General features: G+C 44.9%; 1 protein-coding gene across 1 annotated transcript; it reads right to left on the bottom strand.

The window, feature by feature from the left end:
• Positions 1 to 17,296: 17,296 nt before the first annotated feature.
• Positions 17,297 to 51,313, bottom strand: syndig1l (synapse differentiation inducing 1-like). The gene is made up of 3 exons (XM_056295029.1): positions 50,804 to 51,313; positions 27,961 to 28,098; positions 17,297 to 17,455 (listed from the first exon to the last, which is right to left on the bottom strand). The coding sequence occupies exons 1-3, from the start codon at positions 51,311 to 51,313 to the stop codon at positions 17,297 to 17,299; spliced, it is 807 nt and encodes a 268-aa protein (XP_056151004.1).
• Positions 51,314 to 71,634: the final 20,321 nt, after the last annotated feature.

The raw sequence follows: 71,634 nt of genomic DNA, 5'->3' as shown, positions 1-71,634 counted from the left end.
AACAAAAAAAATTTGCATAATCTACACGCATGCACATGCACACACATGCACATACACACACACACTCATGCATGCGCGCACGCATACACGTGCACACACACAGTTGTAGACAGCCATGTCTGAGTCCAGAACAAGCCTCACTCTCGCTCTGCACCTCCCGGTCCCTGCAACACGTTGCTGTCTGTGTACTCTCCACCATGCTGCTGCTGCTGCTGCAGCTGCACCATAGTCACTGCATTGACTTCTCTGTCAGAATGCCCTACTGGCGCCCTCTGACCCAGGAGTTTTTTCTACAATAACCCCAACGTTTCCCGAACCATGATTAAGGATTGATTCACAACATAACAATCTGCTAATGGATGATGGGTAAAAAATGAGTTGGGGTGCATCAAGTAAATGTCCATCTGTGACTTTCTCACAGGTGGAAAGAGCCTGGAAGTGTAATGCGTTTCCAAATAAGATCAATTCTCTCTCTCTCCTTCTCTCTCTCTCTCTCTCTCTCTCTCTCTCTCTCTCTCTCTCTCTCTCTCTCTCTCTCTCTCTCTCTCTCTCTCTCTCTCTCTCTCTCTCTCTCTCTCTCTCTCGGACGTGACCGATATTCTCCTGCACAATCTCGGCGGCATGTGATGTCGGCATCATGGCCGCTAATGAAGAGTTATTCCGATCACACATATATGTATAGAGAGATAACGTTGGAAGACGTGACTGTTTCCCTTTAATGCCTGCGGGACCTTTTCAGACTGAAGGCGCTAGCCAGCTGGTCCTCCTCCGACAGCACCTGCCCTGACCTTTCAAGACACCATCCATCCTGTTCTCCGCTCCATCACCATTATGCGTCCTTTGAAAATGCTGCATATCAAGCACAGACTTCCATCCGGCAGTTACCTTTGCTTTTTTTAGAGCAGTGCTTTCTTTTTGTTGTTGTTTTCTTCTTTTGTTTTTCAGAAGTAGGCACCCCCCCCCCATCATCCCACCCACCCAAACAGCCAGTCACTTGTTTGTCTCTAATGGCCACAGAATGAGCTTTTTTCAGTGGTCCCGTAGTGAAAGGAAAGAGTTCGACAAGCAGGATTGATTTGTCGGTCTAGCCTGGTCGACTTGGCTTCGCCCTGGGGATGTCAACAAAGCCTCCACACAGCCTGGCCGGCCACTGGATGGGGGCTGTCATCGGGAGATAATTGACTGTCAGTTTGGGACATAGACAACAACGCGAGAGTCACTAGGAAAGCAGTAAATCACAACCTGTCTGCCAGTGGGCCTTGGCCACCGTGCTCTCTTGTTTATCTCCTCGTATGCTTTCACTGTGTCTCTCCGTCTCTCCAGTGCTGTTCCCCCCCACAAAGCATGCTTTCTGCAGTGTGTCACTCCCTCTGTAGCTCAATTTCACTCCTCTCCGGCTGTCCGGGGCAGTTCCCCTGATGGTATTTATATACCTTGTGGTTTCTCCTTGAGCCATTTCAGAGAAGTGATTGCTCGATTCACTGGGTCAAGATTGCTATAAGACGGATCCCATTCGAAAACGTTTGCCACCAGCCGACTGTAGCCCCACGTCTCCATCGCTGGAGGGTGAAAATGTCTCGGCGATATTGCCCAAGGAAACACATTGACTCTTGCATACGTACACCTATCCCCTTAACCGCAGCTAGGCTCGAATGTATTTCTTTTTCTTTCTTTTTTTGGATTTTCCTCCTTTTTCTCCCCAGTTGTACTTGGCCAATTACCCCGCTGCTCCACCCCCTCTGCCGATCCGGGAGGGCTGCAGCCTATCACATGCCTGCTCCAATACGTGTGAGTCACCAGCTGCCTCTTTTCATCTGACATTGAGGAGTTTCGCCAGGGGGACGTAGCGCGAGGGACGATCAAACTACCCCCCCCCGAACAACCAGAGGAGGCGCTAGTGCAACGACTGGGACACACACCCACATCCGGCTCCCCACCCGCAGACACGGCCGATTGTGTCTGTAGGGGACGCCCGACCAAGCCGGAGGTAACACAGGGATTCAAACCGGAGATCCCCGTGTTGGTAGGCAATGAAATAGGCCGCTACGCTCTTTCCAGTGCTGGTTTACACCTTCGCTTGCAAACACAATCACAATGCAACTGAACAATCAACACGGCTAAGAGTCTCTAACGCAGACAGGATTTGTGCACCTCATCTGTAACCAAAGCCCATGCAACCTGTAGTCTCCTTCAACCAGAAATAACAGGCACTACCTCACAAATCCACGGGACACTTGTCATCCTCTCGTGTCTTTCATATTTCTCTTTCGGCTGTAGTGGAATACTGCTGCTAAACAAACAGATTCTAATGATGGAGCAATTAGCCAAAGCTTTTAATCGGACCGCTGTTTCCAGCTGGGAATATTGACAGCATTAACCACAAACTCCCACAATCTCTTAGTCTTGGGTACACGCCATGATAGATACCAATGTAGCCATCATTTGAGACAGATTAAAAATAAAAAAGCTTCAAGTTTAGCCGAGATGGTTCAAACCAATCGTAAGCAACCCGGGTCATTGTGTGTTAGCACAGCCAGCTGATCCACAAGTAATAAACTGGGCCCATTAAAATCTGTCAAATCTCTGAGGAGATTCTGGGTTTAAAATGGAGGGAAAGTAGTTAAAAAGTGGAGAAAGGGTAGAAGTGAGCCGCAGATGTGTTGGCTGCAGACTGTTTTGTCAGAGGCAGGTGCATTGTTAAAGATAATGGCGGGGGCAGTGTGTGGCTGGCTTGTACATTACTCCAAGTGCTTCTCCTTCTGCTTTATAGCACCTATAAGCATCATAAGGCTATACGTAGCTCTCACTCTGCAGGTAGTCATTTCACATAAAAGCTGTTAACCCGATCAAGAGTATGAGCCCACTTAAGAAAAGCATGTCCAGACTGGATGCTTTGTAAATGCATGCTCTATATATCTCAGAGAAAGTGTTAATCTGAGCTCTGGCTATCTGGAGTCATTAGAAAGTGGAAAGAGCTTCGCGTGTCATCATGCATGGCATTTAGTGACATTTCGTTTCATAGAGGAGTGGCTGTGGAGTGCTATCACTTAGCCAATTCTCCCAGCCAGTGGAGTCCTAACTATGTGTGCAATTTATGAATGTTTACGTAAAGGGAAAAGTAGCGGGCAAGGAATGATAAAATGCTTAATTTCCCCACTCACTCGTGCACTAGTTTGGTGACCTTGACTTCCTAAAGCCAGCTTTCTCTGTTAGACGAGCCACTTAAAGACAAACAAACAGAAACTGGCGCTGCAGTCATAAAAACACTGGACAATACCCCAGCAGTAAATTGCTGCTTTAGGCAAACCCTGGTTTTGATTAGGACAGGAAGCTCTGCAAAACCACTGCCAATGCAGAGGGCCTAAGTCCCCTTAAACTGTTGTCCTGATGCCTTTTTGATGTTTCAGTAAACGAAATAGCAATCTAATCCTAATTACACACACACACTGGTGACACAAAGAGACTGGAGCATCTGTCCCCAATGCCGGTATGACAAGCACTAATTCTCTGCACAGGAGAAAGAGGCTTTTGCTCTAAATTCTCTCTATTGTGTGGGAAAGAGGGGAAAGACTTAGATACATGTTCCCTATATCCTTGCTGGGGGCCTTTGAAACCAATTTCTCAGGACTGGCATCTGTCACGAGATGCCTACAGCAGAACTGTAAACAGGTTAGTTTTAGTCCTTCATTTTATTATTCTTCATCTTTGTCCTGCTTTTTCTTGCCCTGAGGTGGACAGCTTTCGAATTTCATAGAAGTTCGTGACTGGGCTTGAAGCACAAATGCTTATTGGGTAGACAAAGCTGAACACACACAAAAGCCAGTATGAACTGGGGGAGGTTAGTTTTTCACTTTTGCAAAATATGAACTGGCAAATCTTCTTTAGGGGGAAAATGATTGAAACTACTGTGTGTGTATGTGTGTGTGTGTGTGTGTGTGTGTGTGTGTGTGTCTCCTGGATTGCCACCTTGCCAGGGTGGAGGAGCTTGCGTGTACCAGTGATCCCAAGAGCTATACTGTCTGGAGCTTGGCTCCTGGTAGGCACACCCAAGGCGGACAGGTCAAGGAGGAGGTTCCAGATGAACCGCGATCCAACAAAGACCTCAACGGCGGAACTGGTGGAAGATGTCTCCAGGTCACAACGACAGTGAAGGCGGATGAAGGCTGTAAAAGAGGGTGGTCCCCAATCGCCTTGGATCTCCATGTCATTGGAGTCTGGCCACCCCCTGCCAAGGACCGTGTGGTGGCTGCAGGCGCATCAACAACTCCACATAAAAGCTGTCACACGTAGGTGTCCTCCTGCAAGGATACCCACAAGGACCTAGAAGGAGGGTAGTCAGTGTGTGTGTGTGTGTGTGTGTGTGTGTGTGTGTGTGTGTGTGTGTGTGTGTGTGTGTGTGTGTGTGTGTGTGTGTGTGTGTGTGTTGCAGTGTTGTAGTCGAGTCACTAAACCTCGAGTCCGAGTCGAGTCTTGAGTCCCCAGTGTTCGAGTCTAAGTCCGAGTCCGAGTCCCTAAAGAAGAGTCCGAGTTGAGTCCAAGTCAAGTCCCCATTACCCGAGTCCGAGTCATCAAGGTTGAGTCCGAGTCGAGTTACAAGATGGGCTCCAGTGCTCCAATCTGGCACCGTAAAAAAGCTGACATACAAATAAAAAAGGTCTACATTCAACAAAAATGACACAGCTGTCACCATTTCAAAGGGAGTTTATTTACTTTGTGACACAATAGCCAAACAAATGCACTCGCAAGCATGTGTGCACACGCACGCACGCACGCACGCACGCACACACACACACACACACAATTTAGAAGTCTTTATCAATTAACAAGTCCGAGTCCTCAGCTCCAACTTCCAAGTTCGAATGCAGTCAATGCTTGAGTCCAAGTCCGAGTCATCAGTGCTCCAGTACAAGTCGAGTCACAAGTCCTAAAAATCAGGACTCGAGTTGGACTACAACACTTGTATATTGATATGTGTGTGTCTTATATATGTCATCATGTTTGTGAGTGAAATTTTGTGGTTAGTGTGTTTGCTAGAGAGTACGTGTCTGGATCCAAGTGCCTGCATTGTGTACACATGATGGCAGGCACTGTAATGTCTGAATGCTGATTGGCTACATTCGAGACGTGAATTCTGTTAAGTATAGGTGTTAAAGTTTGCACCCGTCCCCCCTCCTGATGCACCCCTCACTTCCTCTCCTCTTGTGTCATTTTTTACAGCTGTAACAAGGCACCGTCATAATACTGCTTTTGTGTGTTATTTCCGAACAGGATAATCTATGCAGCTAATGATACGTGAATATATGAAATGCATACATCAATGTTAGATTGCAATTTACCCACGGAAACAAAGTGAATGTACGGCTGAATCACTTTAAATAGAGTTAATTATGTCGGGGGAGACTGCACACATGAGGGAAACTCAATCTCAGTGTTAAAACCACAACAGTCGATTTGAATCAAATGCCAGTTCAAATATCAAAAACCCGATCGTGTGGAGCGCTAACGTGAGATTACTCCTCAAAAAGATGCAAAAAAAGATGTGAACTGAACAAGCGAAGCATCTTGATGCATGCTCAATTATCCAGGTAAGAAAATCAAAGAAGGTTGCATCAGTTCATCTAGATACAACGTTTATTGACAGATACGTTTCACCACTCAGCTAAGTCACTATCATGAGAAATTTATGACGTTACTTAGTGACATAAATACATATGAGCCCCTGAAATGAGATCCAGGCAGTGGTTACGAGAAAAAAGTGATAGTCTAAAGCGGTTAGAACAGGACAGTGCTATTGACAGAATCTTTGTACCACAGATTATACCCAGGGGGAGCTATGCCTAGTCTGTATGGTTTACCTAAGATGTCATTACAGCCTATTGTTTAACTCAGTGACCTATACCATCTCTTCTTGCATCTATTCTTAACCCCTTGGTAGGCAGTTATGAACATCACATTCAGAACAGTGTGGATTTTGTGGATAAGGTGAGGGACATCATTATGGAGGGGGATGAAACAATGGTCTCTTATGATGTTAAGTCTATCTTCACATGTGTTCCTGTTGATGATGCAGTGGAGATAGTCCATATGAAATTACGAAACGACCCCATCCTTAGAAATAGGACCACCCTTAACACTGACCAAGTGTGTCTGCTCCTGAAACTGTCTTCAGTACATGTGCTTCACATACAGGGGGCAGTGCTATAGGCCGAGGCATGGGTGTGCTGTGGGTTCCCCAGTCTCACCTGAAGTGGCCAACTTGTATATGGAGGAAGTGGAAAAGAGGGCTCTGATGTCCTATCCAGGGACACCACCTAGCCATTGGTTCAGATTTGTGGATGACACCGGGGTTAAAGTTAAATCTCAGGATGGATCACATTTCACTAACCACATCAACTCTGTGGACAACCACATCAAGTTCAACAGGGAGGATGTGAAACATGGCAGGTTAACCTTCTTAGACTGTGAAATTGCAATTGGTGATGGGGACATTTGATTGCTGATGTTTACTGTCAACCCAAACATACTGATCAGTACTGAAGGTTTGACTCGCATTGTCCACTGGAGCACAAACTAGGAGTCATCAGGACGCTGTACCACCGGACTGACAATGTCCACACCGACACAGTGGCCAGGGAAGGGGAGAAATCCCACATTAAACAGGCCCTGATTAAGTGTGGTTATCCTAACTGGGTATTTGTCAAAGCCAGGAAGACATCCAAACAGTGCACCAGCTGATCGAAGAGAGGAGAAGGACAACAGCTGTCTAAGTGTAAACCAGTGGTGATTCAGTATGTGGCAGGAGTGTCGGAACAGTTGAGGCATGTATTTTCCCAACACTGCATCTCAGTTGCTTTCAAACTCCAAAACACACTGTACCAGAAATTGGCCCACCCCAAGGATTGGGTCCCCCGGCACAAACAGAGCAATATAGTGTACGCTGTTAAGTGCCAGGAGGATTGCCATGACTTGTACATTGGGGAAACCAAACAGATGCTGGTCAAGTTGATGGCACAACACAAGACAGCTAATACGTCAGGCCAGGACTCTGCAGTCTACACCCATCTACAGGCCAGTGGCCACTCTTTCAAGGATGAGGATGTGCACATCCTTGACAGGGAGGAACGCTGGTTTGAATGAGGAGTCAAAGAGGCCATCTACGCAAAGAGGGAACGGCCATCCCTGAACCGGGGGGGGGCAAGAGTACATCTGTCACCATCTTACAATGCTGTGATTGCAACTATTCCTCAATCCTCTCTGATAGTACACATGGCCATGGAGTCACTAGTTAATGGTCCCACGCATATTTGTATATGAAACTAATCATTGGTGGTTTTGTTGGCTTCATCAGAACACAACCTCTGGCACGCACTGGGGTGGTTTGCAGCTGAGTGTGAAATGGCTGGGATGAGAGTCAGCACCTCCAAGTCTGAGGCCACGGTTCTCTACCGGAAAATGTTGGATTGAGTTGTTGCCTCAAGTGAAGGAGTTCAAGTATCTCGGGGTCTTGTTCACGAGTGAGGGTAGGATGGAGCGGGAGATTGATAGGCGGATTGGTGCAGCATCAGCAGTAATGTGGACATTGTACCGGACCGTTGTGGCGAAGAAGGAGCTGAGCCAGAAGGCAAAGCTCTCAGTTTACCAGTCAGTCTTCGTTCCAACCCTCACCTATGATCATGAGCTTTGGGTAGTGACTGAAAGGCTGAGATCACGGATACAAGCAGCTGAAATGAGTTTCCTCCGTACGGTGTCTGGGCTCAGCCTTAGAGATAGGGTGAGGAGCTCGGACATCTGGAGGGAGCTTGGAGTGGAGCTGCTGCTCTTCACATCGAAAGGAGCCAGCTGAGATGGTTCGGCATCTGATTAGGATGCCTCCTGGGCGCCTTCCTTTGGAGGTTTACTGGGCATGGCCAACTGGGAGGAGACCCCGGGGTAGACCCAGAATACGCTGGAGGGACTACATGTCCAATCTGGCCTGGGAACACCTTGGGATCCCCCAGGAGGAGCTGGAGGGTGTTGCTGGGAAGAGGGACATCTGGAGTGCCCTACTTAGCTTGCTGCCACCACGACCCGACCCCGGGGAAGCGGCTGAAGATGAGATGAGATGAGATGAGATGAGACCAATCGTTGGTTTCGGTCTCTATGCCACTGTATTGTTTATAAGGGGTGGGGATACTTGCAGTCAGTTTAGACCGAAGAGGTCACTTAGATCAAATCAAATCAATTTCAAATCAATTTTATTTGCATAGCCCAATATCACAAATTACAAATTTGCCTCAGTGGGCTTAACAGCAACACAACATCCTGTCCTTAGACCCTCTCATTGGATAAGGAACAGCTCCCTAAAAAAAAACCTTTAACAGGGAGAAAAAATAGGAAGAAACCTCAGGGAGAGCAACAGAGGAGGGATCTCTCTCCCAAGACGAACAACGTGAAATGGATGTTGTGTTCACGCAATTTACATAATACAACACTGAAAGAGGATAACAGAAGTATAATGGACATAACATTTATGAAGAACATGATGCACAGGATGCCAAGCAGTGTCCAGATGCCAACGGAACAGTCCAGGACCCAAGCCACGCGACCAGCATCATCATGTAAAAAAAGAAAAACTAATGTGAGGAGAGGAAGGGCAGGCAGCATCCAAATGGCGACCGCCATCACCAGGGAGACCCGGGAGGAGAACCGACTGCACACACACGCAAGAGAGACTCACATGACACCATTCAAACACAGAAAAAGAGAAAGGAGAAGACATAATTCAGAGAGAGAGAAAAAACATGTGAGAGAAGAGAACAGTTTGCAATAGTCATTAGTCATAATCAATTAAGTCATCAACTAGTCATAATCTATACTCTGTAATCTATACTTGATAATCTCATCAGCAGAACAGCGGTTGGTAAATTCATTGAGACAGAAAACCAACCCGCCATCCAGTACAGGTTGTGAAGCACTCAACTTAAAAGCAACTAATTGTAAGCTAAGGCAAAAAGATGAGTTTTAAGTTTGGATTTAAAGGACTCAACAGACTCTGATTGTCTGATGGCAGCAGGCAGGTTGTTCCACAACAATGGAGCCCGATAGGAAAAGGCCCTGCTGCCACCAGCTGACTTCTTTTTAAGATGAGTGATGAAGCGTTTCTGTCAATAAACATTGTATCCAGATGAACTGACTCAACCTTCTTTGATCTTGTGAATCATAAACCCTCATAGATATTCCATTCTACTGAATATTCAGCACATCTGTAAAATTGAATTACACTGCCTGAGGCGTCTCTCTATTATCAACACTAATAACTGCTCGGCTGGCTTTGTTTTTTTTTATTATTTCCTATCTTTAAAAAAAACAGCTTGCCAAATATATTTGGCAATCCACATTTCACTTAACTTTGAGTCAGTGCGGCTTCATCGGTGCTTCTCATTACTATCTTATGATGGCGTTCTCCTTTTACGCTCTCCCTCGCTTGCTTTACATTTAATAAATCTTTACAGAGGCGGCCCTCCTTCTCCATCTGCTAACTACGTTTTTTTTCTGGATTTATCTTTTTCTTCTTAAGCATATACTGCACTCTTCTTATCAGCTAGCATGCCTCAGTATAATTAAGGGCCAGTTAGCAACTTCATCAGGCTATATATATAAAATTAAGTCTAACTTTCCCTCTCACTTATGCGTACCCGTAGACAAACCAGCAAACACAAAGGAAGGAGGAAGGATAAAAGATGGAGCGATGTGAAAACATGAAAATCCCAGTTTTTATTCCCGTTGAAATTGTTTCCGTGCGAGTGCAGACCGGCGGTACAGCAGCAGGTTCTGACTCTGTACCTGTACAACAGAAGTTTCTGTTATATGGAAGATTTACAGCCAGGTATGCATTATTCACCACCTCCTCAAGAGCAGTGATAACCATGGTATGTATGGACTGCTTGCATTAGGAAAGTGCTGCAGCAAGGCAAGTGGTGGTCCTGGAGCTCTGTGGAGATACTGTCTGAAGCTCCATGTAAAATGTGAAAATTGTAGTCATTAGGAATTCAACCTGTTAGGCATCTTTCCTGTCCTTAAACCTCCCCTTCCATCGCAAATTAAAGACTCTTAAATATTGTTAGAGGAACCCTGAACAGAGAAAACATGACAAAAGACTCCAGTATTTCATCAAACTTGGTAGCAGATGATTTCTTCTGACGGATGAAAAATAAACACAACTGCTCTCGGGGCAGTGCAGAATTACAACGTTAACTTGCTGCTGAACATCTTTGCCGATGCTTGTATTAACAGATGTGTGCTAACGACACTGTTGTTGACTTTTTGCAAACAGTAATACATTTAATGTTGTATGTCTTACAGATTGTTAATCTGACAGCTGGCAAACAGCAAATAGTGATGCATTCTTTGATTGCATGCCTTACAGATTTTTATTTTGGCGTTTCAAGCTACTTTTCCCAGACATGACTTACAAAAGCTCAGCAGTCCTCTCATTAGTGCTATTCCTCACCAACGTCCTTTTCTTCTTTCCAAGGGAAGGTGTTGTGATTAAAGTAAAAATTAAAAAAACTTAAAACGTTGAACGCTCAAACTAAACAGGAAGACCAGCATGTGGAAAGAAAGCCCCGCGTGTGCAATCAGGAGTTGGAAACGAGTGGACCAGGATGCCTTTTAAAATCTACATCTACTCTTGGCAATTGCTTCAAATACAGGCCCGGAGCAGCTTTGGACCTGAACCCACCTGTCATCCTATGAGTAGTTGGAGACCAGAATATCCATGCAGCTTTTTTATGTTTGCTTTATTTTATGGTTTTGAGCTTGTGATGTTCTCAATTCCTGCTCAGTAAATGATAAATGAGCTTGTGGTTACTCTTCACAGCTTGCTCCAGCAAATGCATGGTCTATAATAAATAAATAAATAATCCCTAAATCATACAGACCAAATGAGGCGCTTAATCTAAGCTTGCTATGTGCTATCTGGCCTCAAACTAATCTGGTGCCCTGAGCAATCCCACAGCAAACACACATGAACACTACTACATCACCCCCATTCTGCAAAACCCCTTGTGAAACCAAGGTAGCCTTCTCAAATAAATCAGGTTAAGGAGCTGGCTGATTCTGAAGGTTGCTTTGCATTCTTTGTTTAGTGCCGCATGGGAAGAGCATTTTTCTCAGCTTCAGCCCAACTTGTATGAGACTTTTTTTTGTTGTTGCAGCCTGCCCTTGAAGGCACCATATTTCACCAAACAGACCTCAGAAAACATCTTTAAGGGCAGTTTAAAATCTCTACTCATTATTGCCCACCCAATGCTCAATCTGGCGGGTTGAGGGAACAACAGGGTTCTCTGTGAAGAGAAAAAAAATTCGATAACCTTTCCTATCAAACCACCTCCCTCCATTCTCATGTTTCCGGCCTTTTCAAGAGCAGATAGTTGTTATAGGCCTCTGTCTACTCAGTCTACCAGGGAATAACGGCACCGCACACCTTAAAAGCTCCGGTGGCTTGCACGGTTTGCATGTACGAGAGCTTATAAAGGTTTATGACTCGTCGCACCACCATGGAGTGAAAGATCACGCCACATCTTGAAAAGTCGATCTTGCAAAAAAAGAGAAATGCGGGCGTCCACGTAGCGTGGCAGTCTATTCTGTTGCTTACCAACACTAGCGCCTCCTTTGGTCGGTCGGGGCGCCTGTTCAGGGGGAAGGGGAAAGGGGGGGTAGCGTGAGCCTCCCACGCGCTACGTCCCCCTGGCGAAACTCCTCACTGTCAGGTGAAAAGAAGCGGCCGGCGACCCCCACGTGTGTCGGAGGAGGCATGCGGTAGTCTGCAGCCCTCCCCCGGATCGGCAGAGAAATGCAGTCTAGCGCTGCAGTTTCCCCAGCTAAAGTTTAGGCGAGTGTTCTACATTCCCTCCTTTGACGCTGAACAGAAGCCAAACTACACCCATCTTGTTTTGTAACCATTGCTTTGCCCATCAGGGGAGGTTGGAATCGGTTGGTGGTGAGGCGTGACTCACCCTGAGAGGAGAGGAACCGGGGGAGTCAGCTGCCTCACACTTGCTCTGGGTCAACGTTAACGCCGAAGATTAAAAAAAGAAAAAGAAAAGAAGAAGTACAGAAAGGTTTTGCTGCTGTTTCAACGGCTGAAAGGCTACAATGCGTCCCTTCGTGTTGCCTCATAGTAACGGGCAACTGCATTTCACCGAGACCTCGCTCACGAATTCACAACTGAGGTTGCGCCGAGAAAGCGCATACAGTTCGCCCCCCCCCCTCGCGCTGTATCCAATCAGACAGGGCGCCGGAGGACGAGGCCAAACACTTTCTTGCTCGCCGTCATGTTTGTTCAGGCGAAGCCCAGTGAATGGCGGAACACACGGCACGGTTCTTCTGATCTCGTCTGCTTATTAATTCAATCTGCCGCTGCGTCTGGTAGCGGGCGTCGCCCGTTTACCATATTCTGGTGAAGACGATGGAGTGCGCTCTCACACGAGCCCAGTTTATACGAGCTTTGTTCAGCCCCGATGATGGAGTAAAGCTCTTACGCGCAGCGTCTGTCGTGCTGAGGGAGGCTCACCGACAGAGACATCAGCTCCTGACTCATCCCGACTCCAGTCAGGAGAGCTCTTACCCAGCTGCTGCTGCTGCAACCCCACACCCTGGCCTCGCGCAAACACCGGCGTCACGCGGCCGGGGCACGCACACGCACACACACGCGCGCACACACACAATCTAGATCAGACCCAAAACGACTGAACTGCATGGTTTAGCCCATTCAGGAGGCACCGGTGCTGGCTGGCTTTGTGACACAGGTCCTCCCTGCTTGTAGGTAATTACACGCACACCTGATAGTCCCTACACTCACCGAGAAACCTTAAATTGGTGCTTTTGCTGTGTGTCTGTGCCCTGTGTGAAATGTCTCTTGGCGAGAGTGAAAAGCCTCTGTGTCTATGCTGAATACCAACGATGACAGCACTTTTCAGAAAGGTGCACTGTACTTTCCTTGAACCCAGTGATGAGATCACTGGCGGTACAAATCAATCCTTGGCAAAGACACCTTTACTTTTCTTTTTTTTTTCTTGTAAAAATATCCATGCTGTTGCAATTATGAAGCCTTTCCTCCAGGCCCTTCACTGCTTATTGTTCCACCCTTTTTCTCCCCAGTTGCACCCGGCCAATTACCCCACTCTTCCGAGCCATCCCGGTCGCTGCTGCACCCCGTCTGCTGATCCGGGGAGGGCTGCAGACTACCACATGCCTCCTCTGATACACTTGGTGTCGCCAGCTGCTTCTTTTCACCTGACAGTGAGGAGTTTCACCAGGGGGACATAGTGCATGGGAGGATCACGCTATTATTACCCCCCCCCCAGTTTCTCCTCCACCCTGAACAGGCGCCCTGACCGACCAGAGGAGGTGCTAGTGCAGCGACCAGGACACATGCCCACACCCGGCTTCCCGCCCACAGACATGGCCAATTGTGTCTGTAGGGACGCCCGACCAAGGTATTGTTCCATTTTTGTTTTTGTTTTTTTGATAGGACTGTCAAATCTTTGCACCAACATGAAACTGACTACAGACAGTGCGAGTTATAGGAACCCATAGAAGAAGACTAACTTTGCTTATAAGAAAGGTTATCCTTCCTTTTTGCTTTATTTTTCAATACATCTTGGACACTTCTTTATTTGCACTATGTACAAGTTGTCGTCACACAAGACAGGAAAATCCGAAACCATAAATGGAGTCAAAATGAACACAACCTTTTGCAATTTTGCTGCAGATCACGACACAAAGGTAACACCATTACCCTGGTACTGAGGAATGCATTCAGTGGTCGTCCTCATCACGTGGATGTGTACGTGCACACTGGCCTAACTTGAAGAAGATCGACGACACTGACAGCCACGTACCCTCAGCAACACATTGAGCAATACCAGGATGGCACAAAGCCGGATAAAAACACATCATTTTGAATGACATCTTACATAACACAAAGCATTTCATCATCATCAACAAATGGAACTTTTCTCGGAAGATGGAAACAAACATGTTGTTTTTCAGTATAGTTACAATGATGGCCGCAACGTGTCTGCATACGCTAAACCAGGAGATCAGGGTTTTCCCATTAGAACACACCAGAGGTGCCCAGGCTGGGTGAGAAGGTGTGTAAGGCCAAAAAATAATAACATATGGTAGCCAGGATTAACCAGGGCTTCAGAGGTTCGGAGGCTCATTAAAGGAAAAATACCAAGAGCCCACGCAAAGATCTTGATATCAATCAGCTTCAGTATATAACTGTTTTTATCTGACAGCGCCCTACGAGGTGTTCACTAATTGGAAGGATCAGATGAAATTTTGGCTGCTGTTCGGCGTGCAGACCTCGGCTACAATTTTATTTTATTTAAGCGATGCACTTAGAGGAATTTTCCCTCGTGGAGAAGATGTGCCATGTTCACTCTTGATTTGCATGACGGAGCTGTCTTTGGGTGTTTATTTTAGATTGTTCACAGTGCTGGGGATGTGTAAATAGATTGTTTACTCACAGGGAATGATGGCAGCTAGCAATGAGCAAACTGCCTTATTAGTGAAATGCATTTGATGGTGCTATTTCAGGCCTATGCTCCAGATCTCCTGGGAAAAAAGAAGCCATTACGGAGAGCTAATTGAGCCCCATAAATGTCAGGTATGACTAATGCAAGACCTGTTGGGGAAAAACTGGGTATAATGTTACCTCTCAGGGCTTCACTGCTTGTATCGGTGAGCACTTGGCTCATCATCTTGGGGGGGGGGGGGGAGAGAAGAAAAAAAAACAACAACAAATGACAAGCCCTTTGCAGAGTTGAGCCGGTAGGTTTGGAATCGATTATATCTTCAAACTGGACACAAAATGAACATGTTTGTGTTGTGATTGTGCGTAGAAACACAAGACAAACCCTCCGTGTCTCAATGCGGTACCACTTCGGATTGCCCTCCGCATCAACAGCTAAATTTCGAGAAATGTGTGCAGAAGTGTTTGCACGGAACATGACCCCGTTCACAGCTTGATCAATTCTAATTTAAGCTTTCCTGCGATCCGCCAAGGAAAATGGGTTCTTAAAGGATAAGCCAATCAATCATGTGTCGCAGTACACCGCTGGCATTTACAGCCACAGTCATGCAAAGAATAATTGATTAACACTGAAATCAAAACTGACAAATTGCAGCGTCTGGTTCATGTAGGAATGGATCCCTGGTGGATATGTTAGGCCCACCTCTTTCTGCAGCATCCATCTGCTTCACAGCGACATGGTTGGCACAGCTGATTCTTGGTAGGGCCGTGTTTGATTTATTCTAAACATGGAAATTTGTGATCTGAACAGATATAAGATTTGGTGGCGGCAGTGGCTCAGGGGGTAGAGCGGGTCATCTGGTAACTGGAGGGTTGCCGGTTCGATTCTCGGCTCCTCCGTGCAAAAATGTCAAGGTGTCCCTGAGCAAGACACCTAACCCCTAACTGCTCCCGATGAACTGGTTGTTACCTTGCATGGCCAAAACTGCCATCGGTGTATGAATGTGTATGTGTGTGTGTGTGTGTGTGTGTGTGTGTGTGTGTGTGCATGGGTGAATCTGAGGCATTAATTAATTGGAAAGCGCTACAGTCCGTTTAACATTTGCACTTCATTCCTGTCTTCATGCAAACCCTGGTTGCACCACCCGCTTGTTGGGGTGGATGAGACGTTACATTGTTTTGTATTGGCTCTCGGTATATGCTCTTGAAGTAAGTTTACAGGCCACCTGTGCTTCTTCACTCTTGACGGCCACCTGGACACACCTTCAAGCAGGGCTGGTGAACAGACAAGACAAATACATTATGAACATGAAACTAGACTGAATGCCTGTAGGCAAACGCTGTCGGGCGTGAACAGACTATTCGTTCGATTTGAAGGCATGTCTTTGCAGGATAGACAGTGACACCTCTTCAGGGGTAAAAAGGAGAGCTATATCTACCCAGATCTACTCAGCAAGCCTGCTGAGTTCGACTCTGTTAATTCATGCCAGTGCATTTGGTTTAGTCAAAAACAAACATCAGCCTCCTCTTGTCTTGGATGATATGTGAGACTTGTCAGTTTTTTGAAACTTGCTTTTTAAATTTACCCCAGAAGCTGTACTCTAGATGATGGAAACGCTATCGAGAAGTTCTCATTTCATCTCAAGTCCTCCGCGGGTGATTATAATCCCTTGGACGGCGATGGAGACACTGCTCAGACAGTGACGGACTACGTCCAAACAACGCTGTGTGTGGTCTTCTCCTCCAGACCTTCTCACACTGTCAGGAGGACAATGCAGAGTGATGCATTTAACAGTGGTTGGAGTATCAGCAAAGCCAAGATGAGAGACGGGACTCCGAAAAATGTCTCTGTCTTTTATATACGGCTCAAATGGCAGCAGTAGAGATGGAGGCGAGGGGGTGGAGGTGATGAAGAGGGAATGAAAGGAGGATGTTTGTGGTGAGTTTCTCTCACTCAAAAGTCCTCCGCTGTGGAGCTAGATGTTTGCTGAAGTCCCAGAAATGGTCTGCTTTTTTTTCTCCTTGTTTTTTTTTTTTTCTGCTCAAAACTGTTCTTCTCCTTCGCCTTTTCTACAGGACTCTTACATTTAAAAAAAACCCCAAAACACCCGAGACAAAAAGGATACGACTGGGCTTTAAACCGACGGGACGCAAAGTGGACTCCAAACTGGAATGCCTCCATTACTCAGGTACCAACACCCAACAACCCAACCCCCTCCACACACACACACACACACACGCACACACACACACACACACACACACACACACACACACACACACACACACACACACACACACACACACACACACACACACACACACACACACACACACACACACACTAGAACTGTCCTCCATTACTCAGGTACCAACACCCAACAACCCCAACTGCCTTCACATACACACAGGCACGCACACACACCTGCCTGCCTGCGCACACACACACGCACACGCATGCCCGCACACATACAAACACACACACACATACGCACGCGCACATGCTCACACACATACACACACACTATCCTATCCTCATTTTCCCCCTTTTCACGACTTTTACCCCCCTGCATTCCAAGTTGTCCTCTCTCCAGTAACTGTGTCTAATCTCGGCTGGCAGAGGGCCCGTGGGGACGAAAGGTTGGAAAGAGAGGACGGTAGAAGAAAACTGTACACCCCCACCCCCTGCCTCCCCACCCCAGCAGCGCTGCCCCCAGAGGGCTGCTCCTCTTCTTCAGCTCCCCAGTGGCATTTTGTGAGGGAGGTATGCTGCCGCTATATGTGTCCCGGTTTCGACAAGTAGGCGATGAGGGCTACCACCACGCCGACGTACACACCGGTGCCTATGGTGATGGAGAGCGCAGCCAGGAACAGAGCCCTTCGGGATGCGATGTTGGCCAGTGAGAAGTCCCCTTTATTCACTGCCTTGCTGGTCTGGAAGAGCGAGAGCGAGAGCGAGAGAGAAAAGAGGGGAGAAAGTAAGGAGTGAGAGTTAGAGGGATCCGAGACCAAGGAACGACCCATTTTCCAAAGCAAGGATAATTACAGAAGCTACTTATTATTTCCCTTGAGATGTAAGGAAAAGGGATTGCAGTGGGAAGATGGGCACATTAGCTAAGGGCACAATGGCGCCTGGGAGGGCTCATCCTGCATTGTGGAGCTGAAAAACGGCATTTAGTGTGCAAATGTCAAGGATAGGAGGTTAGGGTGGGTATCAAAGACCAGCGCTGAATGAGGAGCAGCTAAATTTCAGATGCGTCATTAATTTTCATTGAAATTCATTTTGATGCCCTAAGTGCCTCGCTGAGAGGTTGTCAGAGGCAATAACAAATCCACCCTCAACAAAGCACATTTTGTCAGTATCAGCACCAGCCTGCTTAGGATAACATTACCGCAAGTTTCAAAGGAGTCCAGCAAAGCAATGGGTAAAATACATTTTGACAGCACCAGCATTCTTTGCATATAAAACACCCGTTATCAAAAAGCAAACATGCTATTCCTCATATTTTTCGTTTTTGTGTCTTGGGCTTTCATTGACACATTTTCCGGAAAGGCATTTTATTTCTAAATACTCACCAATCGAAGCCTACGCACTGCTCCGGCAGCAGTATTAGCCACCAGAAGTATTGTGGCTCTTACAACACGTTGATAAAAAAATGAAATAAATAATGACAACAAAAAATGTGACTTTCAAAACTCACAAAGCCAAACTGACTTGTTTTTCTACAGTAGAGCTGTTTTAGGTGTGCATTTTTACAAGGCCACATAGCAGAGCCAGACATCTATGGTGAAGGTTTTTTTTTGTTTGTTTTTTTGTGGTACACTTTTAAAAAAAAAGTAGTTAACAAATTGCTTCACTTCTGAGACAAAAATACAGAGAAAAAGAGGTTACATATGAGAAGAGAAAGGAAGCAGGGGTGGGATGCAGAATCTGGCATAAAGCTTGGATAAGGGAGTAAGACCGACAAGTGAAACAATAGGTGCAAAAACATTCATTATTTAATTTGAGTTGGGCTGGATACAGGCGCGGATCTACGGGGTGGCAAGGGGTGGCAGCTGCCACCTCTGGGACACAGTCTTGCCACCCCATTTATAAATCCGATAATATGTTTTTAAAGTAAATTTTATGCACATGCATGGTGAAGGTCAATGAGACCCGCGCCAAACTCATCTCAAACAGTAGAGAACAAAATACATTCGATGAAATCCGAGTTTTGAATAATAATATGTTTAGAATAATGTCCATTGCCCCCCTCCTTGAACCTCGTGCCACCCCTTTGCCACCCCAGGAAAAAATCTCTAGATCCACCACTGGCTGGATATTAACAACCGACCATTTTAAACACTTGTTGTAGGCAGCAGACTAGCAACAATACGTGCTTGTCTGTCTGCGTTTGCATAAGATTTTGCATAATGTCTGTTAAATGGGAGGCATGGTGGCCCAGTGGTTAGCACTGTTGCCTCACAGCAAGAAGGTCCTGGGTTCGAACCCCAGGCCTTCCCAGGTCCTTTCTGTGTGGAGTTTGCATGTCTCCCAGTGTCTGTGTGGGTTTCCTCCCACCATCAAAAAGACATGCATGTTAGGGTTAATACTCCTGCCTGTGCCCCTGAGCAAGGCAACAGGAAGAAATAACTGGAGTTGGTCCCCGGGCGCTGCGGCTGCCCACTGCTCCTATGCAATAGGATGGGTTAAATGCAGAGAACAAATTCATTGTAACCTGTACAATGACAAAAATAAAGTGGCTTTCTTTTTTAACGTACTACAGTGCATTTTTCCAACCCCCTGCTGGTGGTACAAGAGGAGTTTCTGACGAAAGCAAAACCGCATAAGAGGCAGAACAACGCAGAAAGGTGAAATGGCCACCACGCAAATGACACTTTTTCAATGAAGGACAATCCCTGGGTGCAGAAGGTTTTTATTCGCCTACGGACACGGCTTTGTCTGCCTGCAAATGTTTCCGTGCGATGAAAATGTGCAAATCCCTGCAACAGCATCTGTTGTTTTTAATCACACGTCCTATCGTCTAGACATGTCACGAACCCGTTTATCAATGTCGGCACTGTGAGTCTCCATGAATTCAGAGGATGAACTGGACCAAAGCCTTTTCTCTATTTTTTTTTTGTGTGTGCGCCTGTTATAATTCCTCATCCAGCTGACCTTTTGCCCCGTCGTCTCCCTCTTCTGATAGCTGTCTTAAAATTGGCCGACACATACGCGCGCGCACACACACGCACAGTAATCAGTTTTTTTTCCATCAATCCTTCATTATTCTTCCTTTCCCAATATGTTTTGTGTCAGCGTGAAAATGATTCGAGAGACCCAGCTTGAAACGGAGTCAGGAGAGGGGCCCCCTTCCCGCCACCCCTCTCCAGAGAGGGGCGTCGGGTTTAAAAGGCAAGCCGAGACAGGGGAAATAAAAAAGGCCATTAGCTTTCACGTCAATAAAGTAATTATTGAAACAAAAGCACCATTGTGAAGGTCTGGGGGGGGGATTTGCTGTGAGTGTATACGCTCAGAACGCGGGAGGATCCATACTCTTTGTGTTGGGTGAGTTATGCCACTGGCAAGGTCTTCTGGGGGAGGGAATCTCAAAAAAGGGTCTTAATGTGACAGCGGACTGCTTAATTATGTCTCTCCATCACACACAGGAAACACTGGGTGGAGTTAACGGGCTCTCGCCCAAACGGTAAAGGAACTGCGGCCTTCTACCGTAAAGACACCGTAATTGATTAATCAATCTATTGCGCCGCTTCTCACCAATAATTAAATCGAAGCGAAGTTGGGATCTCCCTGAGGAGTCGGATTTTAAATGTAATGGGCAGGGACAGGCGGCGTGAGTTGTTGTGCGTGTGATGTGCTGTCGTGTACATGTGTGTGCATGGGTTACGTGTTCTTCTTCCGGTGTGAAGGTGCGCCTCCCCACTTGCAAATGCATGTGTGCACGTGTGCCCGCAACACGTCTGCGTGCATGCGCGGCTGTGTGAGCATGTCGTACCTACGCGAGGGTTTTCCCCCCCCCTTGAATCCCCTTGAGAGGAAAATAGTTAGAAGCATTAAAGCTTTATCTCCACAACCTTGACAAAATGATTGAAATGTGGTGTCATAGAAATAGATAACATCTCTGGCTAAGCTGAATGGGGACTCATTTTGCCATGCACTCACCCAAGTCAATTTAGAGACGGCAAACTATTTTTTTCCCCCTTCCAAACCAACAGCATGCACACTGAAATCTCTCTCTCCCTCTCTTTCTCTCACTCACACATACGATCCGTCTCTTCAGGAAGCCATCGCAGTAGTTAGTGCATTCATTTTCCGCCATTATGAGGACTTATGGCCTGAGAAGATGTCTTCAGGAGTGTCCCATTAGCATAATCTTGAAAGAAATCGCCGCGGCTCCGAAACTCTGCCGGTCCCAGAGCCGAGTGAAAAGTTTATCAGCATCTCCAAACAAAGCACTCACCCTATTAGAGGCAATAATTGAAACTCGATTCCCATTCCAAATCTAAAGCTCAAAGCTCATTCTCCCCAGATATCCATGGTACTCCCAATCATTATCAGTTTCGTGCAGGGGATGCTAAACCAAAATGCACTGAAATACATTGAAGAGAGGCCTTCTTTATGAGTTGCCGAAAAGAGGCTGTCGGATGCAAGATTAGACTCATCGGCAGGTAAGATACAGGGACGACATACACTAATGAACAGAAACATTATGGCCCCTCACAGGTGAACCAAATAACGTTGATCATCTCTAAACAAGGGCACATGTTAAGCAAGGTCTGGGTAGATTCGATGGTAAGCAAACAATCTGTTCTCGTAGTCAACGTGTTGGATGCAGGAGAAATGGGCAGGAGTAAAGACCTGAGTGACTTTGACAAGGGCTAAATTGTTGTGGCCAGATGACTGGGTCAGAGCATCTCTGAAACGGCAAGGCTTGTGGGGTGCTCCGGTGAGTCACATTTTCTTTTAGATCCTGTGGATGGCAGTGTATGTGTGCAGTGTTTACCTGGGGACGTGATGGCACCAGGATGCACTGTGGGAAGATGACAAGCCGGTGGAGGGAGTGTGATGCTCTGGGCAATGTTCTGCTGGGAAACCCTGGGTCCTGCCATTCATGTGGATCTCAATTTGACACGTGCAACCTACCTAAACATCATTGCAGACCAGTTACACCACTTCACGGCAATGGTATTCCCTGATGGCAGCGGTCTCTTTCAGCAGGATAATGTGCCCTGCCACACTGCACACATAGTGAGAGAATGGCATGAGATGAAGTCTTCAAAGCGTTGCCCTGGCCTCCAAATTCTCCAGATCTCAATCCGATTGAGCATCTGTGGGATGTGCTGGACCGACAAGTCTGATCCATAGCAGCTCCACCTCACAATTTACAGAACTTGAAGGATCTGCTGCTGACATTTTGGTGCCAGATACCACAGGTCACCTTCAGGGGTCTTGTAGAGTCCATGCCTCGGCAGGTTGGCGCGGTTTTGGCAGCACATGGAGGGCCAACAGCATATTAGGCCGGTGGTCCTAATGTTTTGGCTCATCAGTGCATGTGAGATTAAATGGAACGTGTGTATTTGTGTGTTATGTGTCGATGTGTTTGTGTGTTCCTGTTTCGGTGCTTGTGTTTGCAAGCCCTCGGCTACCTTTGCTTGCATGCAAAGGTATGCCACTGTATCTGTCTATATCAATGTTTTTGCAATGTCATCCACACCCGTCTCTCCTCTTGGAATGGCGAGGACTTTCATTGTTTGATGGGTCTCGACCTTCCAACGAGGGGGAAACACTATCGATCAACCGTCCACTGACTCTATTATAGCCGCTAACCTGTTTGCCTGTAAATATCCTCTGAGCAAGATGGTGAATCTTATGTGCCATGTTTTGTACACTTTCCCCGTTGGCTCATTCGGCTGCCACAGCAACAGAACTTGTCATCCAGTCCAGCGATGTGGATGACAGTCGTTTCATGCACCCATTCTTAACGCAAAGGCACAGCGGTACTCCGAGAGTGCACATGACAAGGTCTTAAGTCCCCGTTCTTTGATGAAATCTGTTGCCACATGGTACCTCCTGCTTGGACTTTTGGATTTTCTGACTGATTGAATAGGTTACTGGGCTATAATATGAAACACTCCAGGAGCACCACCACATCTTACTCCGATAGCTCTGGACCGCTCCTTTATAAAGGGGTAAGATTGGCAGAAAAACCATCAATCCTTAAATACAGCCATCACTCCCCCATAATTACCAAGGAAGAATTAAATTAGCTCCTGACAAGATAATTCACTGACTGCCTTCATCTCCATCTGACTACTCGCATCAACAGATAAGACGGTTAAATGCTTTAGCCTTTGAAAATAATTTATAGTAAGACATGAGGCCAGCTCAATAGTTGTCCATTTACGGTGTGTATACAAGCATACTCGTGTGTATGTGTGCATGAAATATAAATTGAAAGTGTGAGCGTATGTCCTCTGTGGAAGGTCTTTTTAATTTACCTCTGCATTTTGGTGTACATGCACTGCATGTGAATGTTAATAGCATGTGAGGAACTGATAAAGAATAGCACTAGGAAGAGGATTTACCCAGAAACCAGAACTCAACCTATTATATGCATTGGTGACTGGCTAAAAACGTGTTGATTGATGCTTCAGAATTAAACACTTTTGCCTGAATGTGATATTTGCTGAAAGCAGGGAACAATCTGATGGCCTTGTTTACAGTAATGTCAACTGTTAGATACTGGGGAGAGCAAAGTTACATTGCACATTTATTACTGATGTTGAGAGACATCAGAAGGGGCCCTGAGACAAGCCTCGGTTATTGCTTTCAGTATGGTAAAGTATACATATCAAATGAAAACTACTTTTCAAATAACACTCCCTCGAATATTAAAGACCTCTTCTTTTTATTTTGGACCCCCCCCTCCTTTTCTCCCCAGTTGTATCCGGCCAATTACCCCACTCTTCTGAGTTGTTGCTCCACCCCCTCTGCTGATCCGGGGAGGGCTGCAGACTACCACATTTCTCCTCCGATACATGTGGCGTTGCCAGCCGCTTCTTTTCACCTGACAGTGAGGAGTTTCGCCAGGGGGATGTAGCGGGTGGGAGGATCACACTATTCCCCCCAGTCCCCAACAGGCGCCCCAACCGACCAGAGGAGGCGCTAGTGCAGCGACTAGGACAAATGTCCACATTCGGCTTCCCACCCGCAGACACGGCCAATTGTCTCTGTAGGGACACCCAACCAAGCCGCAGGTAATACGGGGATTCGAACCGTCGATCCACGTGTTGGTAGGCAATGGAATAGAGTGCTATGCTACCTGGATGCCCCTTCATGTCTCATTTTGTGAGAAATTTTAGGTAAGTGATTCTCGTTGTCATTCATTCAGACAACAAAATTGTGTATCACGATATGAGAACATCCAAATTTCATCCCGATGCTCTACTATTGAAATGAATGATAATGAAATACTAACCCGGCCCTGTTGTAGACACGTGTGTGTGCTGCACTTTCAAAGTTCCTAAACTTTTACTGACACTCACAACATATCAATAACACGTCTAGCTCACCAACTACTAAAGATTAAGTAGGGGTGACAGCCAAGGCTGAACAATATTAGAAACTGACATTGAAATACTTTTGTTTTTTTGCAATATGCATTGCAAAATTAAAGATTTCACCCGACATATGCAGCTTTAAACTTCAATGGCTCCATTTGGAAAGGACGTATCAATCTGTCAATGATGAGAGTTATTTTAGAGAGCGCTGTCCAATACTCAACATGACGCTGATGCATTCTGTTCATACTCACCCATCTATCCAGGCTAATCCATCATCATGATATTTATTATGTACATTGCTTACCCTTTAAGAAGAGGGCTTGACTGTGAATGGGTGACAGAAAGGTGGCGTGTAGAAATCAGGACATTACAGGAGGCTTCACGTCACTGTCCTTTGTGAGGAAGAGGGTGCACGGTCATTCGCGGTGCACGCTCAGCATACGGCACGTGGAACCAAATAGTGATTGAATCAGACTAATTTATGCTACTTATCAGATAGACTAGACAGTTTTTTCTTTGAGACTAATCGTGAAAAATGCAAACCTTGCCCGTGTTCATTTTCACTCAAGCAGTATTAAAGTTGGTCCCAATTTGCTTTACACTGCTTCCTTTACAGTGTGACTATTGCACATGCGTACATTGCAGTGAGGATGCTGAAACGATATATCATTCAGCCTACCCGAGGGGAAATTAAAGTTAGATCTACATCGTGAAAAGCCTAGAGGAGAAATAAAAGCAAATATATGAAAATGAGTGGAAATAGATAGTTTGAAACGAGTCCCTGTTTATATAATATTAAGAATGCATATCATTACAGTATGAATAAAGAAAAAGCAAAAGGAAAATGTCTCATGTTGTGGAATCTATCTTGTTGCAGAGAAACAATGAGCCAACGTCTCTTCTCAGCTCTCAGCACTCGCTTTTCATTCAACACTATCCGAGCTCTCACCTTTTTCTCTCGCTTTTCTTCTTCCTTTTTCTTTTTTCAAGTTTTCCCTTTTTTTTATCCCCAATTGTACTTAGCCAATTACCCCACTCTTCTGAGCCGTCCCGGTCTCTGCTCCACCGCCTCTGCTGATCCAGGGAGGGCTGCAGACTACCACATGCCTCTTCCAATACATGTGGAGTCACCAGCCGCTTCTTTTCACCTGATACTGAGGAGTTTCACCAGGGGGACGTAACGTGTGGGAGGCTCAGACTATTCCCCCCAGTTCCCCCTCCCCCCCAAACAGGCACCCCAACCGACCAGAGGAGGCGCTAGTGCAGCGACCAGGACACATACCCGCATCTGGCTTCCCACCTGCAGACATGGCCAATTGTGTCTGTGGGGATGCCCGACCAAGCCAGATTAACACGGGGATTCGAACCGGCGATCCCCATGTTGGTAGGCAAGGGAATAGACCGCCACACCACCCGGACACCCTCCAGTGCTTCTTATATTTTAAGAGGTCTCTGGTGGACCTGTAGTCTTGTTCTATATGTGTTCAGTAGCCCTCAATCTTACAATGCCATATTTACCACAAAAAAAAAAATGTCAAGGGGCTTGTAGTCGGGGTGAACTTGGCTCAATCCATGTGAGACTTGAACACTTAGTTGTTTGTTTTTATGTTCTACATGACAATGTTTTATTTTTTATTTCTTCACGTTAACTTTCAATCCTCTCAATTTCAAATGTGTTGAGAGAGGCTTGAGAGTCCTGCTATCATTTTTTTTTGTTTCTTTGCCCCCCACTTCACCCCTTGTCCATGAGTGAGTGAGTGAGAGAGGGATTTCCTTTCCAATCTCATGAGTAGCTTTGCATGTCAAAACCAGCACTGAGATCCATCAATGTCTTGTTGTTCAACTTGACCGCTCTCGCCTATGTTACGTCTCACAAAAACAACTCCAGGAGTCCCTGTAGCGTTTAATATACACTACCGTTCAAAAGTTTGGGATCACCCAAACAATTTTGTGTTTTCCATGAAAAGTCACACTTATTCACCACCATATGTTGTGAAATGAATAGAAAATAGAGTCAAGACATTGACAAGGTTAGAAATAATGATTTGTATTTGAAATAAGATTTTTTTACATCAAACTTTGCTTTCGTCAAAGAATCCTCCATTTGCAGCAATTACAGCATTGCAGACCTTTGGCATTCTAGCTGTTAATTTGTTGAGGTAATCTGGAGAAATTGCACCCCACGCTTCCAGAAGCAGCTCCCACAAGTTGGATTGGTTGGATGGGCACTTCTTTGAGCAGATTGAGTTTCTGGAGCATCACATTTGTGGGGTCAATTAAACGCTCAAAATGGCCAGAAAAAGAGAACTTTCATCTCAAACTCGACAGTCTATTCTTGTTCTTAGAAATGAAGGCTATTCCATGCGAGAAATTGCTAAGAAATTGAAGATTTCCTACACCGGTGTGTACTACTCCCTTCAGAGGACAGCACAAACAGGCTCTAACCAGAGTAGAAAAAGAAGTGGGAGGCCGCGTTGCACAACTGAGCAAGAAGATAAGTACATTAGAGTCTCTAGTTTGAGAAACAGACGCCTCACAGGTCCCCAACTGGCATCTTCATTAAATAGTACCTGTTAGAGCCTGTTTGTGCTGTCCTCTGAAGGGAGTAGTACACACCGGTGTAGGAAATCTTCAATTTCTTAGCAATTTCTCGCATGGAATAGCCTTCATTTCTAAGAACAAGAATAGACTGTCGAGTTTCAGATGAAAGTTCTCTTTTTCTGGCCGTTTTGAGCGTTTAATTGACCCCACAAATGTGATGCTCCAGAAACTCAATCTGCTCAAAGAAGTGCCCATCCAACCAATCCAACTTGTGGGAGCTGCTTCTGGAGGCGTGGGGTGCAATTTCTCCAGATTACCTCAACAAATTAACAGCTAGAATGCCAAAGGTCTGCAATGCTGTAATTGCTGCAAATGGAGGATTCTTTGACGAAAGCAAAGTTTGATGTAAAAAAAATCTTATTTCAAATACAAATCATTATTTCTAACCTTGTCAATGTCTTGACTCTATTTTCTATTCATTTCACAACATATGGTGGTGAATAAGTGTGACTTTTCATGGAAAACACGAAATTGTTTGGGTGATCCCAAACTTTTGAACGGTAGTGTATATATAAGTATATCTTTAACAAAATCTAGTCCCTACATCGTTTTCCTACACATTGATTCACTGGGGTCTCCAAACTGCCAGCCGCTCGTTAAGGGGCTGTAAGGCCATCGATTGGGTTCGAATTCTTTATATTGTCGTTCAGAAAAGAAGTGGAAGTAAGTCTGCTATTTCATTTTTGTTACTTCTACAGTGTTATTTCTTTTTATATTTGACTTGTTCAAAAAGTTAAAAAAATTTTTTTTCCCGAAATCCTGCTTTAGAAACAACAAATTCCTGATGTAACAACCGTGTTTGAGTTTTTTTTGTTTTGTTGAGAATTTAAACAATGTATAACCTCTAATCCCCTTGCACACAACAATAAGTCAAAGACTGGTTCTCATCTGAGAATTTATAATACCCATCCTTCTGACATTTAACCGATAAAGCCTTGACTGTGATTCATAAACGCTTCCTTAAGGCCTCTTTCAACCTGTTTACAGAGCGTCAAGCAGCCATTATGGGCTGTCTTTGAGTTATTGATGGGAAGCACAGTTAACAAGTGGCCTTGAGTGTGTGGAGAAAGGCAGGTTGACTATACGTGATGGCTCAGCTGGGTTCATGTGTGCACCCATAGATAGATGCACACTCATGCTGACACCTCTCATGTTATGACTCACCAACCAAACAGATGTGTCATTCGTGTGTGAAGAATAATAAACCCTAGCAACTTTGTGTGCATGCTTAAACGTTTGCATATATCTGTGTAGGTGTGTGTGCATGGCCTTACCCCCTGTGAGAAGTAAAACGCCGCGATTCCCAGAGGCCAGAAGCAACAAAGCATAGAGAAGATGGCCAGGCCCAGATGGTCTCGTGGAGGCACCACTATGAAGTTATCCTCACTCTCGCTATCGCTGGAGCAGTCCGTCTGCAGAAAGAAAGCAACACGGATAACGCCATAGTAATACCAATTGGTGCTGCAGCCTTGGACATGCATTAAAGGGGAATTTCCCCGATGGTTTTGTGCATGTGCAATCACTGCTGATAACAACAAACAACTTACATTTATATAGCACCTTTCAAGGGACGCTTTACACATGGTGGGGCTTTATCGCTACAGTTGACTGTAGCGATAAAGCCCTCACTGTGTACTCTATTGACAAAGAAATCGGTTGTTGTCCTGTTCAGAGTTTTTCCCACAGTGCCTACACGTACCAGAATGCATTGCACTCCAGCTTCTGTATCATCGACCATAAAATCCTCTCCTTTAGTGTTGTGAGACGACATTTCCGCCATCCAAAATGTAGCTTAGCCAAGAGAACAATAACCCCCCCCCTTTTCTACCCACTTGTATCTGGCTAATTACCCCACTCTGCCGAGCCGTCCCGGTTGCTGCTCCACCCGCTCTGCTGAGCCGGGGATGGCTGCTGACTACCACATGCCTCCTCCAATACAAGTGGAGTCGCCAGCTGCTTCTTTTCACCTGACAGTGAGGAGTTTTGCCAGGGGGACGTAGCGCATGGGGGGATCACGCTATTCCCCCCAGTTCCCCCTCTCCCCTGAACAGGAGACTGACCAGAGGAGGCGCTAGTGCAGCGACCAGGGCACATACCCACATCCGGCTTCCCACTCGCAGACACGGCCAATTGTGTCTGTAGGGACGACTGACCAAGCTGGAGTTAACACGGGGATTCGAACTAGCAACCCACATGGATAATGTCATTTTTGAACAGCATGTTCAAAGTAGATTAGATTATTAGAAACCCTGCTAGGCCAAATGATGTCCCGACACGTCACTTGGTGGCTGGAAAAAAAAAGTGGTTTCACTGCCTTCTCCAGAGATGCAGAAACAATTGGCAACAACTGAAGGTGCTTTTCATATGCTACCCCTGTCACGGGTAGACAGAGATAAGGTTGAAAATCAGTGAATTTTTCCTTTAAGCATATGAGTGAATAAACTGACTTGGTGTGCAAATATTCGCCTAACAAAAACTTCACACTATGCAGGATAAACTGTCAGCTGTCACTAGCATATAGAGGAAAAGCTGCAGCAAGGACCACAATTTACAATACAGGCCACGGGAAACAAATATTAATATCAACCAACATTTTGTCGCAGTGCAGTACATTGATGGATGTGTGTGTTGTGGTAGAAGATGTATCATTTCAAGTCTAATGCCAGCGGAGCAGTCAAGAATGCATACAACAAAGTGTGCATTGACGAAATATTGAACAGCCACGAGAAATCCTTTGCTTCCATTTAATGTCGCAGCCTTATCTGTGGCCTTTTTGCTATGGCCCATCAGTTTTTCATCAGCTTTGAGAAACAGGAATTCCTACGAATCAGCATCTGAACAGCAGATAGCTTGAAAAAGGCTTTGCTTGAAATTGCACCTCATTTCCTATGTGAAATGGTTAGAAATCAAACGACCCCCCCCCAAAAAAAACGTTTATAAGGCTATTTCACGCTCCAAACAGCCCTCACATGTAAATTACTAGAATACCTTTGGCTAAAGAATGTCAGCATAGAACCACACTGTGGTTTTTGCTAGTCACAGATTCTAACTCCTGAATAACATTGGTGCAATATGTTTTTCGGGCTGCTTTGTTATAACCACGTTTTGGTCCCCCCCCCAAACACACACACACATGCACACAAAGGCGGTCATCTCTATCCTCCTCTCACCAACAAAAGGGGACTAAGAATAGCGCAGAGATGTGTTCAATGGCGAGATGCACATGCAATGAAAACACATCACAGATTAAGGCCACGGTTTCTGTGCAAGCCAATAAGCCGCGTGCGATCATCCCGTTTGGAGGATAAAGCTCGGGGAATAACACTCGTTTAGTGTGAGGTGCAAAAGGCACAATAAATGAAGAAATCCAGGCAAAGAATAATGGCCTCGTGTCAAAGACGTGGAAGTAAATGGCCGTTTAAAAGGCGAGAAGGAACAATAGAGGGAGATAAAGAGGTAGGACATGCAGTTAATAGACCACCTATAGAGGTACTAAAGCTGCACTAAAAACTTAAAAGTACAACGTGCCTTATTTCATAGGGTCTGTTCAATGAAAGGACCGTTGCATCACTCGTGTAATGATATTTCATCAAACTGGCTGCCACCACCACAACACTAACTATATGATCATTATTTACAAGGGCTTTCAATTGGATTAGCACTCTTAAGCATGTCTTCTCCTGACTGGATATCTTAACATATTGGGTACATCATCCTCATATTAAATCATTTTTCCAACAGATAGAGTAGGACACAAAACGTATTCTGGACCACATTGATTCTCAAATACAAGTATGACATGTTTTGGGTACAGATCTCTGCACGTTTTCTTTTCTTTTGGATTTTTCCCCCTCTGTTTCTCCTCAATTGTACTTGGCCAATCACCCTGCTCTCTGAGCCATCCCGGTCTGCTCCACCCCATCTGCCAAGCCGGGGTGGGGTGGGGGGGCTGCAGACTACCACATGCCTCCTCCGATACATGTGGAGTTGCCAGTCGCTTCCTTTCACCTGACAGTGAGGAGTTTCACCAGGGGGATGTAGTGCGTGGGAGGATCACGCTATTCCCACCAGTTCCCCCTCCCCCCTGAACAGTCACCCCGACTGACCAGAGGAGGCGCTAGTGCAGCAATCAGGACACATACCCACATCCGGCTTCCTATCCGCAGACATGGCCAATTGTGTCTGTAGGGATGGAAATAACACAGGAATTCAAACCGGCAATCCCTGTGTTGATAGGCAACAGAATAGACTGCCATGCCATCCAGACACCCCATTGCTGTTTTTCTAACACTCTCTCTAGCCAACATGAGCTATAATGTTTTATGGAGAAAAAGTGTTTTTGCATTGACGCAAAAAGGTCATAACACATGCTCATAATGCCGCCCACATTCTACATAATTTCATATTGCCTGCATGGCCTTAAGCAAGTATTCTGCAATCTCCACACAGCCAGCTCTGCTCTGCTACACCTAAAGGCTCACTGATAATATCTACACTGGCCTCTGGTTATTAAGGAAGGAAAAGAACATTAACAACAGATCCAAATGGCTGGAGGGGGGACTCACAGGCTTACCACAATGAAGAGACAAATAGATACGGTAGACAAGCTTACATGTGACAAATGAGGTCGACTAATACCGTAATACTGACAAACAGTCCGCACAGACAGAGCCTGACTGGATCTACAGTGAGGACATTAATCATATACCCTCCAACAGGTCCAAAGCCGATGAAAAGAGAAAAATCCATCGCAGACCCTGATCCCTCAGCAAAGCTGTCGCATGCAATGATTATCATAGTATGATTACACCATTAATTCTTATTACTTCCCAAATCCATGTGACGCAAATATTTCCCACCAACACCCTGCAATCTGCGCCAAGCTAAACATTAGAGGTCACTAAGCCCAATTCACGTTTGAATTACTGAGATGCTACAGTCAAATTCTGTTTACCAATTGTCTACCTTCTTTTTTTTTGGAATGTGTGCATGTGTGTTGTCATTCATTCCCAGCCTCCCAACCTGCCTCCTAACGACTATGCATGCTGGTGCTGCTAGCTGCTCCCAGATATGTCTAGTGGTGCATTCATACTGTCAACATGGGGCTACAGGCTTGATAGATAATGAACAACTAATGGATGGTCTCACCACTCCACCACGACAGTACGACCAGGAAGAGGGTCAGTGTCATTTATTTGTTACCAAATTGCCTCCACAAGATGAAGAAAATTAGTGCCTTTATAGTACCCCACTATTTTGCTTTTAACCAGAGAAAATGCCTGGTAGTCTTGCACCATGACCGCTCTTTTGTAGTACCGCTCACTCGCACTTTGATGGTTCACGCGCACCAATACAGAGATGCACGAGGCCAACATGAATTGAGGAATGTGCTGCCCAAATGGCTGCCTTTGCAACTTCTCACACTTGCTTGCAAAACACTGTTTTGTACGTTAATTTGCAAAGCAGCCGTAGGAATGTCAACTGCGCATCGAAATCATGCCTTTGAAAGCGGCTCATGATTGTTATTTATGCCCCAAGGTCACACGGCTCTTTGAGGATACACAGAAATTATGAAAGAGCTAAGTTCTTGCTTCATGCTCCTGACATGCTCAGAAAAATGAACAGATGTAACGAACGTGTCTGCCCCCTTAGATGAGATCCCAAAGGTCTTCACATGAAGTAGCAGCTCTTAGCAGGAACAAGGTTTGTGTGTAATTTATCATTGGCGTATCGCAGCTGATCAAACTGGGTCTCCTTGGATCTTCTAGGTCCATAGAAAGCAGCACAATTAAAGGTTATATAGTGGAAGCCTGCTTACAACCTAAAGGAAACCAGTTACATTTCTGTATAGATAAGAAGAGGTTCCCAGTAACACCAATATGGAGGATAAAACACCATTAATGTATCATGAGTGAATTTAAAACCTCATTAAGGCGCTGAATCACTTTGAGTCCCCCTTTTAAATGGTGATAAATGATGATTAAAAAGGGGAATTTGAGTCCCCTTTTTAAACATTTGCCACATAGCCAAACACAGTAGCTGAAATTAATAATAATAATAAACGTTGTTTATATCGCACCATTCTAAAACAACGTTAAAAGGTACCTACATTAAGCAATATCCATTGCTTTGCAGAGACACATGTCTTATTATTTATCCTGTTACTCTAAGGATACTCAAAGGTAAAGTGAATTGAAAGGTTTTGGATGCAGACAATCGGGGAACCGCTCCACAAGCCAACAGGATTCAATCACTTATCTGCATTCATAACTGAAGTTAATTAATGAAGAGTCGTGCAGGGGGCAATGGTGAAACATGTGCCCATACTATTTTGGGTAAATTTACAACCATCATGCCGTCTAAGTTTATGTGAAATGACCAAAATCATGTATAACACTATCTTATTATATTATATTATATTATATTATTACTATTGTATATTATTACATATTATTATATTATATTTGCTGGTTTCAAAATCCTTAGAAAAATTAGTGATTTGAATGGAAAGCAGGTAGAAGAGTGGGTCACAGGGATCTTTGGCCCCTTAATAGTCGTCTCTCAACTAATTACGTTCCTACATAAGGGGCTGCATGTTCCCTTAGCACAGGATCTCCAGGTCACCTGGCCCCTCTGTCAGTAGTGGTAAGGCAGCTCCAGCCAAGAAAACTGTCAGTCGCGCTCCCCACGCATTCTAATTCAACATCAACACAACTTAGTCCTGCTGTGTATCTCGCCACGCTCCAGATGGCCATGTTAAGTTATGCCAGGGCAGGTGCCTGTGGCCCTGGGTGTGAATGAGTTCCTGTGGTAAGAGTTTGTAATTTATCAGGCAGTGTGATAGAGTGCTGGTGACAGGGACAGCTGGTATAAAAAAAAAAAAGCTTTATTGAGCTGTTAATAAGGACGTTTGATTTACACGGCGTCTGGGCTCAACAGCCGTATGTATGAGTTTCACTGCACTCAAGGACCACAGCGGACCACTCCATCACAGAGGGTTTGATCATGATGACAAGTGTCTGGCCATGGTATTTCCACCCCAAGTTTATTTTAGTTTTTTTTTCCTCCCTCCTTTTTCTCCCAATTGTATCCGGCCAAATACCCGACTCTTCCGAGCCACCCATGCGCTGCTCCACCCCCTCTGCCGATCTGGGAGGGCTGCAGACTACCACATGCCTCCTCAGATACATGTGGAGTCGCCAGCCACTTCTTTTCACCTGATACTGAGGAGTCTCGCCAGGGGGACGTAGCGCGTGGGAGGATCACGCTATTTCCCCCAGATCCCCCTCCCCCCCCGAACAGGTGCCCCGACCGACCAGAGGAGGCGCTAGTGTAGCAACCAGGACACATACCCACATCCAGCTTCCCACCCACAGACACGGCCAGTTGTGTCTGTAGGGACGTCCAACCAAGCCGGAGGTAACACGGGAATTTGAACTGGTGATCCCCGTGTTGGCAGACAACAGAATAGACCGCTATGCTACCCGGGCGCATATTTTAGTTTTTCAGGGCAGTTTTGACCCACTGTGGGTTGACGAACATGCTGTTGCAGCGTGGTTGTGCCTGTGATGTGTAAAAGGTAATTGAAATTCTGAGTTGAGTTCCTCTACTGCACCATCATGTGTCAACTCCCCCCCCCTCGTCTGAACTAATATTATCGTTCCCTGTCAACTGTATGAGCTAATAAGAAATACCAAACTTGAGTCAACTGTCCACTGTACTTTCATTTAAAAAAAGAAAACTTTTTTTTTTTATATATGGTCCTGTGGCCCATAGATGACAGTTAATCTAACAGGTGGTCTCCAGACTGTATACTCTGGCTACAATAGGTGTACCATGTTTACCATGAATAATACACACGTAATAAAATAATAATGTGCATTCATTTTCCAAGGCGTAGTTACACGGTTTGCCTACTGTCATGACTCAAAACAAAGAAATCACTTTTCCTTTGTGTAATAACATTACACAGACTTATAGACCTCCCCCTCCAATGTTCCCCAATGGTAACAACAATAAATTCTCACCATTTGAGAGAGGAAAATGCCTCAGATGCTCAGCAGGACTGTATTTTTATTATCTTAACATTACTTGAGGCATTGAGCTCAGAGCACATAAACAGGAGGGTGCAGTCAGTGCAGTAAACATACATTTGGGGATTTATTTGACAGTCCAGATCATACATAATATATTGAATGCAGTTGGGAAGAAACACTCTCTTGTAGACAGTAAATAAGTTTCCTTTAGGTCGCATAAGTTAACCATTGGAGTGAAAGCACACAGGCCACACAATCAACCAGCCACAAAGCAAGCTCTCACTCCTTAAATACATTTAGCTTGAACTGAAAAAGTGCAGGATTTCACACAAGGATGCTGCACTACAAAGTCTGAGTCCCAGTCTGAGGCTGCTGGGAGTTCAGCGTCCTCAGAGATCCCAGCCTCTGCCTGCTGAGATTAGTCTGCAGCCACTCTGACGGAGATTGCAGCAACATTAGGGTGAAGCGTCTGGCATCAATAATTTAGCGGGTAATTGATTAGCCTGTGGCAGTGGCCATTTAATATGGGATATGGCGAGGCAGCGTGGCTGTATTACATATTCACACCCAATGAGAAGGTGTCAAATCCAGCCCACCAGGCAAATAGAGAGGGACAGAGATGGGATGCGAGGCGGACAAGCCTTGAGGCAGGGTCTTCTGTGATATAAAAGTTCTGGGTCCCATCACTGTCAGCGAGTGATGTGAATCAACTAAGAAATGCTGGACATCTAAAAGCCAGACAATGTCAGATCCATCACCGCAAGTCAAATGTAACAGCATGCTAATTCTACTTTGCTGACAACAAATCAACTGCTACCAACCTTAACTCTGTATACAAGATGACCCCAAAACATCCTTTTGTATATCTAAAGCCAGCAAACCAAACAATGGGAAGCATTGCATAAGTCTATTCCTTGTATGCTGTTCATATTTGTGATGTGTAATCACCCTTGAGGGTAATATGAAGCAAAACTCATTGCATTACTGAGGTGTCTTCCTAGTTATTTACTTTTTAATACTCTACGCTGCAGTTCAGGCGAGGATTAATAAAGCAGCAGTGGAGTCTGGCAGGAAGCTGATACTGTGCTGCATTGTTCCTTTTTCTGGAGCTTTGCTCAAATTCCAGTATTAAAACCAACTTTGCTTGGCTGCTAAAGAGTTCGCAACTCTAGCTTTGGTGCGTTGTATTGTATACTGCAAGAATAAGCTGTACAAGTGCATCAAAAAGTCACATGTAGGATTTACACGGTTAATGTTTTTCATGCTGTATGAGAGCACAGATGTGATATTTTCTTTGACAAGTTAAATAGTTGGAGCCAGAGGTTTTTAGCACATACATCTCCACGCTGATGACTGGCGTGTTATGTTGACTGGGTGCTCAAATTGCAGTTTTTGTGTGCAATAGGAGAAAGTGGAGAAATCTAAGGTGCTTTTCCCCTGTACACAAATACAACTAGAGTGATACGAGAAAAGCTTTAAGGGTAATATCAAAATGAGTCAATGGGGAATGGGTGGATTAAATGCTAACGCAGGGTTCAGCAGACCTGACTTGTCAATGTCTGTCAGCTACTGCATATGAAATACACGCAATCTCACTCACACCTGCATGTATTGCCTCATGGTCATACAATATCTAGTTGTATTGGGTAGAATGGTCGGTGGCAGATAGCCTTGAATCTGAATAAACATGTTACTGTGTTTGCATAAAACATCTTTGAAGGACAAATATCCTCAATTACCTTCTTTCGAAAGTGATCATCCAAAATTTATCAGATTACTTGAGATACTGCGCCAGATGGAAATGAAATGAAAATAGACAGAGGTAATTTTGGCTGGCTTTCAAATCAAGGCAGGGCTCAGGGGGAAATTAACACTCCTCCTCCACCCCTTGTAATACTAATGCTGTCTGGGAGAAGCAAAAAAAAAAAAAAAACAAAAACAAAAAAAAAAAAAACAAAAAAAAAATGAATTTCTGCAAACTGTCTTGGCTTGCAAATTATATGCAGTATGATACTATGTAGATGTTCAGATGTCTTGATCTGAACATCTATGTAGCATCATATATACAACAGGCTTTTTTCTCCCACCCCTTTTTCTCCCCAATTGTATCCGGCCAATTACTCCACTCTTCTGAGCAGCCCCAGTCGCTGCTCTGCCGATCCGGGGAGGGCTGCAGACTACCACATGCTTCCTCTGATATATGTGGAGTTGCCAGCCACTTCTTTTCACCTGACAGTGAGAAGTTTCACCAAGGGGACGTAGCACGTGGGAGGATCATACTATTCCCCCTAGTTCCACTCCCCCCGAACAGGCGCCCGGCCAACCAGAGGAGGCGCTAGTGCAGCGACCAAGACACATACCCACATCCGGCTTCCCACCTGCAGACACGGCCAATTCTGTCTGCAGGGACGCCTGACCAAGCCAGAGGCAGCACGGGGGATTTGAACCGGGTCCCCCGTGTTGGTAGGCAACGGAATAGACCGCCACGCTACCCAGACACTCACACGACAAGTTTTAATGATGCTTATGCTAATAGTCGTGCAACCTTCTTCATAAAATCCTCATAGCTTTTTTTGCAAATCTAGCCCATTCTAAATGAATAATTAATGAACTACCTACCTACCTAACTAATCAAATAATAGACCGACAAAGTAAGTAGACAAATGAAGAAATGAATAAAATTATTGCAGGGAATGATCACTCTTATCCAATCATACGTTCTTCTTAGCTTCAAAAGATGTTTAATAGATGTTTTTTTTCTCCTTTCTATTTATTCACCCAGGACTTGAGTTATATCCTATGACATGTATGAAGTTCTGTTGTACTCAGTCAGAGAACCAAAGAATGCAACTAAAAATGTCAACGGATCAGACAGCCACTCCAAACTATTGAATAAATATCACCAGTAAGCACGGGAGACAGAGCCACTGAGTGCTATATCAAAATGATCCAAGAAATTGGTTTGTCATTTGCTGCTCAGTGAGAAATGGGATATCCTGGAGAGATTTCACTAGATTATGGCACATTCTCATATTGGGTGCAGGGCCCTTCAAACATGGAGCGATATGTGTGCACTGAAGTGAAGCACAGCCGCTATTTGAATTCAATGAACGTATGGTGCTTCATGTTCCCTCAGATTTAGTGAGAATGGATTACCCCTCCTATCGAACCTGGTCCAATCAAAAATGCTAGGGGGGGGGGTGAGTTAGGGGACAGATAGTGATGTGTTTGTTTTAAAACGGACCTTTCTATTGATTTCATTATCGCTTCATCTGTGCCGGAGAAAAGGTGTGATCGAAAATGATGAGGAAAATTCATTATCGCTGAAATATTACTGAACTCAGCCATTACTACCACCTGTCTGAATTACAGCCTGAACAGGAAATGCGCTGATACATGCTAATTTCATGGGCTTGAATGGGGTGTAACAGATGGCAGACAAGTAGAAATTGCACCTCCTATTTTGGATCATATCCATTTTTTTTACACGACTAAAAGAAAATGTTAATGTGCCAAATACATAAAGGCAAGGTCAAAGACATCCAGGGTCTCCTCAGATGATGTACATTGCTTGACTTCCTTTCTGTAGTACATATCAGCTGAACATTTATTTATACGCATACATAGAGCTTGAACTTAAGTTGGGTTTTTTCTCTATCAGATACTTGTTACACTGTCTGAAAGATGTTTCTATCTGCCAGAATCTGCACAACACAGAAGAGCTAATGCATCAGGCCAGGACTCTGCAGTCTACACCCATCTATAGGCCAGTGGCCACTCTTTCAAGGGTGGGGATGGGCAAGTACTTGATAGTGAGGAATGCTGTTTTTGGGGGGGGGGGGGGGTTCCCCCTTTCCCTCCCCAATTGTATCCGACCAATTACCCCATTCTTCCGCTCCACCCCCTCTGCTGATCCGGGGAGGGCTGCAAACTACCACATGCCTGCTCTGATACATGTGGAGTCACCAGTCCTTCTTTTCACCTGACAGTGAGGAGTTTCGCCAGGGGAACCTGTCTCCGCTGTCTCCACTTGGGTCCTCTCTCTGCTCTCGCCGTGACAGTAGCACGTGGGATGATCATACTATTCCCCCCAGTTCCCCCTCCCCCCTGAACAGGCGCCCGACCGACCAGAGGAGGTACTACTGCAGCGACCAAGACACATACCCACATCTGGCTTCCCACCTGCAGACACTGCCAATTGTGTCTGTAGGGACCCCCGACCAAGCTGGAGGTAACATGGGGATTCGAACCGACGATCCCTGTGTTGGTAACAACGGAATAGACCTCCACGCTACCTGGACGCCCGGAACGCTGGTTTGAATGGGGAGTCAAAGAGGCCATCTACGTGCATGTTTGCAATCACAATGGGGGGGGGGGGCTAAGAGTACATCTGTCGCCATCTTACAATGTTGTGATTGTATTGTTTATAAGGGTGGGGACACCTGCAGTCAGTTTAGACTGAAGAGGTCACTTAGATGAGTGACGACACATGTCTGACAATAAATTTTGTGTCCACATGAACTGATTCAACTTTCTTTGACCCAAAAAGGACACCCTTTCACTTGCTCACCTTCACAGGGGGGTCAAGTCACGAGGTCTGCCTTAGAAATGGTACAAAGTTGTTCTGCTCATAGACAGCTTAGCGGAAGGCTGGACAGGGCCTGCTTGAAAATCAATTAGCTTCATCATTAAAACACCCTGCTGCCCACTTTAATTTCTACCATGGTTTAATTCCGCCTGGTTAGCCAAGCTTTGACTATTACGTTTAAAAGAACATTAGGTGTGCCTTTCAGGTTCCTAATGTTGTTTTGAGACAGATGTGCGCTGGCTCTGTTGCGTGTGCCAGGCTCTCGGTCTTGTCACGTCTATCTGGCGGTGGTAATATCCACCCAGACAGAGAGAGCAGCGAGGTTTGGGGTTATTTTGTGGTGTTTTTTGTAATTCAGACAGATCAGGTAGTGATCCAAGAGGATTTTTTTTTCCTCTTAGTGAATAAACGGTGCAACAAGTATTTCTCCCATATACGTATGTATGGACAGCTCTAACAACCTGCTGAGCAATGGTACATACACACGCATCAAAATTAAAGAGGCTGATCATCAGCGGAAAACTCACTGGAGCTGCATCGAGCGAAAGTATACTGATAAAAACCCCTTTCCATGTTTTCTGGAAATTGTTTTTTATCGGTGGTTTTAGTTTTAATCTCACTAAAATGAAGAAAGTCATGAAATGCCAGCAGTGGGATGTGATATGGGATCAAATTCAAGTGAACTCTGCATATTTTGCCGTGATCTTTATCTCATTCATATTTCCTAATTAATCAACTCTTATTGAACCGGGAAATCACCTTAAGATTAGTTTTTTTTTTTTCGGGGCTGAGAAACTGCAACATCGATAAAAAAAACAACAACAAACATTTCCGACAAAACCAAAAAACAAAAGAAACACAAACTTCGAGATAGATAAGAACACAACAAAGTAATAACAGCCTATTAAAAAGCACAACAGCACTTTCAACATGGCCTTATGAACTTCAACAGACGAGGTTCTTATCACTTCTTTTTCTCTTACCCGAGCACAATCAAACTTAACTTAAACTCAAAGCGCTAAAGATAAGCCTGTCACGCTAGTGTGACCGGCATTTTTTTTTCTTCCATTTCTAACTTTTTTGTTGTTGATTTTTTTCCCCCTTTTTCTACCCAATTGTATCCAACCAATTACCCCACTCTTCCAAGCCATCCCAGTTGCTGCTCCACCCCCTCTACCGATCCGGAGAGGGCTGTAGACTACCACGTGCCTCCTCCAATACATGTGGAGTCACCAGCCGCTTCCTTTCACCTGACAGTGAGGAGTTTCGCCAGGGGGACGTAGCGCCCAGTTCCCCCTCCCCCCTGAACAGGCACCCTGACTGAGACACATACCCACATCCGGCTTCTCACCCGCAGACATGGCCAATTGTGTCTGTAGGGACGCCCAACCAAGCCGGCGGTAACACGGGGATTCGAACGGCAGATCCCCATGTTGGTAGGCAGCAGAATAGACCGCTACACTACCTGGACTCCCATTTATAACTTTTGAATTCAAATTTGAAATTCAGATTTTAATCTTCGCCCCTAAATGGTGAACCTTCTCATAACATCCACCACCTATCCTTTCATCTTTACATAATCAGATTCAGGAGTGTGCTGCGTGTGACCATAAAGGCTCTTTATTTGATATGTCCTATGCTATGTAGAGGACTTGTATTGTCAGAATTCATACAGTGTACATTTTTTGGTCTTGAATTAGCGAGAAGCCAGTATGATCCTGGAAAACACGAGGCAATCATCGGCTGCTCATTTGCTCACTCAGGCGTGTGTAAATCAAAATGTGACAAAGCTATTAATTAAAATAAGGAGATTGGAAGCCCCTTGAGTGCACAAGATGTACTGTCATTAATGCAATGCTGCCTGGGGAAGTGCTAGCTGGAAATGCATTGTGATCGCTGCACGTTCCTGTGTACAGACAAGTTGTGTTCTACGTGATCTTTATGTGCTTGTGTAGAGGAGCTCAAGCAGGAGTCGTGACAACTTTCTCTTTTGGCTACACAACGTGCACCATTTATTCCTTCCACCATTACAACAACAGCAAAAAGCCCGCGCAGCGGAAGTGTGTCACTGTAAACCCGAACCGAGGAAACAGCAGCTGTAAACTAACGTTCCTACTAGCTCAATAAGGGGAATTATGTAGCCCCATAACCACTACACTTGATTATTTTCGCAGTAGTCTGAAGCGTTATCAGAACAAGAAGCACATCTTCTATCCTGAAGGGGCTTCGAAATCTCCTTATTTTGCCAGGCCTTCATCGAAGTCCCATTTTCTAACCATCTGAGTGAAAACCTATTAATTGAAATTGGAATTTACCAATAGCTAATCACAGAAGGTTGAATCAGTTCATCTGGACACAACGTTTATTGATAAATGTTGCTTCCAGCTGAACTGATTCGACCTTCTGTGATTTCCTTACCTGGATTACTGAGCATGCATAAAGATACCAAGAGTTAACCAACTGGACCAAGGTGGAGAACACTTCAGCTTTGGGTTTTGTCTTCTTCGAATTCCTCACAAGTTGAATATAAAGGAAGGGGATGCATGATTTAAAATAATGACCGGTTCTTGGTGTCAGGGGACAGTCATTTGGACGGTGCTGTACTGGTCCTTCCTGGCACTGGGCCGCTGTTAGATGGCAGTAGCTTTTGTTAGGTAGGACTACCTGGGACATATCTCCCTTCACCCTTTGAGAGTACAAATTCATAATGACAATCCTGCCTGCCAATTACAGTTTTGCTAGGAGCTGTATTCTCTGCCCTCAGACACTGCTTGATGTTTCTTAGTCTTCTGACAAGGTCGATTTCACTGAGACCTACTGGTGCATACCTGCCCGCATTGCTGGATGAGCCTCCACTGGTTGCTGTGCAATTCCTAAGACAGGTATTGGTCATAAGAGGATGGATAATGTATTCCTTTGATTACCACCAAGGCATTGAAGGAGCAAAGAGATGTCTAGCTCAGGCAGAAGTCTGTGCAGCAAGCATTCAGTTACATTTAGTGCTTTCCTCTCAGTCATAAGAAAAACCATGACCCTTACTGGAGTAGGTGGAGAACAGGTGATTAATGCAAAGGAGGAAACTGGTAGGGACATCTCAGCTTCATGGGGTGCTGGTTTAGGTCAATCAGAGGTCCTACACTTCCCTCCCTTAAGACTTGCGTGCTATCAATGAAGGATATATATATATATATATAGATAGATAGATAGATAGATAGATAGATAGATAGATAGATAGATAGATAGATAGATAGATAGATAGATAGATAGATAGATAGATAGATAGATAGATAGATAGATAGATAGATAGATCGATCGATCGATCGATCGATCGATCGATCGATCGATCGATCTATCTATCTATCTATCTATCTATCTATCTATCTATCTATCTATCTATCTATCTATCTATCTATCTATCTATCTATCTATCTATCTATCTGTCTATCTATATATATATATGGGCACCACGGTGGCGCAGTGCGTAGCACAGTCACCTCACAGCAGGAAGGTCCTGGGTTTGAACCCCGGGGTTGTCCAACCTTGGGGGTTATCCCAGGTCTCCCCATGTCTGCATGGGTTTCTTCCAGGAGCTCTGATTCCTCCCACAGTCCAAAGACATGTAGGTCGGGTGAATCGGCCATACTAAATTGTCCCTAGGTGTGAATGTGTGTGTGTGCCCTGTGATGGCCTGGCAGCCTGTCCACAGGGTGTCTCCCCGCCTGCCGCCCAATGGCTGCTGGGATAGGCTGCAGCATCCCGCGACCCTGAGAGCAGGCTAAGCGGTTTGGATAATGGATGGATGGATATTTATATATGCAGGTAAGAAGTGAAGGGCTTGAAAATCACAATTACATTTTGTACAATGTATGACATTCCCTATCCTTAGACCCTTTAAGAAATATACTCTATTATCACTCACACCCGAAAAAGGAATCTGGATATAAGGTAATAAAAATTGTTGGAGGTTAGCAGAGAAGGAAAGTAAAGTTGCTATGTGGAAGTCTCATTCCTGAATTAAAAGTTATAGTTATGGTGGCTGTTACTGGTGCTCTTATAAAGCCGACTGTCATGTGATGAAGGGCATAGTTCCCACAAGCAGACCACATACATTATGTGTTGTATGTGGGTATTCCTGCTGCGTCACTGTTTAATTTGTTTACTGATGCTTCAGATTGGTGGGAGAACATGAACACTGATGCCATTTTGTTGTCTTTGTAGTGATCCCCGCCTCATCAAGTGCAGAGATCCTCTCACTACCTCCGCAGCAACCCTAGCCTGGAAATGATGCATTTTCAAAGCTGATTACGAGGTTGTTGGCACGCCGACACCATCAGTCAGAAAAGTTGACAGACAATTTCTTGCATATGACAATTGGCCAGTCATCTGATGTTTCCGACCAATTTCAGACAATGTGCCAGAGGCTCATTCATGAGCTATTTGACTTATTCTGTCAGCAAACTTGTGTGCACTGCAGAGACCAAAGCCAATAAAGCGATTCTTTTTTTTCTTCTGTGAACTGCAATCTGCATCTCTTTGCCCACATGCACCAGATAGATCCTGTTTTTGCAGCTGGCAATGCCTTAATAATGTGTTTAAATCATATTGAATTTACAAATTCCTCACATAACAGCTTAGCAGTCGTCAGTGGGCAACATAATTGAATCATGAATGTTTTTCAATATCGCCTCATATTTGACTATTAGGGATATTTAATGATTCAGTGAGGGACTCAGCAGATGTATGCCTAAAATACATACCCAGACTAGTAAGCAGAAACACTATTTTGGTGAACCAGAGTATATTTTTAATTGGCCCATCTGTTTCCCCAACAAGTACTTTAATATTTGGGAACTTATATTTGGTAACTTGAAGTTTTACTTTGCAATATTTCAAACATTTCATTCCACCGCCTACTTCTATCCTATTTTCTTTATGATCGATATTCATTTTCTATCATTTGTTGGGATGCAGAAGGAACCAGGCAAGCAATGGCATTTCCCATGACACTGAATATCCAGGCCTCGTTCTGTCATTGCCTTGTGACTGACATGACACAGAGAGGATTGCCTATTTGCAAAATAATGATCGATACAGGATCCACCGATCAGCACCTCCTACTTCCTCTGACAACCAGAACTACAAGCAACAGTGAGTACCTTTGATGCAAAATACGATAAGTAATACTACATTTGTGAAAGGACTAAACGAAAAATGGAAATGGTGCAAAGGTGTTGTTGGTGAGGCTGTAAAGCAGAGTCATGCTGTGCTGAGTGACAGGAGGGTAAATTACTTTTTATTCCTTTCCCCAGACCCAGCACGGACCTTCATAAGTGCTTTCTATGGATTAAAATTTGTGGGGGAAAAAACACTTTAAACTCAATAAAGAAACCACCAACAGGGGCACTTATATCCTGTCAAAGGTACACTATCCACAGTCAGCTTGGTGTATTTACAGTGTTGATGTGACATCTAAGTAATAGCAGCAGATATGTTGAACATACATTAAAAACAGCAACAGTAAGTGAGGTGGGACTTGGAGAAATTTTGCAAACAGTCAACTGTTTACCATGTGGAGGACATTAATTAGCTTTCTGCAGCAGCTATCTTAAACCCCATGAGCCGATGGGTATTCCAACCATCATTTTATGACACTAAACTGTTTGCTGAGCTAACTTGGGAAAACCAGGCAGCCAGCTCATCATCTGTGTTTTTCCTGCAAAATGCTGATAAAGACTACAGCTATTAATAAAGGCCATATAGAAGTCAATCTATGTCAAAGATGCTCTTTACCATGATATGGATCATTTTATATATCATATAAAAGGTTATCTAGTCCCTGCAAAAAAACCCCAAAACAAAACAAAACAAACAAAAAACAAAGATGGATTCTGACTGTGTTGCCAATTCTGATGAAACACTCCAAGCTGCATTTTGATAATGTTGTACTCTGGTGGTAAATGGGCATTTAGTTTTCAATCTTTTTTGTACTACTTCCAAGTTCATCACATTGGAATGCAAGTTTTACCTTCATACATAATTACATATGTACATATGTGTGTGCGTGTGTGTGTGTGTGTGTGTGTGTGTGTGTGTGTGTATAATCCAGTGAGTCAAGTAAATTCTTTATGAGACAGTACAAGCCTGTTTCATGCCATAAGCAATCATCAGCTGTCAAATATATATATATGTGGATAGATAGATAGATAGATAGATAGATAGATAGATAGATAGATAGATAGATAGATAGATAGATAGATAGATAGATAGATAGATAGATAGATAGATAGATAGATAGATAGATAGATAGATAACACTTTTTTTGGAAACCGTCAATAGTGTTGATGAAAGTGCTCAAAAAAAGAGTGGACTATTAAGATAGATGTAGGAAAAAACTGTAATTCATAGCAGTACAAGCCTGTTTTGTGCATCGCGCACACATCAGCTGCCAAGTTGGTACATATATATACACACACACACACACACACACACAGAGTCAGAATCCATCCATATATATATATATATATATATATATATATATATATATAGTGTTTTTTTTTCCAAAACCGTCAATGGTGTTATAAGTGCTCAATTAATGAGGAGCGGAATAGCAACAGTGTTTATATATATATATATATATATATATATATATATATGAACAAGCTTCTCTAAATGACCTCTATGATAGTGACATTCATCTTACATCTGGAAATGCTGATGTTGAATCAGCTTTAGATTTTTTTTCTTTTTTTTTTTTTACAAAAACATTCCTTCCTGTTGGAAATAAGCATGCACCTTTTAAAAAGATTAGAGTGAAAATAGATCCGGTCCGTGGTTTTACCCTGAACTATCAACCTTATTCATGACAAGAAACACAGCTCGGTCCCTCGCTGGTCGCTCTAAAGAGGCATCCCACTGGGTTACACTGGGAAAGATTAGAAATAAATGCACGGTCCCTGGTGCGAAAGGCTAAATCTGATTATTATTTAATCGTGGTCTCTAGCTCTTATTGAAACCCTGCAAAATTTTGGGAGGTGGTAAAATTTAATAAAAGCAATTCTGCTGCCTCCCTACCTACTTGTGTCAAGCTTGATGATTGCTGGGTATATGATCATAGTGAGATCTGTTCTGCATTTAACGGACACTTTGCAGCAGCTGGCCATATTTTTGAGGACGAGGACAGTGGATCCCCTCCTCCTACTAACGCTGACTTGGAACAGGATTGTTGAATCTGTTTTTCTCAGTTACGGATTATGATGATGTGATTTATAGGCATGCCTCTGCCTCTGCTCTTAAGCTCTTGGATGCTGTTTATCATTCTTCCCTCAGGTTTATTACCGGTGATGTTTATAGCACTTGTCATTGCATCCTGTATGATAAAGCTGAGAGGGTCTTCTCTTGTCTGTGAGGCGTGATAGGCATAGGTATTTGTGTATCCACAAGGCCCTTCTTGGGAAGCTGCCATCTTATATCACATCTATGCTAGTTTGGTCCTCTGGACCACATCAAACTCAGTCTAATGACTGGCTTTCACTGCAGGTCCTTCAAGTTTGTACTGAGCTTAGTAGATCTGCTTTTGGTTTCTATGCTCTGACTCTTTACAAAACACCCTAAAAATTAACACTATGGTCACTCTTGGTCAATTTAAATCTATGATTACAAACCATTCAGTTCCTGTTTGTACCTGTTTTGATTGATTTTTTTCTTTGCATGTTGCATCTCGTATCTTTTATCAACTGTTCTTTTATACTTGTTTTAATTAGCCGCTCTGGTGGCCGAGCGGAATAAACCGCCGTTCTTGCAGTCCGCTTGTCATGTGGCTGGGAGGTTCGTATCCCAGACTCGCCGTAACCGGTCACGGCCAGAGCGTCCACAGGTTAAGGCATTCATTAGGCCACCCTTACCCGAGGGATAGTGGGTGTAGATCGGTGTAGTGTTCGGGGACTCGTCGTTCTCCAGCGGCCCCTCTGGCCCATCTGGGCGCCTGCAGCAAAGCAACCGAAAGCATTCTCCCTACGTCTCCTTCGCGGCCTGAAGGTAATGCAAGCTATGCAAGGCTTCAGCGTGTAAAATAGCGAGTGCAGCCGACACGAGTTTGAAGGAAGCTGGTGTTACGACTATCTCCTTCCTGTGGAAACGTGAGCCAGTGGAGTTATTCGACAAGAGTTCCGGCCATATACCATTGGGTTAATCGGGTGGGATAAGGGGAAAAACTAGCAAAAACTAATTAACAAAAATGATATGCTTGTTTTGATTGATTGCTTTCTTTTATCTTGTATTTTTGTATTATGTTGTATCTTTCTTAGTCATTTTATACTACTACTCGACAACAATGCAAATGAGGGCCAGCCAGCCCTCAATGATTTTTCGAGTTGAAATAGCGGCAATGATAATAAACCTCCATACATTTAGAGTTGGTTACAGGGGTACTGCCACATACTACATACAAACATATTATATGTTTATTATAATAAAAAGAAGATCACTGGAAAAACATGGTCTAATCCTACCTTTTTCATTAATTGGGTGCAATCGGACAAGACTGACGTTTTGATGTTACTGTATATTCATCAGAGTTGCAGACGCAGTAGCATCGCAATGTTAGCCTTTTCCTGTTGCAACCGATCTAATTCGGCCAGGACAAGTTGCAGCCATTTAATATAAAGGGCCCAATTAGACTGTGTTGCTCCAGTGATCTTCATTCTACTGTGCTGCTGTTCTTCTCCTGAGAGGCACCGGTGTGCATGTTTGAAAAAAGCTGATGTGTGGTGGAATTATCATTTCTGTATAATATAACACATTTTGAAGAAAGCTTTCGACAACATGCATGTGTTGTTAACCACATACTCTACACTTGCCATAATACCCACCTTGTACTGATGCATCCCTGTCATACTCATAATAACAGTAAAGAATGCTCTCTCAGGTATTACCACTAAACGCCTGCTGTACTTAATGGCTTTAGCTTGCACCAACTCACCTGGCTGCCATAGCTTTAATCAAAAGAAGGATGGTCGTTGCAGGCATCCTTGCTACAGCCAGCAGACTGTGATTGTGCAACTACACAAGGACTAAGATGAACTGATTAGGTTATGCCTGAAAATCTCCAGGATAGAAATACATCAAATTCAGACCCTCTCCTCCATTTTAATCTTAACTTCCTCTTTCTCAGTATATAAAGCTTTCCCTCTTGGACCTCTTTCTCCAAAAAAAAAAAGAAGAAAAAAAGGAGCACATTCTAGCTCAGAGAGCTTTGAATTGAAGGTTTTCAGGAGATAAATACAGTCTTTAACAACTGAGTATCTGAAATAACTGCACACAGACCCTCACATGTAAGGACAGTGGTGTTTGCCAGATATTTGAAAGACAAACATACACACACATACACACACACACACACACACACGCACACACATACACACACATGCACACACATACACACAGCCAGTTGTTACAGCCACATACACAACAGACACAATAGAATAGTTCCATTATCTTAAATGCTGTGCACATTAAACCTAACAGGTAGATCATCACCACCACCACCACCAATAACAACAACAACAACAACTACAAAAGCAACAACAACAACACGATACTAACTTGAATTTCTGAGTAGCAACCTGAAGTGGATATAGTTTCAAAACAAGTCCTGATGATTTTTACGATGCCACTTTCAAGAAAGACCCGAACACTTCTGTCTATTTCCAAGCAGCTTTTCTTTGAAGGGGAAATATTTTCTATAGCACTTGCTCATTAAATTTTGACCAGCTAAAACATGGCGGGCTCCATGCATATTTCAAAGGATGAAATTCCACGAACGAGGCCTTGTAATGTGTCATGGAGGTGGCTGTGGAGGTAACAGACACCCAGACTTCGTCGTGTCATTGGTCTGCTGCTGGGCGTTTGCAGTAATGAAGCCCGCTGTGTATTTTAACAGACCGCTCTCAAACTAGCTGATTGTGAGGCTTATCTAGTTTTCTTGATTTTTTTTTTAATTGTTTTTTTGCACTTGTTCATTTCCCAACAGGAAGCTGGTGGAAAACCACAAGCCGTATGGTAATATCTTCGCTTAACATTCTGAATGCATAATTTGAGGTTTAAACACAACTTCTGAGATGGGTGTGTTTGCACCCATTTCTACATGCAAGGTGGTGTGATGAGACAGACATTTCTAACCGCTCAACATGTTATTCTGGTTGCCAGCTCCACTGCTGTATGTGAAAAGCAGCAGAGTCCTCAGGCATAAAGTGGGCCATGTGGATATGTAAGCCCTGAGGCATTATTTTGTTTCTTCTTCTTCTTCTTCTTTTATTTTATTTAGTTCTTACTCTTTGAGTAAAACAGAGGTAATCGGGCATCCAGGTGGTGTGGTGGTCTATTCCGTTGCCTACCAGCACGGGGATCTCTGGTTCAAATCCCCGTATTACCGCCACCGTGGTGGGGTGTCCCTACAGACACAATTGGCCGTGTCTGCAGATGGGAAGCTGGATGTGGGTATGTTGTGTCCTGGTCGCTGCGCTAGCTCCTCCTCTGGTCGGTTGGGGCGCCTGTTTTGGGGAGGGAGGGGGAACTGGGGGGAATAGCGTGATCCTCCCATACGCTACGTCCCCCTGGTGAAACTCCTCATTGTCAGGTGAAAAGAAGCGGCTGGCGACTCCACATGTATTGGAGGAGGCATGTGGTAGTCTGCAGCCCTCCCCAGATCGGCAGAGGGGGTGGAGCAGCGACCGGGACAGCTAGGAAGAGTGGGGTAATTGGCCAAGTACAATTCGGAGAAAAAGGGGAATAAAAAAAACAAAAACAAAAAAACAACCCCCCCCCCCAAAAAAACACACAAAAAAAACAAACCCAGAGGTAATCTAGTGAGAGGGTAACCATATTTTTTATAACCAAGGACACTTTTTTTATTCTTGCCTTGTTTCATTTTGCCACTCTGTAGTGTTTGGTCCCTTGCTATATGTAGATAAACAATGCTGATTGGCATTTCAGTGGTTACAGGTTTATCACAGGCATCCAGGTTAATTCTAGCAGACACAGAGGTGTGTGGCAGTCGGTCCAGAAGGCCTACAGTATTGCTTCTCTGGTTGATGGCCAAAGGCTCTCCTTTGCACTGCTGCCTGCCTAATCCCCCAAGTCCCATCGAGTGCTTTGTGCTGTTGGCTATGCCTGAGAGACCGAACGAACGGCGGCTAATATCACTAGGTGATGCAGGCATGGGTGGACTGTTATCGTCTAATGACGGATTTTTACCAAAGTCCAGGAACGAGGTCAAGGTCAGTAGATCAAATGGGATTTATGGTTAGAAAAATGTCCCTCTGATCCTGGCAGCCTAATCCTTTGGTGTCATAACAAAAAGGTGCACACATTAATGCCAAACAGGCATGCTCGCTCTTCCTCTCTCACGCTCTTTTCACTCGCACACCCACACACAAATCAGCATTGGTATGTGAGCTGTTTCTTTTCATTTCTCTTGTTCAAATCCCTCTCTCTCACCTCATACTCCACGTATTCCTCCTCCTCCACCTCGTACGAGACCGTCTGGATCTTTACATGCTCGCTGTCCTCTAGCATCTTGGGCTGGGGTTCCTCTGGGGCGGGCGCGTCCCCCCCGGCCATGGTGCTGCACGCCTCCTTCCCCTTCTTCTCCGTGAAAGTAGTCTCGCAGCACTCACTTTTGTATTCCTTAGCCTTGATGCTGCCACTGTCCTCCTTGTACAGGATGAAGTTGGGCCTGTAGAAGGCCTCCACCGCCAGGTGCAGAGAGGTGGCGTCCAAAAGCTGCTGGGATTTCATCTTGCCGTTGGTGGCAGTGCCTCCTCCACTGACCACGTTGCCGTTGTTCACCTTCCCTCCCCCTCCCATGCCCACCCCCCCGCCTCCGACGAAATAATTGATGATGTTTTCCTGGTACTGGTTGTTGGGGAAGTCGCCTCCGTAGCCGCTGACCATGTGCTTGCTGTTCTTGTCTAGCAAGGGGTTCTGCAGCTCGCTAAGATTCTCCATGGCGACGGGGGTCAAAAAGGTCAGCGGGAGGGCCGGTTTCGGTGACGTTAGTTCTGGAGGGGCAACGGAGGGAGGGGCGTGAGAACAGGATGAGGAGGTCTTCAGTGGCGTGCGGTGAGGGGAACAAAGGCGCTAATGGCAATGCGCTCGCTGAAAGAGATGGGAGACAGAAGAGGGAGAGGCGTCATCAAAGAAAGGGTCCAAGTTAATATTAGAGGACAAAAAGCAACATCCATTTGACATCGATACGAGGTAACGGTTTGCCAAAGACTTGCTCGCCTCAGATCAAAGTTTAGCTTGTCGCTCCCACGGCAATAACAAGCGTTAAAAGCATAGCATTTGTCAAGTGCCTCACTTTGCAGATGCTTCCATTAGCGTGAGCTTTATTGTCACTCTACACACCTACAGAAGCACGCACGCACACGCACACATGCACGAACACACACACACACACACACCTCTGAAAGCAGTCATACATCAAAGCTTTACCATCAATTCAAAATGCACATCGAGCATTAACAGAAGCGGTGCATTGCGTGTGCATGTACACACACGCCTGTGTGCATGCGTTGGTGCATGCTTTTGCTCAAAACCTGATGTCACGAGTGAGCGACCCCAACGAGCTCATCGCTTCATCGCTTGACAGACAGGTGTTAATCAGCAGCAGCTAGACACAAACACATTATGCTGAAAATTATCATTATGATAATGACACATTTCACCTGTTTTTCCATGCATGACATGACCGTTTTCCAGTCTGCACCAGGGGACCAAAAGAAAACAAAAAACAAAAACCTTTGCACTGGTTCCCTGTGCCTCAGTTTCCGGCACCTAACCTTTAATTGATTAATCTCCGATTAAAACAGAAATGCCAAGAGCAGATTATTTCTGAGGTCATGACCTCATTGTGTACGGCTGGCTTACTGCAATGCTGCAAGACATATTGAGAGTTTATTGCTAATAGAAGACGACACGATAATGACAAAGGGAATATGAATGTTATTGTGTTGTTTCAGAGAATAACCTGTGCACTAATGATATCATGCAAAACTCCATATTTTTTTTAAAAATTAAATCCAAAACCTTTACCGATTCATGGTCAGAAAACAAAATATAATGGTTTTCATCTTGCATGAAACATTAAACATTACACGTAGCAGTCATCTGAAAGAGAAACTTTCATTCTCTTTGTATACGAGGCCCAAATTTAGACTCTTTCTATGGAGTAGTACTGGAATATCAAGACATAGCCTTCTACCCATTCCTGCCATCATGATTTATTCAGTCCCATGCAGTATGGAGTTATGTAATTGTGTTCCAAGTGGAAAAGTCTCCCATAGGACAGATAGAAATGTCCATGTGGGTTAGAAGAAGGACATCAACTGGGTATCCGGTGATGTCCTGCAATGTCTTATCACCAACTACACCAGTGTGTGTCACACACACACACACACACACTCACTCACTCACTCACTTCTGTGTTCAATCATTCCATAAGATGCATACAGTGCATATCTCACGTACGCTCCACAGCCTCTTCCCATACTTTCTATTTATGGACTCTGTTTCTCATCTCTCTCTCGCTCTCTCTCTCGCTCTCTGTCTCTCTCGCTCTCTAACCCTTGTCTCCTCCGGGGAGAACCTGTGTCTTCCTTGCTGTATGTCCCTTGAATAAAACACCAGTTCCATGCTCCCAGACCCACCAGAGTACAGTGAACGGCTGTAAAGCCAACAAAGTTTTAAGGGTCCTTCTACGCCTGATCTGCTCTGCCTTACCATATCGACATTGTTGTTCCACACCATCGCCCCTTTTGGTCAACAGCTCTAGGGCTCGAAGCTCACACAGTTCTTGAGCCTATTCAATTAAAAGGGTGAGAGTTTTGGTTGCTGAGCCACTCCGCTAAAAACATACACAAATTGAAAATAAGTGGTGGTGAGGTGCCGGAGTCACTGGGCTCTGGCTGTGCATTTCCTGGGCTGTGCATGGTTCTGATACACTGACATGAAAACCAATACGAAAAGTCTTTATGCATGCTCAACAATCCAGGCAAGAAAATCACAGCAAGTTGAATCGGTTCATCTGGACACAACGTTTATTGAGACATGTTTCATCACCCATCTAGGTGACCTCTTCAACTGACTGCCGGTATCCCCACCCTTATAAACAACAACATCTGAAACCAATGATCAGTTTCATATGCAAATTACCATCAGCATTAACTAGAGTTACAATGGCTATGTGTACTTTTCACAGAGGATTGGGGAATGGTTGCAATCACAGCACTGTGAGATGGCCATCTATGTGAAGAGGGAACGAGCATCCCTGAACCAAAGGGATCCTAAGAGTACATCCGTCACCATCTTACAACGCTGTGATTGCAACCGTTCCCAAATCCTCTGCGAATATTGAAACTCTAGCTAATGGTCACGGTAATTTGCATATGAAACCGATCGTTGGTTTCAGTCATTATGCCACTGTATGGTTTATAAGGGTGGGATACCTGCAGTCAGTTGAGACTGAACAGGCCACCTAGATGAGTGATGAAACGTTTCTCTCTCAATAATAAACGTTGTGTCCAGATGAACCGATTCAACTTTCTGGGACGGATATGAATCGCGTCACGAAATGCATCAGATGTTTTCTCTTCATCTGGGTCGTCGCATGTCAAGGATAGCATTTATGCAACAGTCCCTGTGTTCCAGACTTGGTCTCGGATAGAGAATCAAAGCTTGTCCTCTAAAGTTTCAGTTCCTCGTCATCTGTTGCCCCTGAAGAAGGGAGATGACGCTTGAGATTTATGAGGCTTAGCATACAAAAATGGCAATAAATTGTTCATCTTTGGAGTGACCTAGGCTGAGTGGCCAGACGCTGTGGCCACTTACGGCCCTATGCAAAGGCCTGTGATTCAGAAATGGGTCTTTTGGATGCTTTCTTTAGCGATTCAAAGTCTTCCCTGTTTCTGTTTCCATGAGCATCCAACTCCTACTCTCCTCGGCTGCAGCGAGAGCACCGCGGCTTTCTTTTTACATCATTACTCAGTGAAACACTGCTGTATCTTTTTGGTTGTCATGCTTCCAATAAAAGGGTTTCCGTTTGCTGTAGATGCAGGGTGTTTTCAGGACAAATTGGAATTTAGGTGTGACTAAATCGACTGTCTGCGAGCCGAGCGGTGCAGAACACCTCCGAGTCAGTCGGGATAGGTGTCATAGAAACCAACATGGTTTCCACCCCGCTTTTCTTTAGGTCTGTGTGTGTGTGTGTGTGTGTGTGTGTGGGGGGGGGGGGGTTGTGTGTCAGTGTGTGTGTGTGTGTGTGTGTGTGTGTGTGTGTGTATGTGTGTGGGTTAGTGTGTCAGTGTGTGTGTTGGGTGGTTGGGTTTGTGTGTATGTGTGTGTGTATGTGGTGGGGGGGGTTGTGTGTCAGTGTGTGTGTTGGGTGGTTGGGTTTGTGTGTGTGTGTGTGTATGGGGGGGGTTGTGTGTCAGTGTGTGTGTGTGTGTGTATGTGTGTGGGTTAGTGTGTCAGTGTGTGTGTTGGGTGGTTGGGTTTGTGTGTGTGTGTGTGGGGGGGGGGGTTGTGTGTCAGTGTGTGTGTTGGGTGGTTGGGTTTGTGTGTGTGTGTGTGTGTGTGTTAGACTGGGTGGGTTTGTGGCCTCCAAACAACAAAGCCAAAGAGCAGGAGGAAGAGAGCGCGAGCTCATGTTTAAGCATGCTTGTGCTGTCAAGGCTGGAATGAAAAAAAAAACAAAAAAAAAAACAACAAAACTCAAAACTGGGAGGCACATCTGAGGGTGGGTTGGGTGGGTTGGGATGGAGTTGGGGTGGTGGTGTAAGGGACAGAAGCACTGTGGCTCAAGTTCAAGTTCAACTTTATTGTCATGTATAGAATACGATGAAATGCTTGTGCTCCGGCCTTCTCTGCCTTAACACAAAGGACATAAGTACACAAGGACACGCCATCCAAAAAAAATGTGATATGGGTGCGTCAGCTGTTCAGCAACCTAGGAACTATGACTGGCATGGGTGGTGCATGAGTTTGATGCTCAGATCACGGTGAGCAAAACGTTCGGGTAAGAAAGCAGAGAACACAGAAGAGACGTCGCAGAAGCTCGGCTCGTGCATGTGTGGACTACTGGCGTGCCGGCGTGCAACAGCACCCAAGGGTGTCTGACAAAGAGAGAATAGATTAGTGCACTACCTGCGAGAGTGAAGGTGCGGCAGTGCAGGAGTGGGACCGTGGCATCACTAACACGCCGGCCGACTGATACCCCTGTGTGCCTCAACCCCATTAGACTCCAGTCAGCACACTCTATTTCCCTGTGTCAGCCCACTGCCAATCAGCCGCAGACCTCTGACCCCGTAGCCGACAACAGGCATTATCAGCGGGGCCTCGAGGCCGTCAACGCGAAATGCAACTGAATACCAATGCGTCTTATCGGCCGGCCATGTTTACCAACTCCGTTTTACCCTGCCAGCGTGTCTGAGAGATTTCCCCCTCCGGTTATATTAGAGGGAGATTTCCTCAGCTGAGGTTTGAGGCTCGCCTCGAACAAATTTATTAGCCAGTCTGGGATTTTCATTTGCAAGGCACTGGCCAGGTTTCAGCATCCACATTAAGGCAATGCTATTTACTTAAGTACTTCTAGATTATCTCGCGTCGGGATGTGTTCACGTGCTCTTTCTGCACACTCATGGGAACGTAGGACAGTGCACCAACTGTAAATGAAACCCCTGAACCCCTACCCTTGGCCTTAGCACATAAAAGGCCACTAAAAGATTAAGCGATAGAGGAAGACGAGAGTAATGGGCTTAGTGCCGCGTTGACTGATCATGTTAAGAGCTAATATCATCAAAGAAAACTGCACCAAAAAAAATATCATAATCCGTTTAAAGTTAATCTGAATCTCGTTCCTTTGTCCATTCCGGAGGGTCTAACCCTGCTGTCTCTTGTTTCTGGGGAGCTGATAAAGCAGCAAAGCCTTTGTGTGGAGCCTTCCACAGGGCTGAGGCTTCCTCTTTCAAAGCCCCCCCCACCCCCCTTTTAGCGCTTCAGTCTTATCAGTTTGGCCTAGTGTTTTCCTCTCCCCCTTCAGATGATTTAAAGTGCCCCTTGATGTGTAAATCTTGGATCAGAAATCTCGGCCCGTGAATAATTCAAAGAGAGGACGCTGTCAATAGCAGCGCCCATCCTCACAGACCCTGTTGTTAGGCTGGTTGTTATCGTGAGGCTGCCTCGCGCCGACTTGCCTTCTCGGCCTCTCGACTGCGGTCTCCCCTCGCTGAAGACATAACATCAGTAATCAATGGTGTCCTTACATCCGTTTCTGAATGTGCTTCTCAGAATCCACAGTTTTTGGAGCTCGGTGGTATTGTGTTGGGGTTAGCTAATTAAAAAATAAAACCCCATCATTTTCTAGAAGTCTGTTTTTCCAAAAGGTGCAAGAGAAACTGTACCGGTGCTTTAGAGTCCTTTGCTCCTTCGCAGGTAAAGCAATGGATTTGAAATCGGTGTGGGAAAAACGTTGTTTTTGTAAATCATTTCTTGAAAGAAGGGTGTGTTGTTTCTAGTCTGTGTTTACACGCGCTGTCGCAGAGGCGATACACTTCATTACCGGTGGGAATCTTGCAGAGATCAAACCTGACTCGAATTCTGCTCCGTCAATTCTTTAAGGCGCCGGGGCCAAATGAGGAAGAGATCAGAGAGAAGAGGTGGGAAGTGGGGGGGGGGGGGTGATGATGAGGGAGGGAGGGGGCCTGTCTTTGTGTGCGTGTTTGCATTGTGTTGTGTTGTGTTAGAATTGGAGGGAGGGTGGGTGGGTCATCTCCACACGTTGTTTTTCAGCCAAGATACATCACTGATCTCAGTTAGAGTATTGCAGAATGAAGTAATGTACTTTCTCAAAAGGAAGGATGGCATCCTGCATCTAGACAAGTATATCATTCTTTTCTTTTTTTTTCATTCACTCATTTGCTTAAGCTTGAGATGTTAAGTGACCAACATTGCTCATACCTTGAAGGATGCATCATAAAATCACCTCCAGCAAAAAAAAAAAAGGGCAATCATTTCTCCCCTACGTGCAGAGCTCGCTATGACTCAACGACAAAGAAGCATTTTTACCGGGGGAGAAAAACAGACGAGGAGGAGAAGAGAAAGAAGGAGAACACATGTGGGTTTCAACACTTGTTTGCAGGAGGAATATCTTGCGCCTCCGCCTCTTCCTTCACACTGAACACATCGCAATGCTCCACCTCGCCACTTATTGCCCCCCTCCTCTCCCCCCCCTTCCCTTACATCAATGCATGGGCACACCAAGCATGTCTGCCTGCTTCGCTTTTGTGTTTCCACGAGGAAAAACGACAACAACAATTGTGCCCACGGACAAATCACTTTGCCACCTGACAAACACAATTCCCTCTGACATCAACATCGTCAACAAATGAAACACCGGAAGAAGAAGATGGGGAAAAAAACCCAACTTTGCGCGAGGGAGGGGTACGTGATATACGATGATCTGTGTAATGATCGTCTTACCTTTGAGTTCCCGTCAGTCCCGATATTGTTTGGCGGAGGACACGGCTGGCTTGTTTGTGTCCATGCATTGTGGCCGGATTGCTGGTGGTGTCGCCCTCAGAAAAAGACGGAACATTTTCCAGACTTTCTCAATTTGTAGGTATATTATATGACTTGGTCGACTTGTCGCTCTCTCTCTTTCTCCCTCTGTATCTCTCTCTCTCTCTCCCAGCACGTCTCCGCGTAGACAAACGCTTCCGTCAATATCTCCTAATCTTCCACCTGCTGCGAAAAAAAATTAACGGCTCCCTATTAAAACCCTACTGCAATAAAAGTCGACTAAAATATCACCACGAGCCTCTAAAACTTAAAATGCATTCGCCGGATGCTCACTGTACGACAGCTCGGAAAGAGGGGAGCGATCGGGAAAGAGAGAGAGAGAGAGAGAGAGAGAGAGAGAGAGAGAGAGAGAGAGAGAGAGAGAGAGAGAGAGAGAGAGAGAGAGAGAGAGAGAGAGAGAGAGAGAGAGAGAGAGAGAGAGAGAGAGAGAGAGAGAGAGAGAGAGAGAGAGAGAGAGAGAGAGAGAGAGAGAGAGCGATGCCCAATAGGCTGCCTGATGTGCGCGTGAATAAACGTCCACCCTCCCTACCTGCCTTTACTTTCGGCAACTTTGAATATTTCAACTTGATTTTACTTATTTTTTTGAGAGGAGAAGGTTGTTTTCTGAATGACGATCACCGAATATCGCTCTAGTTCAGATCGTATTAGTCGCAATTCCTCTTACAGCGCCACAATTACCGCGCTTGGTGTCCAGCCAAATTCTGTATCCCCAAAAGAATATAGCCCACAGTCAGCGGAGTCGCAAGAACACGCATTTCCATGTTATGACACCTTGGTTATAACATTGGAATGCAAAAAGCACCGCGTTGATTTTTTACAACGATTTTTCTTCTATTGATTTTAATTAATTTCATTTTAGATTTTCAACACAGTTTTACAAAGTAGCATATCAAAATCAGGTGAATTACAAATGGGAAAAGACTTCTTCCTTTAGTATTCTACTACGTTTGTAAAACCATGTTGATAATCTAAAAATAGTACAAAAAAGGTTTGAAAATATTGAAATAAGACCATGTTTCTCATATTAACATGTTATACACGTACATAGTATTCTTTTAGGAGACATTATTTTGGGGATACAAAATGTAGTACCACACTGGTAATTCAATGCACACAAAAAAAGGTTGCCAGAGCAGGTGGCAACGATAAACGTATCTCTCTGGAAGAGCTATTATGATTACAGTGGATGAACCACTGATATGTGTGCATATGAATTTGACTGGTTCAAGTGGAAGGCAATAGTGATGATTAGTGCACGGTTGGCCCTATCTTCTAAAGGAGCATTAGCTGTATAGAGATGGATGGCAGATCCGAATCAAATTCAGTCGTGAGACGAGACACTGTAGCTCTCTAAGGATGAGTGGACTTCAAATTAAATCTCGTGCATACGGGCTAATAGGTGCAGCACTGTAGGGGCTTTTTTTGCAAACAAGCCTTTTTTTCCTTGCTTACTGAAACCAGTGAAGCTAAAACTAACCCTACCGGTGTGCCTTCCCACTAGCACTGGCGATGATGCCTATTTTGGCCTGAAATATGTCTCCTCGTGTTACTGATCTCTTCTGTGTGTTGTGTCAGCATTTCAGTGGAAAAGTTTTTCTGTTACTGCTGCTGCCAGGGCTACAACTATACCTTTTTTTTCTTTTTTTTCTTTTTTAGGGAATTCAAATGTAGTTTCCTAAGGGGCCATAGCTCATAGCTTATTGGAAAGTGCAATAAGTGCATCACTCATGATCAATGATGATAATGAAAAAGAAAACAAAACTAATAAAATGTGTTTGCTCTAAACAGCATGGGAAAACTTACCACGCGTAGATACTATATCACTTTAGGGCACAGATACATGCACAAAAAAAAACACAGTTGCACTCACAACCAGACACAAAGATGTCTTATTCCCAATTACTGGTTATGGTTGTAATCCTCGCTGACAGGGGTCTGACATAACTTAAAATGCAGAGATTCACTGAGCATGTTTGAAAGGGGTTGTCTTCAAGGAAAAATCCAAAAATTGACCAGGGAGTTTCATCAATAATCACAGAATTTGGGGGCACTCGGGCAGCACACTGGCTTACATCACTAACATCCCAACACTGAGCTTCTCAGTTCAGATTCGAGCGTTGCCTGCAGCTTCATTGGGCGTCACAGGGAGGGTAATTATCCCACTCCTGGGGGGCGACAGGGCCGCCTGCCTATAGGGGGAGATTTCTGGGGCCCAGCCAGCCACCGGGGGGTGGGTGGGGGGCATGAGGAAACAGATGGACTTTAAAGACATTATAAAGAGGGCGTCTAGGTAGCGTGGCAGTCTATTCCGTTGCCTACCAACATGGGGATCGCTGGTTTGAATCCCCGTGTTACCTCTGGCTTGGTCGCGTGTCCCTACAGAGACAATTGGCTGTGTGCGGGTGGGAAGCCGGATGTGGGTATGTGTCTTGGTCCCTGCACTAGCGCCTCCTCTGGTCGGCCGGGGCGCCTGTTCGGGGGGGGGGGCAGGAACAGGGGGGAATAGGGTGATCCTCCTACACGCTACGTCCCCCTGGCGAAACTCCTCACTGTCAGGTGAAAAGAAGCGGCTGGCGACTCCACATGTATCGGAGAAAGCATGTGGTAGCCTGCAGCCCTCCCCGGATCGGCAGAGGGTGTGGAACAGCGACCCGGATGGCTCGGAAAATAACTTAAGGGAGAAAAAGGGGGGGGGGCAAAAAAAGAAGACATTATAAAGGACTTTGCATCCAGTAAGACAAAGAAGATGGCTGTATCATAGGCAAAATTAAGCCATATGGTAAGAAATCACATTTTCTGCTAAGAAATGTGTGGTGTAGCAGATCTTTGTTGACCTTGGTGTGTTTATGTGTGTGTGTTAAGTAGGAGAGAGAGAGAGAGAGAGAGAGAGAGAGAGAGAGAGAGACAGAGACAGAGACAGAGACAGAGACAGAGACAGCATGCATATGTGTTGATATGAATAAATACGTTTTTTTTGGGGGGGGGGTTCGCTGGACCTTTGTAGGGGCTCAGCCATTTCTGTGGGCAGGCCTGGATGGGGAGCCTGCAGAGGTAATATGCCCCTTCATTGCAACTAGTGACTCCTACAGGTGGCGGGGTGCCTGCACAGCTGTGAGTGGATCTGGGAGAAATAGCACTGGCTTCCACACCCATTACCTTCCCCCGGAGAAACCTGCAGCTGGCAGGTGGAAAGAAATGCTCAGTGACTCCATGCTTATTGGAGGACACACGTAGCTGGTCTACCCCCTCCCTAAACATCCAAGAGGTCATGCACTGGTGGGGCACAGGAAAACGGGGAACTGAATATGTCAAATTGGGGATGAAAACGTACAAAAAGGGAAAAAAACAAAACTCAATAAACAAAAAAGCAATCCCGGGATTTGAAACCTAAGGAAATACCAGGGTTTAGGTGGCACAGGGGCATTTGGGATCCTCTCTCGACTCTAGTCTGTAATTAAAACCAGAAGAGAGGCTAATGTAAAACATTAAATGGACTCTTACCATTGAGGGGAAAGAAGTTCCTGTATGTCACCGGCTGAATGATGATACAAAATTTGATTAACACTGCGTGAAGAAATGAAAAACGGAGAGTGCATGACTTTATTACTGCTGTCTCGACGGGCCCTGTTCTGTAAATTTAACTGTCAGACATCATTTGCGCTCCACAGGAGAAGCATTACCATGATATTTCCATTCAGTCTATGAGCAGAAAAAACTGACTGTTTTTAACATTTTTATTTCATTTATTCACATGCTACTATCTATACCTGTAATCATTGCGCCGTAACTTATGATCTGTATAAGAAAGCTGCAATATTGGTTAAATATTCTGATTAATCAATCTTTTGAAGAAAAAAAAACTTAATATTTTGACTATGTTGATTTTTGAAGTAAAATTGAATACGTGGAATTAATAAAACCCATAACAAATTAGTCTCATCTTGGATTTACTATATGCCATAACTCCTTAATGGACCCATTAAGATTCCCTCCTATGGTTTTTATCCCCTCTGTTAAATGAGGGTCATTATTCAAAGTTCAAGACAGCCCTCTTGGGGTTAATATGAAGTTTAAGTGGCTCTATTAAGTGTATGAACTTCAGAAGGGACCCAGCACCGAGCCTGAAACCGGCTTATCATTATCTGGGCTCTGAATCCTCCTTTATCCTTTCTGATGCACGGCAGTGAAGCTCAAAATGACAAGATTGATCTTGTCATTTCGAGCTTTAAAGAGAAAGCTGATGTTTGTAGTGAGGGATTTGTGGTACTGAGACTGTCTTCCTATCATGTCCATCCTATGGCGAGTTTGCCGCTTAAACCTGGGCTCCGAGGTAGAGGAGGAAAAAAAAGAAATAAAAAGCAGCCGACAATAGCCACAAGGTGAGACGATCAAACATTGTCTCGTAGCTGTGCCGAGTACTGTTGAGGATGACCTGGGGATGGACAATAGCGAGGAGAAAAGCGGGGAAAACACCCAGGGAGGTGTCTTTGACGGGCTGTGTAATAGCCTCCCTGTTCTGACTCACTGATTTCACCCAACTCCAGCTAAATCCCCCTTCTCTCCTTATCCTTCACACTTTTGACCTTACTCTCTCTCTCTCTCTCTTTCTCTGCATCTTCCTCCTTTTTTTCTTTTACTCATTTTTGAGTCTTCTTCGCTTTCATTTTCTTCCTCTGCCTCCCTCCCTCCCTCAGTGTTGGGTTTATTTCACGTGACAAGCTGTTACCTCGGTCCTGCTCCCTATGCCATAGTATCACTACAGTCATTTCCAGCATAATAGACTTAGAGCCGCTTGTCAGCTGCACTCAGGAGCTCCTAACCAGCAGACAGCGGGAAAAAAAAAACTTCCTCTCCTTCCACCACTGTCCTCTCTCATCCAACTGGGTCACAATAAATCCGGCTTGACCATTAGTAATGCACCTGGCGTCACATCATAGCCTTGACTGCATCCGCTATACCTCCAGGCATGCCTTCCACTGCAAAGGAGCTGTTAGATCCAATTTGATAGCGCCGAGATGACTCCAGTTCTTTTGCCACAGAACATTAGGGCTGTAACGTATTATCCCCCCAGCCTCAATGGCCCGGAGGTCTGTCCCGAGACAGGCGACAGTCACGTCAGGACAATTGCAGATTCACAGAGAGGATTCTTTCAGCCCCAAAGTATTTGGTCTCCACAGAGCCATGTCCAATGCCAAACTCTTCTCCACCGTTCCTCTCGCCTTCCTTTGTCACCTTCAGGGCTCCTCTCCCAAATGGGTTTGGAAGGCAGTGGGCTCTCCCACGCTGCCACACTCACAGTGCCAACACATCCTGTCACTCTCACTTGACGAGCCATGTGGGAGATGGAATAGAAATTACAAACTGAAAAATAAAGTTTGAAAGAGTCGTTACTTCCATGCAATCACGCCATCAGCCTCCGGTCTCTGAAAGTGATAAAGCTGACGATGTTCACAATAGGATGGCAGCACATCCACATGTCATAGAAAGGGCTACTATATCAAGTGATGAGAGTCATTATTCAGCGATAGTAAACGTCACACCTGAGGTGCCAGGCTAATTCAAGAATTTCAAAGAAAGTTGAATCAATTCATTCGGACACAACGTTTATTGACAGATATGTTTCATCACTCATCTAAGTGACCTCTTCAGTCTCAACTGACTGCAGGTATCCCCACCCCTTATAAACCATACAGTTGCATAACGACCGAAAACAACGATCGGTTTCATATGCCAACAGGCGCGACCATTAACTAGATGATGGTCACGCCTGTTTGCGTATGAGTTAATCTAGTTAACGTGACCATTAACTAGATTAACTCATATGCAAACAGGCGTGACCATTAACAATGGCCATGTGTACTATTCACAGAGGATTTTGGAATGTTTGCAATCACAGCACTGTAAGATGGGGACAGATGTACTCTTAGCCCCCCCCCCCCCCCCCGGTTCAGGGATGGTTGTTCCCTCTTCACGTAGATGGCCCCTTTGACTCCCCGTTCAAACCAGCGTTCCTCTCTATCCTGTAGATGGGTGTAGACTGTGGAGTCCTGGCCTGATGTGTTAGCTCTTCTGTGTTGTGCCCTCCTCTTGGCCAGCGTCTGTTTAGTTTCCCTGATGTACAAGTCATGGCAATCCTCCTGGCACGTAACAGCGTACACTATATTGCTCTGTTTGTGCCGGGGGACCCGATCCTTGGGGTGTACCAATTTCTGGCGCAGCATGTTTTGGGGTTTGAAAGCAACTGAGATGAGATGTTCGGAAAATACGTGTCTCGACTTTTTCGGCACAGAATCACCACTGGTTCACACTCAGACAGCAGCTGCAGTCACGTTAGACTGAAGAGCTCACTTAGATGAGTGATGAAAAGTATCTGTCAATAAACGTTGTATCCAGATGAACTGATTCAACCTTCTTTGATTTTCTTACAAGGATTATTGAGCATGCATAAAGGCAATTCAAGAATTGCTGCCACCCTTATGACACAGCTCCTAATCATAGATGTTAGGTATTCATTATTTACTGCAACATGATTCTGTATAGAGAATGTGCAGCAGGTGCTATACATAGCTAAATCACAAAAACCAGAGACTCAGTGTTGTGCTGTACTGAGAGGTCTATTGTCTTGCCTTTATTTGCACAGTATGTTTAAAGAGGAGCAAGCTGAAGTGGATCCGAATAGTCATTTCAACAGCATTGTGCAGCATACCATTTGTGAAACTATGTGCATGTTCACTGTAAGCTAAAGTGTATAGGTTGATCCATTATGACCTTCATTTGCTGAATAAAGTTCAGCTTATGGAAGAAACTGTTAACACGCAACAAAAGAATTACATTATGTTAGATGGCGATAGCTTGGTCCAACATTCCCAACGCCACCACCACCTTACGATCAAGAAAAATCAAAACAGATTAATGCATAAATAAATTAAACAACCTGTATTTTGTTGGTTATGTATTTCTGTATGCCTTCTGCAGAGGGTGGCCATTGTGAGGACCTTGCTCAGCTGTTTTCCATTTACTGCAAGGCAATACTGCACATTCAAAGAGCGGATACAGCATATTCCAAGCTGTAAGAACTGAAAGATTTAGCACTTTTGTGTCTTTATATGATTAAAAAAACAAAAAACACCATTACTGCCCCTTGGTATTCAGCACACAAAGCCCATAGACAGACTGCAACTGCTGAGAAGGTTTTCCCTGCAAAGGCAAGCAAGCGGCCCCACTAACTTCAGTAAAACACCCTCTGTGTTTGACTCGCTTCTGCTTTTGTTTTAACACTCAAAAGGTTTTACGTTAAGGACGAGAGAAGATCACAGAATCAGAGTCTTTTCAAATGAAGCTTTGTATCCCCCAACAAACAGAAAAGAAAACAAAAGAGGTCTGAAATGAATCAAGCCATTGGCACAGCCATCCTTGGCGCCAAGCACAGGCTGGACCAAATAGACTTTGAAAGTCTTTCATGATTCCCTCTCTCTTTTGAATATGAGGAGAGTAGTCAGGGTACATTATGGGAAAAGGCAGTGAAGCCTTCAAGCCACTGTTTCCAGACATATCTCTGCACTCCAGGTTTGTCTTTAATGGACATTCTACATGGAGGACATGGTCAATAACTCTTCTCAAAAGTTATTGCCTGCCTCTGTATCAACCGATAATGTTTTTCATACTCATAGCCACCACTTATTTTGTAGCAAATTGGCCTCTGAGAGAAGCCATCGAGTGACTTGATTTAATCTTTTTTTCTGTTTGACGTTAGTTATTGAAGGTGACATTTTGTCCATTTTTTAGTTTTGTGCCTTCAGAAATATAGGATTCTGTCATCTTTCCTTCTCTCTCGAGATAGCCCTGCTCATTCTTCTTCTACTAAATTGCAGTAATAAAGAACCCACTCATTGTCTGCTCTGACAAGACTAACTCCTCTTGATATGGATTTTTTTTTTGTCTTATGAAGGGATGGCAGCGGTGGGTGGGGGTCAGTTAAAGGGTTATTCCAGTATTTTTAAACATTGGCTCTTATTTTCTCATCATTTGGGGTCTAAATGATTAATAGGGCCAAAAATGTTGTATTGAGCAAGAACGAGTTGCGATGTAATCCTTGGGGCCCATTGTGCCCGTCAAAGTACGTCCACTAAGAGCGTTTGTTTTTGCCACTGACAGGCTCAGATTGTTGTTATAAGTGTCTGACAACATTATGGAAAGGCTCCCTACAGAGATAGACCTTTTTCTTTACATTTCACTTCTTCTGGTCTCTGTTGTAACATCCCTTTTACTGCTTCTACTATTTGTGTGCAGGGTGTGGTTTCATATGTTTACAAAAGAAGAAGTCACACCGAATCTTATCAGAGCTGACCATTCATTTGAGGTAGCATAGCCTGAGACATAGAGGAACTGCTAGTATAATTTATTTCCAAAGTCAAGTCAAGTCAATTTTACTTGTATAGCCTAATATCACAAATTAAAAATTTGCCTCAGTGGGCTTTACAGCAACACAACATCCTGTCCTTAGACCCTCGCATCGGATAAGGAACAGCTCCCTAAAGAAACCCTTTTTTAAAAGGGAGAAAAAATAGGAAGAAACCTCAGGGAGAGCAACAGAGAAGGGATCTGTCCCCCAAGACAAGACAGATGTGCAATGGATGTTGTGTTTACAGAATAAAACACAATTTACAAAATACAACTTTTAAAGAGGATAGCATAATTATAATGGAATTATAAGATATATGAAGAATATGATGAGGAGGATGCCAAACAGTGTCCAGATGGAACCAGAACACCCTAGGACCTGAGCTACATGACCAGCATCACCACTAGTTCAGCCTAAGTCATGGCTGAACGTTTAGCTGATTTTGAGAATGTGGATGCGACATTTGAATTCGATGGCCACCCGTATTTATTTGAGCCAGATTATATGGATGAAGAGTTCCTAGAAATTGAAAAGAGGACGGGGGGGGGGGGCGCAACAGGCAGGGGAGGGTGAACGAGCTTCTTTGGCTGGCAGTAGTCATTGACCGAAACCGGCGATCGGTCACCAGTTTCATATGCAATCAGCAATTGCTGATTTCCTATTCATATGAAACTGATTGCTGGCTTCATAAACTGATCGCCGTCATTACATATCCAGATGTGATCCCAGAAAGGTGAATCAGTTCATCTGAACATTGTTTAGTACCCAATTAGTTTTACCCAAGGGCCAAATTACATCATGAATGCCAAGCTAAGGGCTAAAATTTCCGCCCCCCCCCCCCCCCGTTGCACCAGTAAAAGTTGTTTTATGTGCAGATCAGGAATCAGGAACACTTTATTTGTCATTTAATTTCATGTATTTGTGCACATGAAATAAAATGAAACATAGTTCCCCCAGCTCACTGCAATGCAACACAAAGACAAAAACACACATCCAAAGACTACAACAATTACAAGAACACATATATCCAAACTAAAAAAAAAAATCAATGTCCAGCAGAACGAACGCCAGCCAGGATGACTGTCGGAACTGCCAGTCTGCATGGGCTAGCAGTTAGCTTAGCCTGCACCGCTTCCACATTCTGTCAGATTGCCCTCAGTGTTATCTCTTTGGGTTCAGCTCCGGGCAGGGCCATGGTCCCTGGGCCCACAGTATGCAGCAGACCAAGCTCTCCCAGCTATCAAATGAAGACAAACTTAGATGCAGACATGGACAAAGACACTGCATGGATGGTACTGGGTGAGGCTGCCACAAACTTGAATTTGCACCACCATCTTCCCACACCAGTACTGGGTGAGACCGCTGCAAACGTGAATTCGCTTCACCATCTTCCACACCAGAAGTTGTTGTTATTGTTGGTGCTATTACAATTATTATTACTATTGTTATTGTTATATTATTATTAGTAGTAGTAGAGTAGTAATAGTAGTAGCAGTCGTATTAGTAGTAGTTTTAGTGGTAGTGGTAGTAGTAGTAATAATTTAGGCCTGGGATTCTCAAAGCCTGTGTTGAGGGTCACACAATAAAAAATGCACTCGGAACAAAGTAAGTCCAAAACCAACCATTTAATTATGGGGGAAAAAAAATAAATGGATGTTCATTCACCAATAAGTGACAGAAGTGAAAGCAACGGGATGAGGAAATCCTTCTGATGTCGGACCTGTATTCTGTTGTGAGGCGCTGGCCAAGATGTGCAGTGGAGAATCTGTTTCTTTCCTGGTTCTTGATAGAGTTCATTGAAGAAAACAATCACTAGCACATGGAGGGGAAAATTGTGAGTAGGAGCAGTGCAATAGCCGTCATGTTTTTGAATCAAGCTTGGGGAACCATGTTGATCCAAAAGTCAATCACCCCAACGTCCTTGTGTTGTGCTTTGAGCAAATCAGGTGTTCCCAACTCCAATACCTCCATCTGAAGAGTTGCTTCATCTATGGAAGGTACCAACCTTTTGGCCTCTGCAGTCCAACGGCCATCAACTGAAATAGAGAACGGCTGTCTCAGGAAGAGGAGGCTGTCATCTGATAGTTTAGGGGATCTTTCAAATCATTCCTTGAAGTTTTCTGCCAGGCTCATCACGAAATCCTTCATCACTGGATCCTCTCATGTTTTGGTCTTCTCCCAATCCTCCCACAGACGTGGAAAGGGCAACTTTCTTCCGTGAATGTCTCTCTCCAAAAAGTTCAGCTTTGACCGAAAAGCTTCTACTACCTCGTACAGATCCGCAACAGTGTGGTTCTTGTCTTGTAATTGCAGATTAAGATGATTTAGATGAGAAATTATGTCACACAAAAAAAATAACATATGCCATCACCTTATTGTCACTTAAAAACCCCTGATGTTCTTGGGCTTTTTTGGCTCCACAGTCCAGATAAAAACGAAACGAGCTCATCGCACAGGTCGCACACCTTCTCCAACATACAGCCTTTGCTCAGCCAGTGAACATAAGTATGCAGCAAAAGATCCTTGTGTGTTGCTGACATTTCCTCCAGCAATGCTCTGAAAAGGCGATGTTGCAGACTAGAACTCTCGCGAATGATATATACCAGTCTCGTCAGTATCCATCACTTCTTTCATTTCCCCACACAGTTAGTGCACAACACTGATTTGTGAATAATGCAATGAAATTCTAAGAGCACTGGGTTAACAGCATCAAGCCTGCTTACCAAACCTTTGTGTTTTCCCACCATTGACGGAGCCCCAACGGTGACAACGGACACAATTTGGTCACATCCAAGCCATTCTTCTCAAAGAACTGTGTTAATTCATTAAAGGTGATTTCCTCGGTTGTGCGCCCAGGCAGAGGAAACAAACAAAGCAGCTCTTCCCGAAAGGTCTTCCCATCAAAGAATCTTGCGAACACAGATAGTGGCTGTTCCATATCGGTTCGGTCACAGGACAAGTCTAGTGATATCCCAGCAAACAATAAACATCCCCAGCACATCCCCTAAAGGTCCTCTCTGAACGTACGATAAATGTAATTGTGTAGGGTTTTCATTACGTCACAAGGACGTTATTGTGGGACGTCCCTGTAATGTCCACATTACAGGGACGTTAGGGGAAACTCCTCTAAATGTCCTCGTGATGTCTGGGGGACGTTAATGCGCGACGTTCAGGAACATCCCGAGTACTACAGTTACGTTAGGGGAAAGTCCTCTAAACGTTACAGCACTGTCCTGGCAACATTATCGCGGGATGTCCCTGTAATGACATTACAGGGATGTTAGAGGAAAATCCTCCACACGTCCACAGGACGTCACAGGGACGTTATTGCGGGACATCTGTATAACATCCCGAGGACATTACAGGGACGTTAGGGGAAAGTGCTCTGGACGTTATTGCGCGACGTTCAGGGAACATACCGAGGACATTGCAGGGACATTACGGGAAAGTCCTCTAGACATTACAGCACTGTCCTGGGGATGTCATCACGGGACGTTCCTGTAACGCCCCAAGGACATTACAGGGACGTTAGGGGAAAGTCCTCCAGGCGAACCCGGGACGTCACGGGGATGTTATTGCGGGACGTCCATGTAACATCCCGAGGACATTACAGGGATGTTTGGGGAAAGTGCTCTAGACATCCCCGTGACGTCCTTGCCCGACGTTCAGGGAACGTCCCCGAAGACATTAACAGGGACATTAGGGGAAAGTCCTCTAGACAGTACAGCACCATCCCGGGGATGTTATCACGGGACATCCCTGTAATGTCCCAAGGATATTACAGGGACATTAGGGGAAAGCCCTCCAGATGAACCCGGGACGTCACGGGGACGTTATTGTGGGACTTAATGAAAACCCTACACAATGGCATTTACCGGACATTCGGAGAGGACCGTCAGGGGACATGCTGGGGACGTTCTTTTGTTTGCTGGGGTGGCTTCTGCTTTCTTCAAATCAGTGAAAAACACTTCTCCGCTAAAAGTTCAGCTCTTCTTGTTGCCATGTTAGCTGACAATGGCAGCTGCTTTAATAGCTCCACAATCGTTTTCTTGTTTTTCTCATCATGACTTAAACCTTTGCAAACCATATCAATTGCACACGGTTTAATCAACTCAGCATCAGCGAATGGCTTCTTAGCTTTAGCATGGCTCTATGAAACATGCAATGATGAGCCGTTGTGCTCTCTTGTGCCATTGGTTGTCTTAAACTAAAGGTTGTGCCTTGTCTCTGATTCTGTTTGTGATACTCATGGACGGGATCTCAAGGCGCAGCCAAGGTGAGAAGTGTGTCCATTTTGGGAACCTCAGAATTTAATTTCTGCTCTTCGCAGATGATGTGGTTTTGTTGGCTTCATGAGAGCATGACCTCCAGCACACACTGGGGTGGTTTGCAGCTGAGTGTGAAATGGCCGGGGTGAGAGTCAGCACCTCCAAGTCTAAGGCCATGGTTCTCTACTGGAAAATGGTGGATTGCTCCCTCTGGGTTGGGGATGAGTTGTTGCCTCAAGTGAAGGAGTTCAAGTATCTTGGGGTCTTGTTCATGAGTGAGGGTAAGATGGAGTGGTAGATTGACAGGCGGATTGGTGCAGCATCAGCAGTAATGTGGATGTTGTACTGGACCATTGTGGTGAAGAGGGAGCTGAGCCAGAAGGCAAAGCTCTAAATTTACCAGTCAATCTTTGTTCCAACCCTCACCTATGGCCATGACCTTTGGGTAGAGACCAGAAGGGTGAGATCACAGATACAAGCAGCTGAAATCATCAGCAGTAATGTGGACGTTGTACCGGACCATTGTGGTGAAGAGGGAGCTGAGCCGGAAGGCAAAGCTCTCAATTTACCAGTCAATCTTTGTTCCAACCCTCACCTATGGTAATGAGCTTTGGGTAGAGACCGAAAGGGTGAGATCGCAGATACAAGCAGCTGAAATGAGTTTCCTCCGTAGGGTGTCTGGGCTCAGCCTTAGAGATAGGGTGAGGAGCTCGGACATCTGGAGGGAGCTTGGAGTAGAGCCGCTGCTCCTCTTGCATCGAAAGGAGCCAGTTGAGGTCGTTCAGGCATCTGATTAGGATGCCTCCTGGGCACCTTCCTTTGGAGGTTTTCTGGGCACATCCAACTGGGAGGAGACCTCGGGGTAGACCCAGAACTCTCTGGAGGGACTACATGTCCAATCTGGCCTCAGAACGCCTTGTGATCCCTAGGAGGAGCTGGAGGATGTTGCTGGGGAGAGGGACATCTGGAGTGTCCTGTTTAGCTTGCTGCCACCACGACCCGACCCCGGAGAAGCGGCTGAT

This window comes from Lampris incognitus, chromosome 15 (assembly GCF_029633865.1).
Source record: "Lampris incognitus isolate fLamInc1 chromosome 15, fLamInc1.hap2, whole genome shotgun sequence".
NCBI classification, from domain to species: domain Eukaryota; kingdom Metazoa; phylum Chordata; class Actinopteri; order Lampriformes; family Lampridae; genus Lampris; species Lampris incognitus.
Note: the sequence above shows the minus strand (reverse complement) of the source record. Positions and strands in the feature narration are given on the sequence as shown.

What these genes read in the sequence shown, in the direction of transcription:
- syndig1l (XM_056295029.1), bottom strand. Translation starts at nt 51,313, where the DNA reads ATGGAGAATCTTAGCGAGCTGCAGAACCCCTTGCTAGACAAGAACAGC. An exon ending in AGGAATACGTGGAGTATGAG is followed by an intron (nt 28,099 to 50,803) that starts GTGAGAGAGAGG and finishes TTCTTTCTGCAG; the next exon opens with ACGGACTGCTCCAGCGATAG. An exon ending in CGTTTTACTTCTCACAGGGG is followed by an intron (nt 17,456 to 27,960) that starts GTAAGGCCATGC and finishes TCGCTCTTCCAG; the next exon opens with ACCAGCAAGGCAGTGAATAA.